The 69,518-nt window shown below is 49.4% G+C and overlaps 2 protein-coding genes across 14 annotated transcripts in view; one reads left to right on the top strand and one right to left on the bottom strand.

Annotated features, from left to right (window-relative positions):
* Positions 1-16,322, bottom strand: part of UTS2R (urotensin 2 receptor) — a 27,235-nt gene extending 10,913 nt beyond the window's left edge. Inside the window, exons 1-3 of one of the 3 annotated variants that reach the window (XM_058852449.1) lie at positions 16,111-16,322; positions 12,862-13,779; positions 12,058-12,750 (exon numbers count right to left, since the gene is read on the bottom strand). In XM_058852449.1, coding sequence (XP_058708432.1) covers positions 12,490-12,750; positions 12,862-13,638 — 1,038 coding nt within the window. In that variant the 5' untranslated portion in view covers positions 13,639-13,779; positions 16,111-16,322 and the 3' untranslated portion in view covers positions 12,058-12,489. Of the gene's footprint in view, positions 1-12,057; positions 13,780-15,999 lie in introns of those variants that run through there. The other 2 variants (XM_058852448.1, XM_058852447.1) reach the window with 2 other exon arrangements.
* Positions 16,323-39,673: 23,351 nt separating this feature from the next.
* On the top strand, positions 39,674-63,928 carry LOC131585947 (uncharacterized). Of its 11 annotated transcripts, none has more exons than XM_058852619.1 (25): positions 39,674-39,869; positions 49,217-49,341; positions 49,805-49,884; positions 50,067-50,189; positions 50,313-50,392; positions 50,490-50,610; positions 50,883-50,972; positions 51,327-51,431; positions 51,635-51,800; positions 52,268-52,362; positions 53,022-53,171; positions 53,366-53,520; positions 53,858-53,993; positions 54,071-54,205; positions 54,417-54,593; positions 54,778-54,936; positions 55,382-55,483; positions 55,777-55,879; positions 56,127-56,186; positions 56,264-56,396; positions 58,416-58,603; positions 59,210-59,330; positions 60,255-60,342; positions 62,898-63,283; positions 63,489-63,928. In XM_058852619.1, the coding sequence occupies exons 2-21, from the start codon at positions 49,218-49,220 to the stop codon at positions 58,519-58,521; spliced, it is 2,400 nt and encodes a 799-aa protein (XP_058708602.1). In that variant the 5' UTR covers positions 39,674-39,869; position 49,217; the 3' UTR covers positions 58,522-58,603; positions 59,210-59,330; positions 60,255-60,342; positions 62,898-63,283; positions 63,489-63,928. The 11 variants fall into 11 exon arrangements, with proteins under 11 accessions (XP_058708602.1, XP_058708601.1, XP_058708604.1 ...); XM_058852618.1 differs by having other exon boundaries at positions 58,416-58,621; XM_058852621.1 differs by having other exon boundaries at positions 58,433-59,330.
* Positions 63,929-69,518: the final 5,590 nt, after the last annotated feature.

The raw sequence follows: 69,518 nt of genomic DNA, 5'->3' as shown, positions 1-69,518 counted from the left end.
CCATATCCTGAGCATGAAGTAATTCTTTTTGCTATCCTTTGCCCCAAGGTAATTTACCCCAAGGTTTGGTGAGAAGAGCAAAGGGCTGGGAATTAGGCAGGTGAGTGGATGTGTGTGGGGCTGCAAATAAAGAAGCACATTTATGGTGATGTACCCAGAATTTTTGCCCAAACTGAGGAAGAGGAAGAGGGTGGATAATGGGGTAAATACCTCTGCATCAAAATCCTCAGAGAAATGTGTTTTGCACCCAGCATGGCTAAAACCAAATATTTCTGTTGTGCCTGTGTGAGCAGAAAAGACTCTGAGTCCTGCCACTATTTATGTGCCATTATCTAAGTAGCTTCAGATACAGCATTGCTATCTAATAATTGATTTTAAAGTCCTTGTTAGAAAGCTTTCCCACCCATGTGCACACCTGCTGTCTCTCCCTATAGCAGCTTCTTTAATTTCTCATGTACTGAATGCCACGAGGATGGTAACAGAAAACACCAGTAGTCAGGAGAGGGAGAAGAAAAAGGAAAAAGAAATATTTGCTTCCTCCTGTGTGCTGTCTCCTGCTTTCCCTGCCTGTGTCTGTGCCAGGCAGCATCATTTCACCCCGTTGAGGTGGGGCTCTGAGAGATGCATCCCTGTGCTGCAGGAGGTGGGCAAGGGCTGCAGGCAGCAGTGCTCAGCCCCAGGGGAGGTCAGCAGGGTTCTCCTGCCCCCCTGCAGCAGCTTTGAGCTGTGTTTGTAGATCTTCAAATGGCAGTGATTTGCTCTGGGGCCTCAGAGCACTCAGCAGCAGAGCTGTGTGAAGCTCTTTGATCAGGGTTTGGTCCAGCAAGGTACAATTTTCTGCAGGGTAACCACGTGCCTTACAATGCCAATTACACTGATTTTCTGCTGCTGTCATACATCCAGGCCCCACCAGCTCCAGAGGGTGTGGGAGCTCCTGCAGTGCTGGTCTGCAGAGCCTGCCTCATCTTCTGGGACTCCTGTGCCAGCCACAAAATGATGGATCAAGTGGAAGGCTCAGGTGTGCTGATGTTCAGGTGTGATGCAGATCTAGCCCAGAGCTCTCTGTGGGGATTCCCATTAGGGCCAGCTCTGCTGAGAGGGAAATCCTCCAGGATGGAGAGGCATGGGGAGGCTGTGGGAGGGGATGGACACTGAGGTCACCTGCTTGAAGCTGGGATGGGGTCTCTGCTGTTAAGAGACTGAGCTTCTGGGCCACACTGGATCTGTCTTTACATCCATTTGTGCATTTTAAAAGTGTAATAAAGTGCTTGCAAGTGCTGCTGTCCCCCCTTGATGTGTGCAGAACCCAGCCCTTGTCCCCTTCTTGCTCAAGCTGGGTTTGCTGGCTGCAATGTTCTCCTGACAAACTGCTGCTGTTGAGGTTTTTCCAATCAAATGGGAGCCAAGAAAATAGAAATTCACTGTAGCCCAATACATCTTTCTGTTTCAGGAGTGATGAAGGGCAAATTGTTCCTCCCTGTTTCAGGGCTGTTATTACCAGGCTCTTGTGTTCCCCTGGCTTGGCTGAGCTGGTTTGGCACAGGAGGTGCTTAGAGGTGTGGAGGTGATGCTAAGCTGATGGGAAAGTCTTGGAAAATTCTATGAGTGAAAAGTCAGGGCTGGTGGGTTTTGAATGTCTCCAGTAACCCTTTACCCAAAGAATACACTTTGCAGGAGTGAAGGCAGCTCTGTTATCTGAGTGGCTGATCCATCAGGAGTGCTGACACAGTGGGGACATGGTGCTTCTGCTCACATGCACAGCCATGAGCACCCCACTCAGCTGCCTCTGTCAAGCACAAAAGGACCATCCAATTGCTCTTCCAAACACTTCCATGCTGACATGACCACATTCATATGCCCACAGCTCTGCATCTGCTCTCCCATGTGGTTACTCTGCTGTCCACAGACAGTTTTGGATTCCCCCTCAATGGGCACTGTGAGCCCTTTCACCCTATGCCATGCCAAGCCCTGAATGAGAGCTGCACATTCACAAGAAGTACATAAATAATGGAATGGAGACAGGGAAACCTCCACAAGAGTGGAGTTGCCTTGGATGGTGCCAGAACAATCCTGTTCCACATCCCCTGCCAAACTTCACTCTAAAGAAATGTCTGCCATTTAATTCAGCTGGGCTATATTTTTCTTCCATTTAAAAGAGCACCCTTATAAACATCACTCCAGCTCGGGGGAGACGTGCCAAGGATAAGTCAGCACTGTCAGGAGCAGCAGAGGGCTGAGCAGTGTTCCCATTTCTGCATCATTCCCATTTCTGCAGTGTTCCCATTTCAGCAGTGTTCCCATTTCAGCAGTGTTCCCATTTCAGCAGTGTTCCCATTTCTGCATCATTCCCATTTCTGCATCATTCCCATTTCAGCAGCATTTCCATTTCAGCAGTGTTCCTATTTCAGCAGTGTTCCCATTTCAGCACCATTCCCATTTCAGCATCATTCCCATTTCTGCAGCATTCCCATTTCTGCATCATTCCCATTTCAGCAGCATTCCCATTTCTGCATCATTCCCATCTCAGCACCATTCCCATTTCAGCAGCATTCCCATTTCTGCATCATTCCCATTTCTGCATCATTCCCATTTCTGCATCATTCCCATTTCAGCATCATTCCCATTTCTGCAGCATTCCCATTTCTGCAGCATTCCCATTTCAGCAGCATTCCCATTTCTGCAGCATTCCCATTTCAGCAGCATTCCCATTTCTGCATCATTCCCATTTCTGCATCATTCCCATTTCAGCTCTCCTTCCAGGACAAGCTTTTCCCCAGCCTCACCCAGGCCCCACAGCCAGGAGAAGCCAAATCTCTGGGGGATGAAGCTGTCATGTGCTTTGCCAGGCAGATGATTTTGGCTCACATGGCTTTGGGCAGAGCTCTGAGGTCTCCCTGCTTGCACCCAAAAATTTCTTGCTCCCTTTCCCAATCAACCTGGCAGATCCTCTCTCTTCCTGGAAATTATTTTGCTCAGAAATAACACACAGAGCTGTGTGTTAGTTTGTGCCAAAAAGAAGCTCTTAGAGGTATAGGGCATACTGTTGTTTCATGCATTGATCTCAAAGGACTTCAGGATGGAAACCAAACTTTTTTTGAGCTTTTCTTTGTCACCAGGAATGCAACAGTCCTGGTTCAAGGCCAGGATGGGAATGGAGCTCACCTTTCCTCAGGAGGGGCAGAGGGGACACAGCTCCTGTTTGGATTTGAGAGAGGAGCTGTTCTGGAGGAGCTTGCCAAGCCCCAGAGGACACATCCTCATCCTTCTCCATCCTGGTCTGGCAGACTGTCACCCCAAGGTGCAAAACCCCTTTCCCCTGTGCACACCCACTTGTGGCTCTGTTTCTCAGGTGTGTGGGGAGATTTGGTTGCTCTGAGGCTCCCAGGTATTTTGCCAATTTCAGAGCTTCAGCACAGCACACCCAGGACGATTTCCACATTTTTTTAATCCAGCAAAGCCAGTTTTCAGGATGGGTGGGTGTCAGTGCAGCTCTGGGAAGTGCTGTGCATAACCCAAGCTCCCAAAGCTGCAAATTCAGCAGCTTCTCTGAGGAGAAACAACTGCACTTAACTAATCCTGGGTTATCTGAGAAGCTTGCTTTCCTGACTTATGCCTTTCCTGCAAGCTGATAGCTGATCCCTTTGGGCAGCATTTTCACATGTCACTGATGGATTTACCTGTCCAGTCAGAGAAGCTCTAAATATGCCAGTGCAGCTCTTCCATAAGCACATATCCAGAGATATCCATTATTTTCACAGCAGGGCAGAAATTCTGCTTTATTACTCAACGGGAAAAAAAAATAAAAAAAGTAAAAAAAGGGAAGAAAGAATCAGGATATTTGCTGCAATGACTCTGGAGGCAGCTGCATAACCTGGCTCAGGAAGGGCAGAGCCATCTCACAGAGGTGGTAACAAACCCAGGGTGAGGTCTGTTCTTGCTCAGGCCACCAGCTTTGTACAGGATTAAAGCCTCTCTCCAGTAAATACCTTTGCTTTTACCATTAGCAGCTGAAATCTGTTTGTGTCACCCTGCTTTTGGAGTCACTGGTGACATTTGTGGCCCCTCTGAGCTGAGCACCTGCACAGGCTTTGCAAGTACTCAGTGTCCTGGGGAATTTGTGTCCTAAACAGGGGAGAGGGACAAAACTGGATAGTGATGAGAATCTCAGACACAGAAAAGTAGATTGACTGGCCTGGGTTCACATAAAAGGCTGTGCTGGAGCCAATTTCACCAAAATTTCTTCAGTTTCAGCCAAGTGTCCTCAGCACATCTCCATTTCTCCCCTCCATGCCATGGGGATGTGGATTTCTTCATGTGGGAAGGGTACAATAACCACCTCCTGCTCCTGAGAAGGATGTTTTGCTGTTCAGGTGTTGGGATATAAGTTAGGCTTTTGCTTTTCATCACCTTTGTGAAGGTTCTTTTTCTCCAACGAAATGTTTAAAGAATTTGTGGTTCTTAAGCTATGCAAGATCATGCTCAATCACTGAAAAACTGGGTTTGGGAGCCTGTGGGTTTCTCATTTTGGTCAATATTTTAATTTAATTGGTCAAAATTTTAATATTTTAACCAGATTTTAATGTTCTGGTGTTCTTGCAGAGTGGGAGAAAGAGCCTTCAGGTCTCTGCTGGCTGAGCACAGCTGCTCCATGCACTGTGTCATTTTTTCCTTTAAAAAGTCAGTTTTTCCTTTAACCTGGACAGGGAGTCTGGGGGTGGGAGCTCCAAGGGTGGGATGGAGCCCAGCTGGGCACAGATGTGTCCAACCTCCCTGGGCAAGACAACCATCAAGAACAACTTCACTGGGCTCTGTGTGAGCGTCCAAAATCCTGCTGCTTCTTTTCTCTTGGGGGTAATAAAGTTGCAGCTCCATCCATTGATCAGGGATGGCAGAAATTAAAGCTCCTCCCTTGCAGGAGTGTGGCAGCATTTGGTGTTTGCCTCGGGGTTTGTTCTGCTGCAGGTTGGCCCAACAGCAGATTTTTCCAGACAAAAGTTTCAAAGCAAGGAAGAAGTTTTAGGCAGCAGAAAGCAAATTAAGCCCCAGAAACTTACAAAGAAGTTTTCTTCCTTAATTAGCTAAACTAAATCTTAATCAACCCACCAGTTAGCTTGATGAATGCCAAAAGGGAAAGTGCTTTTACTATTTTTGGTCCATCACAAAGAAGCCAGGGATGGTGTTCTAATGAAGCCAGATGGCCAAAGCTGCTGTACTGAAACCCAGCCATGGAGGAGGAGGAGGCTGGAACAGCACAGGCTGCCATTAAAGAGAGGAAATTTACCTTTCTCTGATACTCCAAGGACTGGGAAACTCTGGAAATTTCCCCTCACTTCACATGGTTTTGCACAGATTCTGGTGTCATGGGGTAGGTCTCACTTTTGAATGTTTCAAGTCCTGGTAAATGGAAATGGTAAATGGAAATGGACTTGACTTGTCATTCATGGGATCACTTGATATCTCCACTGTTACCCAGCTGAAATGCAGGTTTCCTAGACTCAGAGGGTCAAAAATGCTTGGCCTGGTTTTGGTTTTGAGTTTGGGGTTTGTTTTTAGTATGAACTGGTACAACTGCATTGACTCCAGTGAAAACAAACTTTTTTAGGTTTTTTTGTTTTTGTTTTTATTTATTTTTTTTAAGAGACTTGTAGCTTTCCCCGGGAAAGTTTATTTGCATGAAATAAGAAATTAATAGCCTCAGCTGAAAACTTAGGATAGGCAGGCTCTGTGCAAAATTAAACATGCATTTCTTAAAGAAATCTCAGCCTGAATGTGTCAGTCCTGGGGTCCCTGGGTGGTTTGGCCCCATATTCCTCACATTCAGATTTCCTTTTCCTTGGGCTACCTGCACATTTTAGCCAGTGCCAGCTGGGCCCCACCTGCTGCTCTGCTCCTGCCTTGCTCCTCTCCAGCTTTTGCAAAGTGTTGCCAAACTACCTGAGAATGTTTTCCTCCCTAGACTTGAGTGGAGATGCTCCCTGAGGAGGGATCCAGCCTCTCCCAGGTGGAATGGAGAATCTCTGACCCCTGGGAGGGGTTCTGGGTCTTGTGCTTGTGCCTTGTGCTCAGAACTGAGCTCTCTACAGTCCCTGCTCTGCATCCTGAAGGAAATTCTCCTCTGAGGATACCAGAGAGGACCAGTGACTCACAGATTCACATAAACATTTAGCAGTTCACATAAACATGGAGCAATTCCGCTTGTGGAACGTTTGCAGTTAATGAATTAATTATGTTACACTCTCCTTTGAGCAGCAGGCCATAAACTCAACTAAACAATCAGCAGGAGGCTTTGCTGCTTGTGTTTCCTGTTGTGTTTCAAATAAACACAAGCACAGAAAAAGCCAAAGTGCACTTCTGCTGCCCAGTGTGCTCAGATTTGGGCACTGAATTCAGAATGGAAAGCAAAGCCTTGCAAGGAGTGTCACTACTCTAATTCCCAAAGCATGTGGGTACCTGTTGCCACTGGGGGGTGGATGAAATCTCCCTCCTTTGAAGATATTTTGCCCCTTTGAGAAATAGTGATTAAGAATTAGAAACCTTTGTCATAATATTTGATTCTCACGTTCATAGGGCTCAAAGAATTTCCTTACTCATGTTCACACCTCACTCCTGGCATTGCCTTTCTTTCCCACAAAGATTAATTTCTTTTGAGGATCTGTCCCTTGGTGGGTGCACCCCTTGTGCTGCCTTTGGCACATCTGAAATAAAAAATAAATGAATAAAATAAGATTTTTTGTGGCTGGAACTGCAGTTGATGCCAATGAATTAACTCTGTGATGGCACTTCCAGGGTGTCTGTGAAAGGGAGATGCCAGAATTGGCCAGGGATGGTTGTGACAGTCAGAGCTGGTGTGGCAAATCCTGTCCTGTCTGCTCCTGTGCCAGGGGATGTTCCACTCTATCACTGAGGCAGGTTGTTTCACTGATTTTTGTCATATATTTGCTCTTATTGTGCTATTTGATCATTTTTCTAGACAGCTTTAATAACAGCAGCTACTTGACATGTAATTAAAGCTAATAACAGTTGAAATTACTCATGCTTGAGTGGTTTGGTCTTTGAAACACAAATTGTGGTATTTATACTTTCTCTTTTGGCAAAAACATGTGCTTTCCTCACAGACAGATGGTTCCACAGGTGAGAGATGTTTGGGAAGAGTGGATTTAGCAGCAAGCATTCAGTGGGCAGAGAACACTGACTTTTTGAGAGGTGGATTCCCTGATCTTTGAGTACATTGGTGGGATGTTTGTTCCTGGGAAATCAGACTAAAAGTGAGCTGCTTTGTTACTACCAAAAATGGATTTATCTGCTGCTCAGCTTTCACTCAGAGATGCGGGATAGTGTTTTTTCTGCAATGTTTGTAGTGAATTTTCATTTTTACTGCATTGGAAAACTGGGAGTCAGCAACAAATCACCTGATTTTGCTCTGCCTTGCCATTTCCAGCCCACTTTCAAATGCCCCTCTATGTTCTGGCAGCATAATTCATCCTCTGCTCTTGCTCTGCCTCCTTGATTACCTCCATTCCACCACACTTCTGATGTGCCTGGATCAGCATCCTCAACTGAAAATCAGGTCTAAGCAGGACTTTCAGATAAGATATTGATTTTGGAGGTGCAAAAGTGGTCAGAATAATTCAGAACTGGGCCTGGATTTTCCAGGATATGGCAGCTTGTACAAGAAATAGTTGCCCTGGGTCCAGGGGTGCACAGGACAATATTCAGTGTGCCCAGATGTCACTTTAAAGCAAAGCTGCCAAGCACAAGACAGGGTCTGATATTTCTCTTTCAATGAATTCTTCCCTGTTGCAGTGGGGAGAGACAGCTGGAGTTTGATCTGGAGGAGGAGCAGTGGCTGTGTGGAGGTGGCAGGGTTTAACTGTGCATTTTGGGGAAGAAAAACCCCAGAGCAGGCAGTCTGGGTGTGCTGGGGCAGGTGATTTCAGTGGAGACATGCTGGTGTGGCAGCCACAGCAGGTGCCAGTGGGGCAGCACTGGCAAGAGGAATGTTTTTCCAAGGCAGCTCTGCCAAGGGGTGGATTTGTTCTCCAAGCTCTGCTCAGCCTTTGGCCTCTCCTTCAATGGCTTGAAGCAAACACTGAATTGAGAAGTTTCTGAGCACACACCCCAGAGGAATGAAAGGAATCACCTGACAAGCTGGAAATTGTCACACATGCCAGCCCTCACCCCTGGCCCTGTGGGGAAATCACTGAGCTGCTGGCCAAGAGTTAAAGTGCTCCTTAAATCCCAAATCCCACCTTCTCACCCAGCCAGCCTGGCCCATCTCGAGCTGTAAGTGAATCAAAATGTGCATAATATTGCCCAGATCCTCTCTGGGAGCTCGTGCTGAGGTTTTCCTGGGTGTTTGGAGCTGTGTCCCAGCAGGTGAGTGGGACATTCCCAGGAGGAGAGGGTGACCTTGCAGTCACTGGGCTGCAGGAACAGGGAGGGGGCTCAAACTGGGGCTGGGTTTGAGCTGAAGCCAGGCTCCATCAGCAGTGAGGAGGGAGCTTTGTGCCTGTGATTGCTGTGGCAGTTTGGTGGGTACCACCCTGTCCAGGCAGGGTTTGGACAGAGGGATGCACAACTGCTCTCTGCTTTCCTACTTGGACCACAGGACTTTTACCTGTGGTTCAAACAAAATGGAAAATGGCTTTTTAAAATTAAGTGTAAGCAAACTGATGGGTAAAGCTTCATCTTGGAGTGAGAAATTGTGCTGTTTTGCCTCCTAAAGGCTGAAAAGAGACAATTCAGAACTTGGAAAAATAAGAAATAAAAGAATTTCCAGAAGGATTCTTAAATTTCTGGGTGGATTTGCAAATCATTTGGGTAAACATAGACGTCATCCTTTTCTGGCAAAGACCATATCCAGCCTGGCCCCAGCTGTACTTTGCTGCCTGTTTCAGCCACCAGAGTGGGTACCTGGCCTTTCCTAGCTGTAGGAGCTCTGATCCTTGCTCTGGCCCTTTTGGAAAACTCTGGAGTATTTACAACTGTACTTTCTATGTGTTTTGAGACATTGTTAATGCTTCCTGGCTTAAATGGACAAAAAATTTGGTGTTTTGGCTTCTACTATCTGGAGTTCAGCTGGTGATTCCAGTCTGTGGGGCATCAAACAGCTCAGGGGGGACTATTTAGGATCATGAAAGAGCTCCTGGCCTTACCCCACAGGGGAAAACTAACAAATAGAGTCAGGTCTGAGCTATGCAAACCCACAGCCACGTGTATACACACTTCTCTTTCACACCAATTTCAGAATTTATTTATGCAAAGGACTGCCCTTGGCTCTTTGACTGATGATAGGGTTGTGCAAGAAGGAATAAATAGGGCACGAAAGTTTTGTAGTTATCATTAAACACACAATTAATCTGTGTCTTGGAGGAGGCAGCTCCTTCTTTAGCTCTCACTGCTGCTCCTGCTCCCCTGTTAATATTCAGCAGGCTCTCAGGGCTGAGCTGCTCTTTGGTTTCAGGCACAGAACAGCTCCCTGATGCTATCTGAGCGTGGCTGCTGCCCTGTAAGGTTAGTTTAGGATGCAGGGCTGGGACTCAGCTGCTTGGGAAGTGCTCAGAGCCTTGCTTGTACCTGCAGGCTTGGAAAAATATTCCTTTATTGTTGCCTGAGCTGAGTGCTGAAGGATGTGAGTGTTTGAAGGAGCAAAAACCAACTCCAGCCTGGGGTGGGAAGGGAAAGGCTTGAATGAAGCATCTCATCATTCAGAGGTGACCCAGTAGCGACAGAATCACCACCCACAGCCAGCCCCTGACCTGGGGTGCCTTTGCTTGGCTTTGTTGTGCTGATTTCACAAACACATCCCAAGCCCCTGCTGAGACAGCACAAGCTCCAAAGGAGAGGGTGACTGAGGCTGTGTGTCCTTCCAGGGAAAACAGGGAATCCCAGCTCCTTTCCCTGGACATTTGGCATGGCCTTGTGCCTTCAGCACGCTGCTCACGCTGCTTTCAGGGTGCTCCCTGCACTCACAGAGCCATGGAAGGCATTGTGCAATGCTTTTCTGTGAGATGGATTGCCTGGGCAGGGTTTGGAGAAGACAATCAGAGCAGAGCTGCTGAGGGTGAGGGGGTCAGACTGAATAATTGAAGGCAGATCTGCTCCAATATCTTTCAGTTGATTCTGCACTGTCTGCAGGGGTGTGTGACACCTGGATGAGCTGAGATTTGCAAACCCCCTGTCACTTTGACTGTCTGATTTTAGGCAAGATGGATGGTGCTTCCTAAAGGCTCAGGCTGCAGAAGCTTTCCTTCACAACCATGGGAACTGCTCATCCTGAGCTTGTCTGGCTCTTCCTGAGAAAGGAGAAGCTGAAACTGCCATTTGAAAGAAAAAAAGGAAGGAAGATAAACTTTACATTCTGTCTCATGATAAACACCTGACTATATAAGTGGAAAACGGGTTCAGGAAATTAAATTGGATATTAGGAAAAATTCTTCAATGAAGGAGTGGTCAGGCATTGGAAACAGGCTGCCCAAGGAGGTGTGGAATCACCATCCTTGGCTCCTTGGAAGTGTTCAAAATGTGTGTGTATGTGGCACTGGGGGACAGGTGGTGAACGAGGAGGTGCTGGGGTAATGGCTGGACTCGGTCTTGAAGGTCTCTTCCAATCTTTGTGATTCCATAAAAAACTTCTTCACCCCCACCCATGGCTCCCACTCGTCACAGAGGGTGGAAGGTGCTTTACTGTCTCTAATAGGCTTTGACTAAAGTCTCTCTGAGCTGAGAGGGTCTGACAAGTGCTGTCAGCACAGGAAATGGCCAAATCCATGGTATTCCTGCCCCTCTGGAATCAGGGAGGGGCTGACCCCGAGGTGGGACTTGCTGGGACACTGAGCTGCAAGCAGGGTGCAGGTAAAGCCCCCTGGCCCCAGGACCACTGCAGATGGGGTGTGTGGAGGGGGCTGGGAACACAGCAAGGACCCTCCAGCTCCTGCAGCACTCCAGGATGCACCAGAGCCCTCTCCCATGGCCTGAACTCATAATAATTATAATTATAAATTCCCCCATTCATAACAAACTTCAAGCCCATGCATTGACTTGTCCAAGTGCATTCCCCAGGGAGGCTGCATGCAGATCTTGCCCTGTCCCCATCAGCAGTGACCATTTAAATGCCTTGAAGGGGAATAGATGGTTAAATCCTGAATCCAGGCTCCATCTAAGCAAACAGAGCTCACTGAAATGCCAGAGGGATTTCACACCGCAGTTCTGAGTTTGCTGCTCAGCATTAATTTGGTTCTAATTCTGGGCCTTGGTTGTGTTGGCACTGCATCCTCGTATCCTTGCTAAGGAGGTGGCAGGGCTCTGCAAGCAGAGGACTCCTGTAGGGATGTTGGCAGCAGCCCAGAGAAGGTACTTTTAGACTCACTGGGAAGTGCCAGACATCACAGATTATATATTTGTACTAATGATGCCTTATCATTGGTGTAAGCCAGGACAGTCAATCTATTCTTGGTGTAGGCAGGACCATGTTTTTGTAGCAGAAAGGCAAAGCCCCTTCCAGTGAGGGGAACAAGTTATCTCCCCAAGCAAGAACCAGCCCTTTTATAATTGGGAGTATCAAGCACTTCAGAGAACAGTGCTTTGCCTGGGGAAAATCACATCTCCTCGACCCCCTCCTCTCCCTCTGTCCTTTCCTCCTGGACTTGGTGGTGGAGGTCTGGTGCTTCAGGCTGCATGTTGCAGTTTGCCAGGGGATGCCCTGAGGACAGCAACCTCAGAGGTTCCCAGCTCCTCCTTGGAGAGGGGCAGAGGGTGGATGTGTTTGCCCAGGACAGAGGATGCTGCTCCCCACGGGTGTTTGGGGTCAGTGCAGGAGGGGATGCTGAGTGTTCCCTGCCTGTGGCACTGCCATGGGAAGCCTGTGCTGCTGACAAGGAGCACGGTGTAACTCCACTGCACACACCTGTGTGACTGGAGAATCCAGCCCAGTGCATACACAGGAGAGCAGAATAAATGTGAGTATGACCCAAACCAGGACAAGCAACCCTGGAAACGCCTCATCCACATTGTCCAGTCCTACCCCAAATGCAAACTGCATGGCGTGTCACAAACATCAGCTGCTTTTCTTTATTTCATTGTCTTCAGTCCTCATACAACTACAAATTTAGCACTTCTGCTAAAGAAAAAAAAAAAAAGAGCAAACCACAGCCATTCTTGGGGTAACATAATTTTAAATGTTGTGAGACAGCTGATACTATTAAAAATCATGGCCCTGTTATAGGCTTTCATTATTGATGGCTACTTGAGGAGACAGACACTACGAAATATAAAGATAAAAAGTGAAAGGCTATTTAGATAGATGTTCAGCTGAGTGCTGCTAGCATCAAATCAGTGGCACTGGAGAAATGAGAACAGACACACGGCACAGCCTCTGGACTAAATGTGTGCACATTCCGGGTCTGCCAAGGCTTCGCCTGTACAACGTACACTTTAAATCAAACCAGCATTGAAGTCAACATTGATTGTTCTTGGAGATATATTTTACCTTCAGGCACTGCTGTTTCCCAAAGGAGCGTGAGCAAGGACGTAAGTCTCTGTGCAGTGCTGGCTGCTCGTGGACAGGGATCTCCCTGAAATCCTCTGGAAACGATTCCTCCTCTGGAAGTACCCGCTGCTGCTGCTGAGGGACCGCTGCCTGTTCTTCAGGTACTCCCGGTAGTTTTTGGTGAGCAGGGTGTAGAGGAAGGGGTTGATGCAGCTGTTGCTGTAGGTCAGGCAGGTTGTCAAGTAATTAATGTTCTTCATCACCTTGGGAGATAAAGGGAAGGATTCATAATACTGGAAGAGGAGCTGCCAAATCCAGAAAGGCAAGAAGCAAGCCCAGAAGACCAGCACTATGGTGAAGATTAAATAGAGCACCTTCTGGTTGGGCAGCCTCTTGGTCTGCTTGAAGGAGGCAGTCTGTGACACCCAGTAGATCTTAGCCAGGCGGATGTACAGGTAGCCAATGACCACCCCCGGGCCCACGATGCTGGTGCCAAAGAGGATGGTGAGATAGACTTTGTAGGACAGCTTGCTCCAGGTGGGCAGGCAGATGTTCTTGTTGTCCCTTTGCACCAGCTGGATCATGATGAGCATGGGGAGGGTGAGCAGCAGTGACACCAGCCAGATCAGCACAGCAATGGCCTTGCGGTAGCTCTTGGACCTCTTCACCGTGTCCAGGGGCTTCAGCACGGCCAGGTAGCGCTCCGTGCTCATGACTGTGAGGGTGAAGATGCTGGCGTGCATGGTGAGGAAGTCCAGGCTGAACAGGATGCGACAGCCAACGTCCCCAAAGTACCACTTCTGAATGAAGTAGGTGCCGACGATGAAGGGGATGGTGAGGAGGTAGAGCAGGTCGGCCAGCGCCAGGTTGATGATGTAAATGTACATGGAGGCAGAGGATCGCAGGTAGTGGCACATCACCAGCAGGGTGTAGACGTTGCCTGTCACCCCGATCACGCACATGAGCGACAGGATGGCCCCGATGGCGCAGATGGCGATCATGTCCTCCATGGAGCCGGCGGCCCACGCCCCATCCCCGGTGCCGTTGGCCGAGACGTTGGGTCTGATTCTGAACACGCTGTCCTCACTCGTGTCTGTCACCGTGTAGGGGGTGGCAGAGAAGTGACTCTCCAGCTCGTCAGCCAGGGACATCCTCCTGGGTTCAAATGCCAGCAGCTTTGCTCATGTCACAGGGCTCTGAGGGGGCTCTTCCTGCTCTGAGAAACGCGGCTGCTGGGAGATGCAGAACCATTTCCTAGCGGTGTCTCATCCAAGGACCAGCTGCATTCTCCACTAGAGGAAAGACATCAAAAACAATGTATTAGAAATCTGCCAGAGCAACACATCATTTAGAAGTTACCTGTCCCTGAGCACGTATCTGCACTGCCTGAATGTACCAAAGCACCAAGGCCACTCTTGTAGGGCTCGTGCTCTCAATTACAAGAGCCCAGCTGTGAAGTGTGTCCGTGGAAAAGAGACAAAAATGGTTGTGTGGATCACTGGAACCACTTACTACAGACTTTAGTTTGGAGTTGGAGGAAAAGAACATCCTTCCTAAATTCAGAATAATGATTTACAGAGCTATCAGCATGATTGCTCAAACCTCTTTGCAGAAGACCCCTAGAAAGGGAAAACACTCTTCAGATTTATTATTTGCAGCCAAATTGTCTGTTCTGTGTCAATGATGCATTCAAAGTCCTGTCCAGCATTCCTGCAGTGTTTTCACAGAGCAGCTGCCCTTGAATGAGAAGCTCCTCCTCTGTCCTGCAGTTTCAAACAGTATTTGAGTGATGGAGAAAAAGGCACTTCACGAAGCAAAGTGTAGTTTCCCTGTGGGATTTCTGTGTCTGTAAACACAGGGGTTTTCACTCTCTCTGTCCAGTGTGATACCAGGGATGTCCATGTGTCTGTAAAGCAGATTTATTTCAGCCAGAGCTGGGTGTGAACCCGCTTGGACAGCCTTTAGCAGCGAGCTGTGAGGCAACATGTGAGGCAACTCTATACGTGGGAGCTCAGACTCAGTGCTGCACAAATCAGTGTTGCTTTAAATTCATTCTGGGTGTAGGCAAAAGGAGAGCAAACCTACCTCACAGAGGTGCTGAAGGAATAGCTAAAATCCCCCGATTTTAAGGCATACCAAAAGCCTGTGCCTTCCTAAAGGTCACTGCATCCAGAAGTGCATTTGCACTGTGTGTTTTACAGCACTTAGGCTGTCTCTTTTTACTTGGAAAATGCTGAGGGGGAGGGGTGCAGGACTGCCTTGTCCTGGTAGGGCTCAGCAGGCAAAGACTCCCCTCTGCCTTGTTCCACTGGGCAGGTTGGATGTGGTTAACACTGGGAATTTGCAGCTTTTCCCAGTGAGTTATGTGTCCCTTTCCATCCTCACCAGCTCTGACTCCTTTGCCTCTTTCCTCCCACTGTCTCCTTGGCAGGAGGATTACAGTCCCAGGCCCTCCCCTGCTGCTCTTGTGCCGCCCTGTCAGTGACCCCTGTGGCACTCAAGGATGGACCATTTTCATCCTCTTTGTCAGGATGTCCTCCTTGTCCCCCTTTCCACCTGCTGAGGATGACGGTGCTACAGAGATGTCACAGAAAACTGTACCAGAGACAGCAATCCAGTGCATTTTCCCTCACTTAGCAATTGGGATAGAAGTGCAAAAAACCCCAGAGGAACACACAGAGCTCATCTCCCACCCCAATCCCTCGAGTTCAGACGAGAGATGAGCGTGGCTCAGCGCTCCTTCAGGACAGTGCTGCTCTGGGCTGGTCCCCAGCAGCTTCACCAGGATCAAATCCATTCTTGGACCTTGCAACCCCAAATCTGCCTCGTCCTGTTCCTGCAGTGCAGTGCAGTGCCCTCGGCTGTAGGGCAGGTGTAGCCAGTCTGTCCTGCTCCCTTGTTGTCCCTTCTATCGATGTTGGTGTCTGAGCAGTGAGAGTGACTCCCCTGCAGGAGACACAGCTGCTCCAGGAGCTGGGGCTGCTCCTCTCCTCACCATCAGCAGCAGCCTTGGGCAGAAATGAGCAGCTCTGCATGGGATGCTCCAGCTGAGCCCAGAGCTGGTCCCACTCTCAGCTCTCGGCTCGCTGTGCTGGTGATAGCTCATTTTCAGGAGCATCTTTCCATGGCTCAGGTGCTGCCTCCTTGCAGCTGCCCCACTTGGTGTCCCAAGGACTTAGAGCAGCTTTGTGCCATGCTGGAGCCTGTCTGTGCAGCTCCTCAGAGTGACAGCTCCTGCCAGAGAGAGCCAAGCCCACTGCATCTCCCTGCTCTGCTCCTCTTCTGCTCAGCCTGCCTTTTGCTCCATTCATAAAATTCCTACACCACTAATCCCATTCAGACACTTTGCCCATCTCCAGACAGAGCTAGAACAGGAAAATGAAGCCAAATGGGGAGCCCTTGCATGATTTTAAAGTTCCCATCGCTGCTGCTCTGGTACACAAACACACACTCGCACACATGCACACACAATAGAGAGCTTGTTATTCCAAGCAGCCATTCAAGCATCTTACGGTCCAGGCGATTTTCCCAGCCAATCTTGCCTTTCCCTCCAGGGCATCATCCCACAGGAGTACCATGCATATTTACAGCTGGAAACAGAAATTAATTTTTCCTGCTCAAACCTTGCTTTTATATCCGGCAGATGAAGTTTCCCACAAGAAAGGAAAAAAAAAATTAAAAAAAATAAAAATCTATCTAGTAGTATCAAAGCTGAAACTTAAAGAAAGAAAAACAAAAAAAGAGGGAAAAAAAAAACGAGAAAGCAGAGAATCCTTCTTCCTGGGCAGAGAGGGAGAGATCCCGGTGCTCTGTCGCATCTGGAGCGGCAGGGGCAGGAAGGGAGCGCTCTGCCGAGCCAAGTATGTTTGAAATCTGGGCGCTCTTAATACTCACATTCCCCTCCCTCCACTCGTGCCGGCTATTTTCGCTCCCCGGTGACGTTCGGCATAGCGTGGCTTTGCCTGCAGCCGGAGAAGAGCCCGTTTAAAGAAGCAGGGTGTGATAAGCACGGCTTGTTCCGTGCATCCCCCTGCCCTGGGCATGAGAGAGCCTCGGGTTGTTTCATCCCAGCACCCTGAAAGGCAAAGCACCCTCGGGACCGCAGGGAAAAAGGAGAATTCCTGAATTCCTGTCGCTGCCTGAGCAAAGCCGGCAGGGCTGGGGAAGGAGAGTGGGCCAGGGAGGGTTAAAATCCTGCGGGAGGGTCAAATTCCTGCGGGAGGGTGCGGGCTGCCCGGGGAAACAGCACAGCTCCTTCATCTGCACACCAAGCCCAAAGCCAAGCTGAAGTTTATTTGGGATGGATGGCGTATGAGCAGATGAATCTGTGCAGTGGGATCACACACCACAGCATCTGAGACATTGCAGGCTGGCAGGAACAAAATATTACCTGAGTTGTTTGGGGGTTGGGTGTGTCCCTTTGCCCAGAGATACTCAAAGACAGAGTGAGATCCACTCAGCACCTTGGAACAGAGCAGTGTTTGATGGGGCTGGTGCTGGGAAATGCTGGAGTTCAGCTCTGGGTTGTTTTGTGAGCAGCTGAACGTTGTGCTTGCACACCATGGGAATGCTTCTGCTCCCAGTGTCCTGCTTTGTCCCTGTGGTCCGCAGGGAATCGCTCCTGATGTGTGCCAGGGGAGGTGAGGAGCCCTCACCTCTCCCAGGTGACTCCTGCAGGGCACAGGGGTGTGGGAGATGCCTCCAGGCCCATTGCCTGCTTCACTGCACCCACAGCGGGCAGGTGATGCTGCCCAGCTCTGGGAGAAACCAGCACCTGGCACATCCATCCTGACTGCTGTTCCTGACTGCTGTTCCCTCCTCTGCCTCTTTCCCTGGATGCTCACATCACTGCTCCTGTGTTCTCAGCCCCTGCACTCTGCAGGCTGGGTGCCTGGAGGGGCATCTGGTGCCTAAGGGGCTTGTCCTCCTGCAGGAGAGCCCAGTTTGGCTCCAGCTGCCCAGGGAGGCTGTGGTAGCACCAGGGAGGCTGTGGTAGCACCAGGGTGGATGTGGTAGCACCAGGGAGGCTGTGGTAGCACCAGGGAGGCTGTGGTAACACCAGGGTGGCTGTGGTAACACCAGGGTGGATGTGGTAGCACCAGGATGGATGTGGTAGCACCAGGGTGGATGTGGTAGCACCAGGGAGGCTGTGGTAGCACAGAGTGGATGTGGTAGCACCAGGGTGGATGTGGTAGCACCAGGGAGGCTGTGGTAGCACAGGGTGGCTGTGGTAGCACAGGGTGGCTGTGGTAGCACAGAGTGGATGTGGTAGCACCAGGGTGGATGTGGTAGCACCAGGGTGGATGTGGTAGCACCAGGGTGGATGTGGTAGCACCAGGGTGGATGTGGTAGCACCAGGGTGGATGTGGTAGCACCAGGGTGGCTGTGGTAGCACCAGGGAGGCTGTGGTAGCACCAGGGTGGATGTGGTAGCACCAGGGTGGATGTGGTAGCACAGGGTGGATGTGGTAGCACAGGGTGGATGTGGTAACACCAGAGTGGATGTGGTAGCACCAGAGTGGATGTGGTAGCACAGGGTGGATGTGGTAGCACAGGGTGGATGTGGTAGCACAGGGTGGATGTGGTAACACCAGGGTGGATGTGGTAGCACCAGGGTGGCTGTGGTAGCACCAGGGTGGCTGTGGTAGCACCAGGGTGGATGTGGTAGCACCAGGGTGGATGTGGTAGCACCAGAGTGGATGTGGAGAGCTCTGGCTGTGCCTGTGCCCAGCTGGTGGGCAAAGCAGGGCCCTGCTCAGGGACAGGTTTCTCACTGGGGTGAGGGCTTGGCTTAAGAGCAAATCCATGTGGAAGCTGGATTTTACAGTAAAAATAGATCTTATGTTAGCAGCTCTAACGAGGGCTGGCTGAGAAACCCAGCCTGAACACCCTCAAATGTACATGTTTTTCTCTGACTTTCCATTTTGTGTTTGGCCCCCAGAGATCTTTGGAGAAGCGTGGGATGGGAGCTGCTTCTCAGGCTGTCTTCTGAGGAAAATCCAACTTTCCATTGCCTGTGTGACTCCAGGGAGCAGGAACAGTCCCTGGGTGAGCACTGGAGTGAAGGCAAAGTGCTTTATTTGCTCCCCCTGGGAGTGAGAAGATCATTGATGGGGCAGTGTCCTCCTCCCAGGCAGAGCAGGAACAAGCTGTTGCTGTCCTTGAATCCCTTTCCTGCTGCCTGCACGTGGCCTGAAGGGCTGGGGAGTGCAGGGATGCTGCTGGGGACGTGGCTGCCTCTGCTCAGCACCTGCAGCACGTGGCAGGTGTGTGCAGGTGTGTGTCCAGGCACTGCCACACTCCTGTCACTCCTCTGTCCCCACAGGGTCACCCAGGTTGGTGTTGACCCATCCCAGGGAAAGGAAGGAGCAGTGGGATGGAGACAGGGTAATCCATCTGGGTAACCCATCACTTTTCTGGGCCTGTGGATCCCAACTTGATATTTCCTTTTGTGGCACTTAAACCTTTCAAATAACATTAAACCTGTGATTTCATTTATCAGGAAATCTCTGTGCCCACGGGGCTGCTGTTAGGGGGAGCTGGGCTCCCATTTGTCTGCTGCAGTCATTAGAGAAGTGGTTGGGAGCAGTGTGGGCAGTGTCAGCTTCACCCTGGGGAGAAAGGGCTCCTGGTGGTCGTAGCTTTGCTGCTTCTCTTCCCTTATTTCCTCATCTCCAAAGCAGGGATGGCTGTCCTCATCTCCCAGTGCTCTGAGTTTCAGGGGTTTTAACGTTTGTCTGATGCTGTCAGAGCTCCAGGCAGGGGTGGCAGCCCCCCTGATCTTGTGTAACAGGAGCAGGAGCTGCACAGTCAATCCTGGGTGAAGGAGTCACCTAAAATATGAAACAGGTCTGTTTAATCATTCAGACAACATCCACTGCTACAGGGCTGAAGTTCTGCACAGGAGCCTTCTGAAGTTACTGCACAGGCAACAACCATAATGATTCCATTAAACACAGGGCAAAAGAGACTCTCCCCTTTGATGTGAGGATTTATGCCAGTGCTATGTGGATTTGTGTTTGGTTACTCATTCAAACCTCATGGAAACAGTACAATTTCTAGTGTGTCTTGAACTGAGCTGTGCCCCCATCTGCTACCTTCTCAGGTCTCTGCAGGGCCCTTTGGAATATTCCACTTTTGCTGGGGCAGTTTGGAGTCCAAATTTGGTCCAAGCAGCCAAGGGCTTCCTTCTGCTCCAAGCTGGACATCCAAGTTTGTCTTGGTATCACATTTTAAAAATCTGCCCAGGGCTGCTCCTTCCTTCTGTGAAAAAATCTGTACAAATGCAGCCAAAATTGATAAAAGAGCCTGCTGGTGGAAGAGCCATCAAAACTCAGCCAAGGCATTTGGAGACCTCACTGAGGGTTTTGGAATTTTGGTCTCCTTTCTTCCTTTTTTTTTTTTTTGGATGGATTTTGTTTGGGTTTTTTTATTTGTTTTGGGTGGGGTTTTGTTTGTTTGTTTTTGTTTTGTTTTGGTTTTTTTTCAGTGTGAGACTCCAGCTGTCCTTCTGGAGTCTGGATGGCTTTGCACTTGGCTGCTTTGTGTGGAAGTGAAAACTGGGGGCTGAAATCTCCACTTTGCTTTCCCTCATCCAGGATCCTTTACACAGATCTGGGATTTAGAGCTGCTCTGCTTTCCCTCTGCACAGTGGGAATTCCACAGACAATTCAAGAGGTGCTGCTGAAATAGGATGGAGAGGGCCAGTCCCAGGGTGGTTTTCCTGGCCCGAGTTCTGTCAGTGTCCAGGGCAGGGGAAGCAGCCCAGATATTCCCACCTTGTTATTACAGGGATGCTCTGAAGAACCCCACAGATCACCTCTGCTCTTACAAAAATGACAATTTCTGGACTCTTGTGAGATCCAAATCTTGCTGTAGGGTGCTGGGAGGTGTTTTGGGGTCCATGTGGGACTGTGGTGGGGCACAGGGGGCCAAACTGCAGCCCCAGCCTGGTGTGCTGAGGGGCTCCCCTTGGGCTGAGCAGCCTGCATTCCCAGGGAGGTGAGTGCTGGGGGCTCATTCCATGCCCAGCAGGGATGGGGTGAGGAGCTGGGCACTTTTTGAGGTGATGGTGGGACAGGGAGCAGCGAGGCTGAGCTGCCTCAGTGCCCCCCAAGGCCCTGCAGAGCTGGGAGAGGGGAGGGACCTCGGCTCATTGCTGGGGAGGGCAGGCACAGGGGCAGCTCAGGGAGCTGCTGCCCTGTTTGTCCCCTGTGCCCTGATTGTCCCATCCCACCCAGAGGGCTCCAGGCTGGTTAGGCTGGACACTCCTGACAGACAAACCAAATTAGGAGTGGATGTTATTCCATCTCCCCAGCTGATCTGCCTCCAGCCCCGAGCTCTGCACAGCAGAGATGATGGCATTTGTTTTCCTGTGTGACAGGCATGAGTGGGCTCCCTTGGCCCCTGTTTGGGCAGCCTCAGCATTTGCAGATGTGTCTGAGGCTCTGCAGATCTGCTGGTGCTGGCCTTGGGGCCAGGAGCACCCCAGGGCTCTCAGGGACTCCAGGAGTTTGTGTTTTCAGAAACTTTCCCCCAAACTGATGACATTTCTGTGCAAACTTTAGAACTCCTTTATTCTGCTCTTTTTATTTTTTTTTTCCCTCCTGACCAGGTCTTCCACCACCACTAAAAATTCTCACACGACTGCTCAAGTCCTGGATCTGAGATGTCAGGAAAAGACCAAGAATCCAGGAGCTGCCAAAGAGGAGTTTCCCTCTCTTCTCCACTGCTGTAGGATTGTTCTTTGGGGTACAGAAAACTGCAGAGGCCAGAGACAAGGATGCTGAAATCTTTGCTAATGAGCCTTATAATGAGTTTTATACAGGTATAGAGAGCCATGATTAGCAGTGAGTGGTTCTGTATCTCCCAGCAGTGATTAATACAACTGCTCATGGATTTGTCACAGACAAACATGTCCCCAGCCAGCTGCTGCTGTCTGTGGTGGCACAGTGGGTCCAGCCTGTGGTGACTGTGCTGTCACAAGCCTGTCTTAGCCTCAGGTGGTTTTAGGAGAGATTTGAGCAGGGCTAAAGCTCTTTGGGCAGTGCTTATAGCTGGGTGCTGCTAATTCACACACACTGCTGGTTTCCTGGCAGCCTTTTGCAGTGTGGCCAACGTGGCACAGCTTCCCCAATTAAACTTTACATCAAGCCATCCTCTGGGAATCCACATTTTGTGGAGACAGTTGCCCTTTCAGACTGCACAGCCCCATTTACACTTTTATTTGCAGGGTCTGAGATGTGCTGTTTGATCTTCTTCATCACTTGCCCTCCTCACCTTCTCTTCAGCTCCTGGAAGAGCTGCAGTGAGTGTAATCATCAGGGGGAAGGCAGGCAGGCTGTGGAAGGCAGAAGAGGTCATTGCTTCCCTCCATATGCTGAGAAAAGCTTCCCTCTCACAAATGTCTGTTGAGGAACCTCTTCAGGGACAGGATTTGGCCTGGGTAATAGGTCACATTTTCCTCTCTGCCAGTTAAAATCTGATCCTCTTTGTCAACAGTTTTTTGAGTGCTGGGGTAAGGATCACAGACAAATGTTAGTGAATTCTCTTTGCAAAGAATTTGAGATCAACAATGACAACAACAACAAAAATTGCAGCAGAATTCTCCTGGAAATCCATCAAAACATCATCAGAAAGGTGTGGGGAGTAAAGACAAACTGAGGCACACCTTTATGGGCCAGAAGCTGTTGCTAAACTAGAGACAAAAGCCTCTCTGCCATTATTTTCTATCCCAAATATCCTGTGCAGCACCTGTGTGCTCTGCTCTGCCTGGTGCTGACCATTCCTTTGAGGCTTGGTTCCACGTCCTCAGCCTCTCCTGTTCAGCTGAACAGCTGCCCTGTTCCCTCCTGGGACTGTTCTGTATTTCTCAGCCTGGTTCCTCATAGCTGGGAATTAGAAGATTTAGGAAATTGCTCTGGGGCCAGAAGACTGCGAGGAAAAAGTCAGGCCCATCATCTCCAGCTGAAGCTCCTGCTGCTGAGCCCAGGTGTTTCCTGAGCACGGAGGGCAGCACACATCCTCAGCCTGGCAGCAAAGATTGCTGCTGCAGCTCTCCAAACCTCTCACAGGAGGCAAGAGATGAAGTGTGGAAAGCTGTGCAGTGCATAGAGAGCAGCAAATGTCACCACACCGAGCTGGTGCCACTGTGGGCTCAGTGGTGGCATTTGCCATCCTGCACACAGTGGGGATGGGGAGCAGCTGGGGATGGTGGCAGCTGCTGTGGGTCACCTCTCTGGAGCAGCAGATGCTGATTCAAATGCTCCTTTAAAAAGCTGCTTTTCTGCAATAGATCACCCTCCCACAGAATACGTGTCCTTGCTTACTCTGCTGGGTGACTTCCGTTCCCAGTGGTGGTGGCTCAGTGCTGACTTCCAGTGCCTGTCTTCCCTTCCCTGAGGAGACAGTAAAAGAGACAATAAAGTCATTTATCCCCCTTGTGGCAGCATCACCGAATGGAGCCAAAGTCCTCCAGATGCTGTTCCAGCCCCTCTCTGCTCTGCACCGTGTTCCCTTCCCTCTCTCAGGGCTCAGCACCAGCCCCTGCCAGCACGTGGTGGAGTTTGGGGTCATCAGGGCTGGGGCTGTGTCCCCCTCCCAGAGCCATCCCAGCGTGGCTGGGCTGTTCAGAGGGGATGCCCCAGGCCATGAGCAGCCCCAGCTGATGCAGCTGCTTGTCCCCTGGCCAGGGCTTTGTCCCCGTGGGGTCAGGCTGGAAGGGAGCACCCCAGCTCATCTGGTGCCACCTCCCTGCTCCAGCAGGGCCATCCCAGAGCTCAGGGCACAGGATTGTGTCCAGGTTCTGGAATTTCTCCAGTGAGGGAGACTCCACAGCTTCTCTGGGTGATGCAGTGCTCGGTCACTGCACAGGGAAGTTCTTCCTCATGTCCAAGTGAGGCTTTTCTGCCCGTTCCTCTTGTGCCATTGCTGGGCCTCACAGAGCAGAGCCTGGTTCCTGCTCTGTGCCCTCCCTGCAGACCCTGACAGGCAGGAATGAGGCCCCAGGTTCCCTCAGTCATTCCTCTCAAGGATGGAGGTGTTGCTGCCATCCAGTGCTGGTGGGGGCACTGGGTACCAGTCTGTGCTCAGAGAGGGCTGCAGCACAGGCTGGGTCACCCACTGCCTGGGTGATCTGAGTGATATAAACTCTTTCCTCTCCTCAAAATCCAGCAGCTGAGTCTCTCTCCTCAAAATCCAGCAGCTGAGTCTCTCTCCTCAGGGATTTGTGCATGAACCTCCCGTGCCCCATGCACTGCTGTGAGCTCCCTGCCGAGGCAGGGGGGAACAGCTCTGTGCAGGGGCTTTGAAAAGAAAGACTTGGGGCTAAAAACACTGCCAAAAACAACAGGTGCTAGTTAAAAGACTCAAAAGCATGTGCCAGATTTAAATAAAGAATTTTGCCCTCCATGGGTTGCTTTCTGGGATGAAGAACAGGGAGCAGATGTCTCCTCTGTGCCGGTCCCTCTCTGCAGGGACAACTGTGTCACCATCACAGGGTCAGGCAGCAGCAGAGGACCCCTCTGCAGGGCACAGGGGAGGTGGCTGTGCAGTGTTTGTTCCTCTCTTGGCACTTTTGGTGTAGGAAGAGGCTGGAGGATGTTGGCTGAAGTGAGCAGTGGATGTGGCACTCCACCTGTGCCACACTCTCTTGTGGTTTCTTCTTTCATTTCCCTTCTCTCAGGGTGCAGCCCTCCCCTGCCCACTGTCCCTTCCCACCATTGTTTGCTCCTGCATTTTGAAAACCCTCCTTCAGAGGGAATTGGCCGCTGGCATTTTGTGTCAGAGGGAAATTCCTCTGGAAATGGCTCTAATGTAGAATAAGTGGCTTAATTCCCTGGTGAAAAGCAGTGGGAAGACTGAGCAGGTGGCTGGTTCCACAGCTGGAGAGCGTGTTTGATTGTCACAAAATGCTTCTCTTTGCCTTGGTGGGGTCCAAAGTAACACTTTGCTGGGTGGAGGCTTTTTTGTTTCCAGCTGCTGCCCCCTCAATGGGAAGGGGCTGAGGGTGGGTTTGGGGTTTCTGAGGGCTCACCCCAGCATTGGTGTGAGAAGGGGGTGCAGACAAGCCCATGGAACTGCCCATTTGGAGCCCAGGCAATGCCCTTCTGCCCCTGTTAGACTGCTCTGGTGCAACTCAGTTTATTTTGAGTTTGCATCGCTGTGGGGGCAGAGGGAAAGGGAAATGCCCGACCTGCTGCTCCCACCCTGCCTCCCTGAGCTGCTCTGACAGTGCCCTCCTGGCACCCTGAGATCATTTCCCTCTTGTCCCTCAAGCACTTGGTATCGTTCAAAGCTCCTCTCACCTCACTCCACCTTGCCTGGGTTGGACTCACTGCAAATATTTTATTCTCTCTGCTGATTTCCCAGCCATACCAAAAAACCTGTGGCAGCAGCCACAAAAAAAACCCCACAAAGACATTGCATAAAAGTACCATGAACCTGCAGCACAAAATACCCTGGTGGTACATTTTTATTGTGCCAGTGCTGCACAATTGGAGATCTTTAAATTCAAAGCAGATTTTTCCCAGTGGGCTGGGAGCTGCTTTTCCAGTGTGCCATGGCCTTTGGGTGCTTCATATGGCTGAAGATCAGGAGGGGTTTTGAGTTTTGAGTTTTGGGTTTTGGGTTTTGAGTTTTGGGGTTTGGGAGGGGTGTCAAAGCTGTTTTATTGGAGTGACAAAGGAAAGAGCATCCCTCATTTTCCAGACTGGTCAAAATGTACAAACACCTGTATTAATGAAAAAACACCCCAAAGGATAAAAGAAACCCCACTGAGTGCAGGAATCAGCAGTAGTTTGAAATTCTCTTCTGTGTCCCCAGACCCTGAGCACGTCACCTCTCCGTTCCCTTCAGTGGGATGCAGTTTTTGCCCCCATGACTGAGCTGGTGTCTCTGGAAGTGGCTGCTCCAGCTGTCCTGGCTTTCTGCTGCTCAATCCTCCTGTTTTGCATCCTGTCTCATGCTGCAGCACCCCAGGGCTGTGCAGCTGAAGAGATTCAGGTGACACAAAGTGAATCATTTCCCACGCTCACACAGCAGGGCTGTGCTCAAAGCCACCCTGACTCCACACTGAGGCTGCTCCATGTGTGAACAGGGAGGGAATATTGTTCCTGAAGGGTGTGCTCAGTGCTGCAGGGAGGATTCCCATTGTCAGGAAAATGAATCCCCAAACACCAGAGCTTCATGTCCAAAAAGGAGACAGAGGAGTCCTGGAACTTTATTCAAATAAACAGAGAGGCCATGGGCCATTCCCCTGGGGTCTCTCCAGTTTTTGGAGTTCACAGCCTCCTTTTTATCCCAATTTCCCAGCCATGTCCCTCTCTCTTTCCCCACTGGCTGAGGCACTTGAGAGGCACAGACTTCCCAGAGTGCCTGATACCTGAGATTCCCCTCTAATGTATCACCCTCCCTCTTCATTTTTAATTCTTATGGAATTTATGGTGTTTTCCCATTGTTTCTTTCATCTTTCAATATCCAATTTCATTTATCAGCAAACCTACAGCTTGTAAAGGCAAATATCTTTTTTCCATTCATCAATCAGTGGAGTCCATCCCATTGTTTCTTTAATCTCTCAGTGTTAATTTTATTTACCAGCAGACCCACAGCTTGTTTGGAAAGACAAATCCCTCATTCCCCTCACTGTGCATCTTCTGGGCTCAGAGCACTTCAGGCTGGTCTGGTCCCCTCCTGAGCCCCTGGCAGAGGGGAGCCTGTCCCATCCCTGCCACCCAAATCTCCACAGTTCCTTGCTAGCCCACACCCTGCCTATTCCCATGCTGCCAGCGCTGTTTTTAACAGGGTTTTTGGAATAAGATGATTCTCCAGGCTGGGGCACTGCAGGTCAGAAACACAGCCAGGCTCAGGGGCTGGGGCTGGCAGGGCACCTCTGAGCACTTCCCACTCTGCAAGTTTGCTGTGTTCAACACAAATGAGAGAGGCTGGGCACCTGCTGCAGGGGAGGATGGATGCTGAGAGCCTTTAAACACCTCCAGTGTTAAGTGCAAGCAAAACATTCAAGGGTTTTTGTGGCTTGCAGCTCTTTTTGGCAGCCTGCATTAGCAGTGTGTGACTCAATTGGGTGATGACTGCCATCAGATATCCCCCAGCTTCTTGCAGAGAGGCTCTGGGTGACCTGTGCTGACCTTGGCTGAGTTCCTGTCCCCTTGGGACATTATCCAAGTGATGGTCTGGGACTCTGTGCCAGTGCAACATCCTCGCAGCACAGCCAACAGAAATCCCTCAGCTGTGCATGGAAAGTGTGTTTGATTGTCTCAAAATGCTTTTCTTGCTCTTTTTCTGCTTTTCTGACAGCAGAACTTCACTGTGAGAGGAATGAGGGATTTGTCTTTCCAAACAAGCTGTGGGTCTGCTGGTAAATAAAATTAACACTGAGAGATAAAAGAAACAATGGGGTGGATTCCACTGATTGATGAATGGAAAAAAGATATTTGCCTTTACAAACAAACAAACTGTAGGTTTGCTGATAAATGAGACTGGATATTGAAAGATGAAAGAAACAATGGGAAAACAGCATAAATTCCATAAGAATTAAAAATGAAGAGGGAGGGTGATACATTAGAGGGGAATCTCAGGTATCAGGCACTCTGGGAAGTCTGTGCCTCTCAAGTGCCTCAGCCAGTGGGGAAAGAGAGAGGGACATGGCTGGGAAATTGGGATAAAAAGGAGGCTGCGAACTCCAAAAATTGGAGAGACCCCAGGGGAATGGCCCATGGCCTCTCTGTTTATTTGAATAAAGTTCCAGGACTCCTCTGTCTCCTTTTTGGACATGAAGCTCTGGTGTTTGGGGATTCATTTTCCTGACAACTGGGGCAGTACTGTACCTGTGCCACCTCTGCCCAGCAGTTTGAAGCATTTTCCCTTCACACTGCAGGGACCCACCTGGCTGTTTCATGGCAATGGATCACATTGCCAGGGTTTGTCACATTGCCAGGGTTTGTCACATTGCCAGGGTTTGTCATGGCCTTTGTAAGCATCAATTTGCTGCTGGAGCCCTGCAGACATTATCAGGATCAAGAAGCAAACAAGTTGAATGTTTCAGCTGAACTTTACTCTCCAGCATCTCTCTGCATCATCAGCAAACTTTGTCATTTCCCTCTTCACTTTGTCATTTCCCCCTTCACTCCTTTTTCCCCTGCTCACTTAGGAAGGTGCTGGATCACCACAGGTGATTGTCTCCTCAGAAAATTGGCCATTTATCCCCACACTCTGGCTCTTAACTTTTGACTGGTTATGTATTTGTCTGATGACCTCTGCTCTTGGCTCGTGGAAGATTTGCTGTTGGAGGACCTTGCTGGCTGCTTTCTGATAATCCAAAAAACCTGCTGGAATTGTGTTTCTATACCCTCACTCTCTCCTTGAGAGAGCTCCAATCCATTCCTGAGGCAGAGTTTCTCTATCTAGAGCCAGAGCTGCCTTTCCCCCACTCTGCTTATTCAGGTGCCTGTTCACTCTCTTTACTCCAGTTTTCCTTTTCCACCATCCTTACTCCTCCTCAGTCCCTCTACTCATCACTGAAACCTTCTGCACATTTCTCATCACATTCAGCACCTTCTGGTTATTCACTACACAGAACTTGAAGCAAGAAGCAACACTCCAGACTTAAAGCTGAAGCTGTTTCATCCCTGGGCTTCCTCATGGCTTTTGGGTGAACACAGTTCTGGCATCCTTGAAATGAGCTCATACAGCAGGGGAGATCATGGTCAGGTGTATTTATTTTATTTCATTGATTTTCTGGCTTTTAACTCACTGTAGAAAAAGAAATCTATGTTTTAAGGCATGTGGTGCTTACACTGAGTTAAGAATACTTGGACTGAAAATACAGCTTTATAAAAACCATTTGAAGCTATCAAGTCTGAACTGCTGACCCCAGGTCCTTTCAGAAGTGATAAAGAAGCTGTTAAATGCACCAGAGAGCATTCTTTGACATCTGCAGCCCTTAATGCAAAACCCCTGGTGTTTTCTGGAGGGATTTAGGAAGAAAAGGAACAATGATCAGGAAGAAAAATAATAATAAAAATCATCTTTCTGCAGTACAGAACAAATCCTTCCATGCAAGGGCTGGTTGTGCCCAGGCTCTCACTGTTCCAGGCTGCCTTCACAGCTCCCTCTGATCACAGATCTTGGCACGAATCTGAGTGTTTCAGTGTTTTTACACATCCCTAGAGGCATTTTCTGCCAATTTTGCACACATGAGTCTGGACAATAAGTCCCCACAGGGTGTATTTATGCAGATTGGTGTGTTTAAACTGAGGGAGCTTGGGGAGCTGTTTGCTCAGACCTAAGGACATCCAGTGTCCCACCAGGGTGGCCAAGCTGCCCCTTCTTAGCAGTATCCAGCATCCAGCAGGGTCTGCAGCTCCAGCCTGGTCCTTCCCTGTGCTGGGAAATCCTTTCTTCTCTGTGTCCCTGCAGGGAAGTTCAGTTTAGCACCAAGAAGAAATCCTCCTTTTCCTTGCAGTCTCTACCTGTTTCCAGGTGATTATGTGCAGCCTCCTGAATGCTGAAGTGCTTCAGTCTCTCCCTTCTGAGTCATCTTTGTGCTTTAGATTTTCTGCATTTGTCACTTCTGCTCATCAGTATTTTCTCATTCCCTTCTTTCCAGTGTAAGATAAAGCTGACCCCATGTTTTTGTTGTTTTTTTTTCTTTTGATCTATCTCATGTAAAAGCTCAGCCCTTCATCTCCTGCTGCCTTGGCTCGGACTGTGACAAAGCAGATCAAAATGCAGGGGGTGCTGGCTGTGTCAGGGGTGCCTGGATTTGGGATTTAGAGCTGGCAGGCTGTCCATACCCTTGGTCTGACAGCAAACCTGCTGTGCCTCAGCTTCCTCCACCTCTGGGAGATGGGGAAGGCTCCTGTGACTCCTCCTGAGTGCAGTGGGTGAAAGAGCTTGGTGAAAACCCATCCCTCCCAAACTGGAGCTGATGCTCTCCCCTTCCTCCAGCCAGATGGGGCTGGAACAAGAGACGTGCACAGACTATTTCCCTTCCCCACAAGAGCATCCTATGTGAAGAGTCTGCCAAAGGAACAAGGAAACTTCACTCTTGGAGCCTTTCCCAAGGCTTGCACTGGAGCTGTAATCACTGCTGAACAACACAGACCTTTTCCATCAGGATGACTTTTTAAGACTTTAAAATATATAGTGGGAGAAGTGTAAGGAAACAGTTTTTTTTCTCCCATTCTGACAAGAGCTCCTCCCTTCTCTCTCCAAACTGGGAGCATCTTGTGCAAAAACATCCCAGGTCTCTCTGGTCAGCACTCCTTGACAAAGCTCCTTGTCAGGACACTGGAGGAGCTTTGATGTGGTTTGCTGGTGTGTGCCTGGCAAACAGCATCTCTCAAACTCTCACACCTTTATCAGCCTTTCCTCTCCCCTGGGCCTCACCTCACCTGTTTCTCTCTGCTCCTGCACAGCTCTTGTCTTGTGCCAAACCTCTCCATCTCTGTCACTGCTCCTTTGCTCGTGGTGAGAAAACCCCAAATCCATCATGTGCTGGGGGTTCAGCAACTGCAGCACACACTGAGCCTGCCAGGCCACCCCTCGTGTGCAGCTTTGGGAAGCTTCCTGTGGTTTTGTGGATTGCTTGTGATGCTCTGGAGTGGCCACCTAGAAGAACCATGAAGTTACACCGTGAGGAATGACAGGGGAAGGAGAAAATCTGGTGGGTTCTTCTTTGGATTGCTCCAGTTCAGAGAGCTGCTTGAACATCTACTGGCTTTCCTAAGGGTTACTCAAGTTGCTCAAATGTTTATTGGCATCTTTAAAGGTCACTAAAAGCCACTTAGACCTTGGTGAAACCTTGAAATGTTCTGCTCACACAGCTGAGGGGGAGTTGGACAGGCATGGGGACCCTGGAGCCTGGTGCTGGGGTTACAGACCCACCTTGTCCTCCCAGATTTGGGGAGGAGAAGAGACCCTTGCGTGAACCAGCTGGGCCAGTGAGTGTCTGTCCTGGGCTGTTCCTGCAGGGGGGTGGAAGGGAGGGACATTCTGTGCTGTTTCTTCCAGAAGTGTCTGTGGGATGCACTCTGGCTCTGGCTCCAGGACACGAGGAGCAGCAGCAGGGAGCTCTGAGCTGTGCCTGACCCTGCTGGGCTCCAGTGCCCAGGCAGGGCAGGCACAGCAGCTCTGTGTGGTGCCAATTAGCCCTGCAGCTCCCACAGCAGCTTCATTTGAGTGCAGCCTGTGCTGATGGGAATGTTCTGCTTCTGGTCCCCAGGCTGGCTCTTGTGCTCAGCGTGGCATCGCAGCCGCTCCTGCAGAGCCCTGAGCAGGGAGGGGTCTGGGGGCTTTGAAACGAGAGGGGAACTGCAACAGGGGGGGAGATGGAAAGGAAAGGACCCCCTGGAGCAGACAGCATCCCTTGGGGTGAGGAGTGGTTGGGTTTGATGCTCTGTGTGTGGAGAGATGAAACAGCATTGAACTGACACATGCCAGAGCTGGCCTGGAGCTGCTCAGAGCACGCTGCTGTGTGCTGGGATGGGCAGGCTCCCCATGGAGGGAAAACCAGACAGGCTGGACAGTGTGACACGTTGGCAATAACAGGAGCTGGCCTGTCCCTTCATCCCACAGCTCAGAGCTGCTCCAATCTGTGTTATCAGTCCTGCTCCCAGCTGTGGGAAGCACGATTCACACAGATCCTCCTGCCACTTCTGCTTCGGCCACGCTGTGCCAGTGACAGCTGTGACAACCCCATTCTCCCAGGTTAATGAATCCAGGTCTCAGCCCTGTGTGAATAACAGAATAATCACAGAATAATTCTCTGTAGACAGTTCTCTTGCATTGTTTATAGGTGAGGAGTAACACTGCCCATGAGGGGAACATTTGGACACTTGGCTGTCAGCATGTCATACAACTTCTCTCTGGCAGCAGCCTGTACCCAGGTATCTCTTTTTTCCATCTCCTCTTTCCAGTAAAGTTAGCCAAAAAAACACCCACAAAACAACCTACAAAAAATGATGAGTTAAAAATGTAGCTACTAAGACTTGGACTTGAGAAAGACGAGCCCTTGTCCCACTGGTATTGACAACTCACAGCTGTCCCTCCTGTGCTTACACTGAAATCCCTTCAGCAGAGCAGTCCACACATCTCAACTTGTCCTCTTGCTGTAATTCCTGCCTGCAGATGATGTAAAGATGACACAAATGCCCTGTTGAAATGCTGCTTTCCAGCCCTGAGACTTCCCAGCTCGGAGCTTTCCTGCGGAGTTAATCAGTAATTCATACACCTCCTCCAAAATCCCAGCCTTCTCCAAAGCCTCTTAAAACCACAGATGAGTAATGTTAGAGAAAAGAGACTTCTGTAATTAAAAAATGTGCTTCCACTGGTATTTTCCACGGTAAATATTCATTGAGACACGAACTTTTACAAGATTTTTTTTCCTATTGCTTCATCTCAAGCCTAAGGATGTTAATATTTAGCAAAATACTGTGATTCTGTTGAAAAGAAATATTTCATTTCAAACTTTCTCATTCAGGGCTCCCTAATGTCTCATTTTCCAGCTCACAAGAGACCTCAGCATTCCAGCTTCCTATTCTTGTTTGGAATTGAAAGTAATTTCAAATGGCTAAACTCCTGGTTTAAATTCCTTTTTGGGGCTAAGTGATGATTTTCCTCATAAAAGTTTCCTATTCTCTTTTCTGCTTGGTTTTTACTGATGAATGTGTGCAAGCATTTCCCTAATCTAAAGAAAATCAGCATCTACAAGAAAATTAATGCTCTTCCTTTTACCCTGTGCAGCTTTAATTTCACCCAGCACCAGCTTCTGCCTCGTGTTTCCCAGTGGGAATTGTGTTGGTGAGGCTCGTGGTTTTCTCAGCATTAGCTCTAACCAGGGAAACAATCCCATATAAACAAATTGGTTCCTTTAATAGCCTTAATCATATTTTTATGTGGAGAGAGACAAATGCTGTCAAACACAGCTTTCCTCTTCCCCCTGCTCCTGGAGCCTGGCTGATCGATGGTACCTGAAATGCTGGGGAATAGCTGTGGTCTGCAGTCAGAGCCTGCCTGTGGCAGCACTGACAGCAATCCAGTCCCCTGAACTGAATTCAGATCCCTTTTCCCTCCAGGAATTCTCTCTTCCAGCTCTCAGTGTGTACAGCTTTTAATTCCTGGAGGCATCACCTGCCTGTAAAGCAAACCAGGACTGTGGGACCTCACTTCTGGGAGCAGCTCCCCGAATCCAGGTGCTCTGAGCCTCTGCTTTGCTCTGGGTATCTGTTGGGTGACTTTTTCTGGCAGCTGGATGGGCTCTCTCCCCTCTCTGCTGTGTTGGGTGGGCTCTGTCCAGCTTCTTTTCTCCTTGAAGCAGAGATCAGACCGTGACTAAGTGAGGTGGTTTTTTTGGCTCCTGTAAGGAAAACATCTCTGCACTGATCCATATCCACGGGAACGTGGAGAGATGACAAAAGTTTGTGCTCTCCAGGCTCCTACTAGCAGAGAAAGAAGGAAAAAAATAGGACTTGAAAATCCTCCCACTATAATTTCTGCTTTAGGGAATTAATAGCTGTTGGACCTTTCTCTTGCTCAGAGAAATTCACAAGTTGTTGTCTGACAAAGGTTTTAAGCTTCTGGGTTGTTCATCTTCCCCAGATCCTGTCTCTGTGTCCATACTTTGGAAACTGCAACTGCTTTGAACAGCCAAGACTTTTATCTGTGCTCACACTCTGTGGGTGAAGCATTTTGTCTTTCCTTTCTGGAGGTGTTTCCCTGCTTGCCCAGGAGCTGGGAGGGCAGGAGATGTGCAGGGCTGTGCTCCTGCAGCTGCTGCCAGTGCCCTGGAGAGCAGCCCTGGGAGCTTCCCAAAGGCTTTTCCCTGGAGTCAGTGTGGGTGGAAATATCAGAGGGCAGTCAGGGAATGGCACTGAGGGATGGCTGTCCTCTCTGCCTCACAGCAAGCAGTCCAGAAATCAAATTTTATCATCTCTCTCAACAGTCTTTCAAACAGAGTCGTTGCCAACTTGCACCAGTCCAACAGCAGCACATGGGCAAATTTCAAATTTCAAACTCTCAGGAGGCAAATTTGTCCTCTCCAAAAAGGCCACACTGCAATCAAGGGCACTGCTCTTTCCTCACAGGCCCCTTGCAGACCTGTCAGCTTTGGTACCAGCTGCTGGGATTTGAGTTTATTGTTCTAAAGGGAATAACCATGGAAGAGGGAGATGAGCTTTGCCTTAGTTTATTTTTTTCTGATTTTATTCTGATTTTCCTCTCAGTTTCTCATGACACTTGGGCTGGCAGAGCGAGGAGCAGCTGGGGAGAGGCTGAGCATCATGTGTGGCAGCTGTTCCTGCTGCTGAGGTGGCTGCAAGGCTGGCTCAGGAGCCAGGCACAGGTGAGGATGCTCAGACTCCCTCCTTTCCAATTTCACAGTTCATTTGGATGCACAGACAGGAGAGGAGATTACTGCAAAGCCAGCCCTTGTCTCTCCTGACTGCGGAATCAGAATGGAAATGGAAATCTCTGAACCCTGAACTGGCTCACTGAAACCTTCTCAGGGTGAAGGACCTGGAAGTGTTCCCTGTTCTGCCTCTTCTGGGAAAGCTCTTGAATAGGAGATGTCTCTTTTACTTGGGAAAGAGAAGGATTTTTGAATACTATGCTGGGGTTTAGCTGCAGCTGTGTCTTAAATGATTTTGGGAATATGAGCTGACTATTCAGAGTGAGAATCTGCAATCTGAGCAGGTGGAGGGAGGGTGAAGCGTGGCCATCTCCCTTGAGTGGATTAGAGAAGCTTCCCTTCCCTGTGTTTATCCTGCCTGTGGAGCAGAGACTGGAGGAGGGCTGGGAGCTGCTGATACAGATTGCAGGGAGGTGAAGGCAAAGTGTGGAGAAATATGAACAGACGGAGTGTGCTAGTTGATAAATGCATGTTTAAACCCAGTTTAAGGGTCCCTGGGCCATTGCTGCCCCCCAGAGCCCTGCCCAGAGGAGGCTGCAGGGACCGAGCTGTGCCCATGGCTGGGGTTGATGCATTCACAGCAGCAGCTGAGTGCTTGGTGTTCCCACTGCAGCAGTGTCCCAGCACATCTGCTGGGCAGGGGTGCCACCAAGGGGCTTTACTTGGCCAGAGGTGTCTGCCAGGTCCTTGCAGGTGTGTTAAGAGCCGTGTCCTGGCTCACCAGCAGCTGAGCAGGGGCTGTGACATCCTTATCTCTGCAGGCAGCAGCTGGGTTAGGGTGCTGCACTGTCAGTAACTTCTGGAGAAGTTCTGCAGTTTCCTGCCGCAGATCCCAGCAGTGTTTTGGGTCAGGGAGTGCTGGGAGGAACCAGAGGGCTGCAAATGAGAGCAGCCTGGGGCTGGTACCTCTGCCCTGTATCACACCACAGGTCACTGCCCTGCCCTGCAATTGCCATCCCAAGAGGATCAGCAGTGCCCAGAGCCAGACCCAGCACTGGGTGTAACATCTGTGATTGCTCCTTCCTCATAGTCCAAAGGAGCTTGGAGATATCTCCTCATCTGGAACTCATCTCTGGCTCTGAATCTTGGCACATTTCACTGAGTAATTCCCTTCCTAAACTGGGAAACCTTAATCCAACAGGGCAGAGGAGTGTGGTAGGGAGAGGAATGTGGGGGTGGGGGGTTTTGGGGTTTGTTTGGTGGGCTGAGTTTTTTTGTTTGGCTTTTCCCCCCAAGGTTTTCTGTGTTATCAGCACATGCCCAGCAGTAGCACTTGCTTGAGCAGCTATAATTTCCTCATTCCTTCCAGTGTAAACCTGCCCAGCATCTCAATGCTGTCATTAGATGTTTACTCTGAAGTATGAGAGGCAGCAGCAATGAAAAAAATCATCCCTTGTATTGGTGGACCTGGTAGTCAGGATTATGGTATAATCAATTCATTATTTATCTCTGCCACCCATTCCAAGGCCAGGATTTACTCTAATTTATTTTTTTCCTTCATTTCCCCTCTTTGGTAGATCTGTCTCTGCCTTAAAAAGCCTTGCCAGCACATTATAGCCAGTTTCACTCTGGAAGGTGCTGAATTTGAAGCAGCAGACTGAAGGCACCAAGATATGAATTCTCCTATTTCCATGCAGTTATGCACTGGTTGTCAGCAACCTCAAGAAATGCAAATCAGGCTGCTTTTAAAAAATGCTGGTGAGCATCAAGAGGCAAAGGTGCTGTGCTGCCAGCCTAGAACCATCCCCCAGCTGCTGGAATACTGGGCACAGAGAATTTCATGTTTTCTGTGCTGACAGGCACGGACCCACAAGAGAATGCTGTGTTTGATGTGAGGCCAGGGAAAAGGCTTCCAAAATTAATAGATAGAACTGAAACTGTGAGTGGGTAGTTTAAACAGAAGTTTGTTATACCATTTGGTGGAAAATTTAAGGTTTTAAAATATGGTAATAAGTATGCAACAAGATGGAGGTTTTAGGGCTTTGTTCTTTCACCTTCTTCTTCATGGATTTTAGTAATATTGTGTGATTGGATAGAAAAATCTGCACCTGGAACACGGTGTTTGGTTACTGGGTTATAAGTAAAAATAAGTTAGTTGGTGTTTTATAATTGGGTAGCTGACACTTAAAAAGCCTTTTTAAGTGAAAAAGGAAAGAGATACCTGAGGCTCCATTAACTCAGTGTACAGATAAACTCACTGTGGGAATGTAATACAGATAAGAAAAAATAAACAACTGAGTCTGAACACAAAACCATCTCTCTCTTGCACATTAAACCCAACATTAAGGAAAAAGAACCCAGAGACTTTTCACACCTGGGCAGCATCCCAGGGAATGTGGTACTTCATCTCACCTGGGCAAATGTTTCTGGGATAAAGGCAAAGCCCCCATGGAGCTGTTTGTGCTCCAGCCACCCTTGGCATGCTGCACTGTTGGCCAAGGCTCTGGGACTTTGACCAGCCAAGGACTGTAAGGAGGGATCAAAATGGATCCCCAGTTTTTGAAGGATTTCCTTTATTTTGATGGTTTTTTTAGTGCTTTGCAGTGGCTGCTGCTCACAGAGCTTTGTAGGGCCCTGCAGGGGCAGCTGGTTCGAAGGTGGGGGATTTGAGGGTTGGAGGAGAAGGGCAGGGCTGTCCCATCTGCTGGGGCATGGGCTGGGCTGTGCTTCAGGCAGCAGCTTTGGGTGCTGTGGTTTTTGTTGGATCACAGCTCCCAGCTCAAAGCAGCTGGAATCTGAAGCTGGTGCCCTGAAATGTTTCTGTGTGATTACAGATTCAGTCACAGGCAGGCAGCTCTTGGGTGATTGGGATTTACCTCAACAGCAACTCTGCGTGCTGTGACAACAATCATCATCTATCCATGGGATACTGGGAAAAAACTCTTCCCTGTGAGGGTGGGGAGCCCCTGGCACAGTTTCCCACAGAAACTTTGTCTGCCCCATCCCTGAAAGTGTCCAAGGCCAGGCTGGAAGGGGTTTGGAGCAACCTGGGACAGTGTGAGGTGTCCCTGCCCATGGCAGGGGGTGGCACTGGATGAGATTTAAGGTCCCTTCTGATCCAGACTCTTCTGTGATTCCATGATTTCCTAAATAGACAGAGATGACAATAATGGATTTGATGAATGGCTCTGCCAATTTTGCTTTACTCCATCCAGCAGCCCTACCCAGCTCCAGCTCAGTTTCCTTGCTCCTGCTCTCAGTGGTGCTCTGTTACTCTAACTCTGCCTCTCTGCAGTCTCTTCTATCAATTAACCCAGCATCCTGGAGGGAGGGGAAATTGTAAAACTGAATTATATTCTTTTATTATCTTTTGTTAATATAGAAAACACTTGTTCAGAAGGGACTGTTTTTTCTCTTGCAGAGGGCAAGTTGTGTGGCTCTGTGCAGTGGTGAAATAAAACCTCAAATTCAATGTTTCCCATGCAATATTGCTAATTGCTTCCATCTGCTAAAATGGGTTTAATCTGATTGACAAAAATTTCTTAACTGTTGTTAGACAGTGAGTTGACAATGGCAAAGTAATCCATAACTAAATCCTTGTGGATTAGTTCTGCATTCAGGATTCACTCTTGGTATTACTATTTTTACTATTTTTTTATGAAGATTCTTGCTGCAGAGAACTCGAGAGGCTGACGTTGTGAATGAGGCACTGGGGAAGTCTGTGTTGAGCTTCCAGCTCCGTTAATCCTCCTGTAAGCCTTATTGAAAAGGATTCAGCTCCTTTAAATTGCCTTTGCAAAAGCACCAGGTGGAGCTGGAGCTTTCAGGCTTTATCCATGAGCTGATGGGCAGAGGGAGGAGAGTTTAACACCTAATTGGGGAAAGTTGGGAGCTCTGTTTTGAAAGCCTCAGGCTGCAAACAAGCAGGCAAGTGTGAAAAACGAGGTTCACTCGCTACATAAATTATAAAAGGTTTCATATAAACAAAAAGACAATTAGGAGACAAAGATAATAAAGCAAAGGGTTAAAACGGCCGGGTGCCTGGCTCTCTGCCAAGAGCACACCTGAGATCTTTGGAACACTCTTTTTATCTCAGTTTTCTGTAGGGTTTTAATGCATATTCAAACTTTTCCAAGAACTAGTTTGCGTAGCCACTCCCCAGGTCTGCCTTTTTAGAGCATGTGCATTTGTTTTTAATTTCTTGTTTATCTTCTTTTTATTTGGGTGGGGTTCCTTCTTCTCCAGGTGGTCAGTGTTGGTAGCAGCCTGGCCCCATCATCTGTTTCCTGGAGGTTATCTGGCTTTGTACAGACAGGACATTCCCCTAATGTCCAGAATTCTTCTTGACCTATGCCTAAAACTTTTTAGCTGCTAGCAGGAGAAAAAAGAAAAAGACATAGCAAAAGCATATAACATATAACATTCATCTTAATACTTGCAAAAAGGACATCACAATATGGATTTATAACACAAGCATTCCATGAGGAATGGTGGCACTGGCATCTCCCTAGGAAATGGGTGACTCTGGGCTGGTGATTCACATCTCAGTCCTGTACCTGCAGCCCCCCAAAAGCTCTGGCTCACCCACATGGTGATGATTTCTCTTTTGGGGGTGTAGCTTGAAGGGGTGGCTGCTTTGTCCGGCAGCTGAGCTGGGGCAGAGTCACCGGGAGCTGGGTGGGAACTTAAACAGGAGATTGTGAGATTCAGTAGGAAAGTTGCAGCAATAAATAGAATCTCATGAGAAATGGAGTGTTGACCTTCTCAGCAAGGAGAAATCCAATCTTCTCAGTGAATAAACTTTACAGCTTTGCATTTCCTTTTCCCACAAAGGTGAGGGTTACTTAGATGCCTCCTCCCTGGTAAATCCTTGGCTGTTCACTGGGGCTGTGCAGGATTTTGGGCACTTGGAGTTTCCCCCAGCCCCAGGAATCCCCAGAGCAGCACTGCTCATCCTGAGGAGGAAGGAGGAGCAGCTCCAATGCCCTCTCTGCAGCTCTCACTGTGAATCAGGGATGTGAAAAATGAGGTTCATGTATTTTTATAGAATTTAAAAGTTTAATAGAAAGACAATTAGCAGATAAAAATAAAGTATACAGATACAGCCGGGTGTCTCTGCATTCAGCCAAGAGAGCACACCTCACTGACAAAGGATTGTCCCTTAAAAACAGAACCTTACTGCATACCCATAAATTCTCATACATATTCAGACATTCTTCTTAAATTTTTTGATCATCTTTTGTTTAGTTTTTACCTTGCCCCCTTCTCAATAGATCATTCTTCTTGGCATCACTGGGTTTTATATCCTTTGATAAGGATGCAGTAAATCCTTCCCTTGGAGGTCTTGGAGGACAAGATAATCTAAGAATGCAATGGGGGGTCTCTGACTATCTTTTCAGTCTCTGGGTTATATAAACAAAAAGTAGTTTGTGCTTTAATATCATGTTATAGCTAACATATATATGTATTATACCACCATTTCTAAATTTCATCAATAACAGAAATAAAAGAAACTATATAGTACAACAAAATTTTTAACCTTATACATATAACATTCATTATAAGATTTGTGAAAAGCCAATAATAAAATATGCATTTATAACAAGGGACAAGAGCTCTGAGAGCAAGGCTGAGGCTGCAGTGAGCCAAATGGGCTGTCAGTCTTCCCAAGAGCTGCCAGAGGGAAAGGGAAGGAAGGTCCAGATTGTGTGAGGATGCTGTCTGAGGCTCTTCCTGCATCTGCTGCTTCCTGGAGGAAGGAACTGGGTCTCTGCCAGGGTTTGAGTCATCTCCTTATCTCAGCTGTGGTGGTGCTGCTCTGGGCTGCACTCTGCCTGTGGGTGATCTCCAGTGAGATGGAGACCCCTGGAATCCTGTCCCAGCAGGAATCATTGGATTCTGATCAGCCATGGCTGCCCTGGGGAGGAAGGCAGAGAGCAGCAAGGAGGAGAAGGCACTGCCTGCAGTGTGGAGGCACTGATGGGATAACTGGCAAGGGGGAGTCTGTCCTTAGACACTGGTAAGGCTACAAATAAATCTGTCCTTTCCTTCCCTGCTTTCCAACCAGACCTTCCCCTCCTAGGTCCTGTCTTCCTTTGGTTTCTGTGGCACTGCAGGAGCACAGGGAGGGCTGGAGGGATGTCCCTAAAGGGCCCTGCTCCTTGTGTGACAGCTCTGAGTTTTCTCTTTGCTGCTGGATCATGATGAGCTGGGCTGTGGGGACAGGTCTGGCATCACTGGTGACTCAGCATCCCACTGAGTCACAGCATTAATACTCCAGAGTGAATTAGCACATGGGTAGGAGTGTGTGCACAGGCCAGGAGAAAGTTATTAATTAATACTCCAGAGTGAATTAGCACATGGGTAGGAGTGTGTGCACAGGCCAGGAGAACGTTATTAATTAATACTCCAGAGTGAATTAGCACATGGGTAGGAGTGTGTGCACGGGCCAGGAGAAAGTTATTAATTAATACTCCAGAGTGAATTAGCACATGGGTAGGAGTGTGTGCACAGGCCAGGAGAAAGTTATTCATTAATACTCCAGAGTGAATTAGCACATGGGTAGGAGTGTGTGCACAGGCCAGGAGAACGTTATTCAGCAGTGATATTGTAAAGGAAGTGCTGTCATTAGCAGTCATTAGCATTAAACATCATTTTCACATTTGGGGAACTACTGAAGTATTTCTGTAGGCCTGAAGGAAAAGTCTGCTGGAGAATAAAAATACAAAATTAATTGCAAGGCATTTGAGTCTTCTACCACGAAGTACAGCAATCCTGATCTGTGATTGTAATGATTATGAGTGCAAGTTATTAAAATAGTTTTAATGTAAAAATAAATTGCATTTATCATGGAGAGAACACTACACTTTGCTGGAGAAGATAAAAATGTCCGTGTTCAATATACATCAACTGCAATTCTTGAAACATTTTTGAGGACCACTCAAGATTTAGGGTGCTTGAAATGCTGCTCCTCTATTACAAATATTTCTACAAAGGCTTGTGCAGCTGTGAGTTGGTGTGTGTGAAATCCTTTGGTGGTTTTGTGCCCCTGTGACTCACGTTTGAGTCATCAACCTGAGCACCTGCTTGAGTTTTGAGGAGAGATCAGATGCATTCTTGCCTTTTACAGAAAGCCTGGTGGCCTGATGAAGTGAGGTCATCAGTGAGAAAGTGCACGATTCTGAGAGGATGTGTTATCCTTGTTATCCTTTTGGGTTCATTTTTCTATCCTTAGAGCATGTCACCCTATTTTTCCAGCTGAATGTCCTTCTTATTAAATTTATCTCCTTTAAAGTGTTTGCTTTGTGTTCCTGCCCCTCACAGGGGTGTTGCATTGTGCCATTTGTGCTTTTGCTAATTTCCTGACCCATCCTTAATCTCTCTTTTTCCTCAGCCTCTGAATTTAGGGTTAAACAAGTCTTTCAGATACTACATGGTTAAGAAAATGAGTTGGTCTCCCGAGATTCAGCTGTTCTTGTAAAGCCACAGCTTTGCTCCAGAGGACACATTCTGCTGATAAATAACTGCCTGTGGCACCCCAGGGATGGGCTGAGCAGGTCTCAGCTGCTGTCACCTCCTCACTGGCTGTGATTTTGATCTGTGGGGCTCTGGGACAACTGACACCTGTTTTTAGGTCCCTCACTTTATTTGTGTCCATGCTGGTGTTGACTGAGCTGGGCCATGGCTCGTTCTGTGGGTACAGCCATGGAGAGCTTGGGGACAGCTTTGGGCTCTGGCAGGATGTGTGACCATGGAGAGCTTGGGGACAGGTTTGGGCTCTGGCAGGATGTGTGACCATGGAGAGCTTGGGGACAGCTTTGGGCTCTGGCAGGATGTGTGACCATGGAGAGCTTGGGGACAGGTTTGGGCTCTGGCAGGATGTGTGACCATGGAGAGCTTGGGGACAGGTTTGGGCTGTGGCAGGATGTGTGACCATGGAGAGCTTGGGGACAGGTTTGGGCTCTGGCAGGATGTGTGACCATGGAGAGCTTGGGGACAGGTTTGGGCTCTGGCAGGATGTGTGACCATGGAGAGCTTGGGGACAGGTTTGGGCTCTGGCAGGATGTGTGACCATGGAGAGCTTGGGGACAGGTTTGGGCTCTGGCAGGATGTGTGACCATGGAGAGCTTGGGGACAGGTTTGGGCTCTGGCAGGATGTGTGACCATGGAGAGCTTGGGGACAGGTTTGGGCTCTGGCAGGATGTGTGACCATGGAGAGCTGATCTCGTTGGGAAGCACCAAACAGGGGGAATTCTCCTGGAAGAGCCTCTGCCCTGTCATTGGACATGGTTGAACAAAAACCTACCAGAAAATGGGAGCAGGTTCTGGGAAGTGAAGTTATTGTTCTGCCTACATTGTTTGTGTTTGCTATTGTCACGACCTTTATCCTGTTTGTTTACTGGGGACTGAAGTCATGATTCTTCTGTTTTCATGCTTTTGAAAGTGATCTGATAGACAGTATTTTTTCCTTTGGCGTAATAATCACCTCATTTCTTGCAGATTTGCAGATTAATACTTACAAAGTCATAATGTGAGGAAGTGATTTTGTTCACTACTGACTAATGTGCTGAATAATTTTTATATTTTTCCTTTTACATGAGTCAGTACAGACATGATGATGCTCTGCTATAAAGAATTGCAAATGCAGGTGGTTCCCCTGTATTTCAGGGTAATTGTATGATTAATATTAGAAAGATTTGGGTTGGAAATGAGAGCAATGAGGGATTTGTCATTACAAACAAGCTGTGGGTCTGCTGGTAAATAAAATTAACACTGAGAGATAAAAGAAACAATGGGATGGATTCCGCTGATTGATGAATGGAAAAAAGATATTTGCCTTTACAAACAAACTGTAGGTTTGCTGATAAATGAAACTGGATATTGAAAGATGAAAGAGACAATGGGGAAACACCATAAATTCCATCAGAATTAAAAATGAAGGGGGAGGGTGATACATTAGAGGGGAATCTCAGGTATCAGGCACTCTGGGAAGTCTGTGCCTCTCAAGTGCCTCAGCCAGTGGGGAAAGAGAGAGGGACATGGCCGGGAAATTGGGATAAAAAGGAGGCTGCATCCTCCAAAAACTGGAGAGACCCCAAGGGAATGGCCCATGGCCTCTCCCTTTATTAGAATAAAATTATAGGACTCCTCTGTCTCCTTTTTGGACACGAACCTCTGGTGTTTGTGGATTCATTTTCCTGACAGAAGGGACATTACAGCCCATCCTGTTCCACCCCCCTGCCATAAGCAGGAACACCTTCCACTACCCCAGGTTGCTGCAAGCCCTGTCCAGCCTGGCCTTGGGCTCTGCCAGGGATCCAGGGGCAGCCACAGCTTCTGGGCTCACTTCCTCAGAGAAGCATTGTCCTGGTCATCCCCATGGTCCTTGGCAGGTCCCTCCTGGTGGCATTTACCTTGTCCTGCCTTGGCACAGGAAAGAACAAACTCTTCACTGCCCTTCTCGTGTGCTGTGCCCAGCAGAGCAGCTGTTTGCAGGCATGAGAGCTGCCCCCTTGGCCAGTTCTTTGGGAATTCTCTGTGACTTGGAAGTGCTGTGTTTGGGAATCAGCAGAGTGGATTTTTCCTCTCTTTCCTGGCTCAGAGCAGTTAAAAGATGAGAACTCTAAATCTGATTCTGCCATGACATTCTTTAGTGACCTAGGGCAAAAATGTTATTTCCACTCATCTGATGGCAGCCAGCAGGAGCTGGGGCTTGAGCTGCCCATGGGGAGGACACCTCTGGAGGGAGGAGTTTCTTGAGGTTGGGGGGTCTTTGTGCTGAGCTGACAAATGCTGATGGGATGTCTTTAGTGCACTGAGGCTGTGCTGCTCCTCCAGGAGCCGAGCAGTGTGCTTGGTCTGTGTGTGAGGTCTCCAGGGACCTCACTGAAGGGTTTAACACACACTCCTCTCATAACGAGCTCAGGAGCTGCATCTGGCAACAGACACATTGTCCTGGACTGTGCTGATGAAAGGGACCTGCAATAAATGCTGGGGGAGGCTGCTAAGGCCAAGAAACCTCTCTGAATCCCCCAGCCAGGATCCTTCCAGTTGATCTCAGCTCCTGCAGACTGGAGATGCTCCCCAGGAGCTCTGCTGTCCCAGCTGCCAGCAGCACTGCCACAGAAATGAGCGGCATCTTCCCTGGCTGAGGCTGACAGCTCGATGGAAACAAGAATTCCTTTTATGTTACATCCCTGCTCGGGTGTGGGTGTTCTACCTGTGACTGCCAAAGTGTTGAGGGGAGCAGGGGAAGTGAGGGAAATGGAAATGACTGAAGCTTTCAAAGCCCACAGCAGTACATATTAAATCCCATTCAGCTCTGCTGGGAAGTGTTTATGTGGAAAGCCTTTAGAAAGCACAAGAAAGCAACAAAACATTTGCACAAACACAAACTGTTTTCTTCCCAGCAATAATCTAATCGTCAAAAAGGGAACTTTCAGCTCTGTGACTCCTCAGGCTTGGGAAGAGCAGATAAAGCCAAGGCTGGTTAGAACAGCAGGACTCATGTTTCCTCCAACAGCCACTTCTAATTTCACCTCCTGTTTTCCCTGGAAAGCAAGGAGAGTCTTGTCTCTTTTGGACATAATAGGTTTGAGGGATGCCAAACCATTTTCATTTTTCAGTTTTCTATCATGTTTAAATGTGGAAGCAGCGCTGTTGCATGGTGGGAGATGCTTCACCATCACACCTGGTGACTGAAACACGTGGGACTGGATGTCCTTTGGCAAAATTTTTGGCTGAGTTGTTGGACCAGGAGAGAGCTGTGGAGCTGGAGGGGTATTTGGTTTTGGTCTGTAGAGCACAAACTGTCATGGGCTGTGCTTTCAAAGGTGTTGATGTGCTCGTGGATGTGTTCCTCCTGAACCAAAAGCCAGCAGTTTAAAGACAATCCCTCAAAGCTCTCTCAGAGGAAGGCTCCCTGTGCTATGGGGCCATGGAAGTGGTTCTGGGGTTTTCTCTCTGGTTGAAGTTGCAGCCTCTCTCACACACCTGGCCTGTCCTGCTGGCATCTCTGCAGGTCACTGGCAATAACAGGCACAAGACAAACTCTGAAGGAGCTGGAGGGCTCTGGCCTGTCCTTTGCAGGGTGTCTGAGGTGGAGGTGAGCCCCATGAGCCAGATACCCCCATTGCCCTTCTCGAGAGCAGAGCCCGTGGTGTTGGAGTCTGAGACACAGAGTGAGTGCCCTTGTCTCTGATACCTGGCTCTGACATCCAAGAAAACACTGAATTCCATATAACACAATAAAAACCACTGTTAAAGTTAAATAGAAAACCTAAAAGTGTGAGTGTGTAGATTAGAGAGTTTTTTTAAGTCACTGGGTGAAAAAGTTAAAGTTTAGAGTTTAAACTAGTTTAGAGAGCAGAAGACAAGATGGATGATTTAGGGTCTTGTCTCTTTTCCTTCTTTCTTCTTCATCCTCTTCTTCTAGAGGTTTTTGGGTAGAAGGAAGTGATTGGATAGAGAATGCCACAGTGCAGCACACAGGTGATGGGTCATCAGGTCACTAAGAAAAATAATTTATGTGTCTATTGTTAATTGGGTAAGAATAAGTATAAAGATAAAAGAGCTGTGTATTTCAGGACCATTTTGTGCCTTTTGAGCCAATTCAAGCCAAGCCATGGTGGGTTGAACTTGAGCAGAAAGGCAGTGAGGACTGCCAAGTCTTTTGCTTATATATTAATAAACAGGAGAAACAAGAAGCTAACCAGCCTTTGGAGTATCCTTCCTGAAACAGAACTGAGATAAGGGAGACTCCCTGTGAGGGAGAGAATCCCAAGGGAAAACAGCCATGAAGAAACCAAAATCCCCAGCAACACATGGAGGTACAAAGGTGATGGTTCTGGTGATCAGCAGAGGTGGCAATTCCTCCCTGGAGCCCATTGATTTGGGACCATGCTCCTATTTTCAAATTGCTGTTTCCTGTGGAAATATTCCCCGTGCCTCCCACGCTGCCAAAGGAGCGATTGTATCACGTGAACCTCTGCTGTGGAGTGAGGAAATGTTCCAGTTCCCCCTGATCTTCTCACACTCACTGCACAAAGTGGGAGAGCAGCTTTAGCTGGGTGAGTGCTCGGTGTTAGCCCCTCACAGCAATGTTAGACACCTGCTGCAGAAGATGTTTAAACTAACATAAATGACTCTGCAAGAAACCTGACACAGCCAACCCACTGAGGTTTAGCTGTATCAACACCAGGATAAAAAGGAAAGTTAAACAACAACAAAGGATGTATCTGAAATTCCTTCATAGATGGGTTGTGGCCCAGTTAGCTGGAGCTTTGTGGAAAATGAGTTGTGCAGCAGAAAGCCATGGGATGAAGTCTTGTGGTTTTAGGATCAAGTTGCAGGAAGTCTTTAAGCAGATGAAGCTGCTTTGGTGGTGCTTTTCCAGGGAGGAGGTGTTCTCCAGCCTCCATCAGAGTCTCTCTCCCTTCTTCATGCTGAGTTACTGGCCTTTTGGTTTTTTAGTCGCCTTTTCTCCTCTCACTATCCTGTACACACAGGGGTGAAAGCATGGCTGGGCTTTATTCAGCTGCTCTCAGCTCGTCCTGAGAAACATGAAAAAGATTCATTGCACCATGAGGAGCCTGGAGACCACAAACTATTTGATGAGTAGTTAAAAAACTCAAACTGTGAAACAAAACTTCAATTTTCCCTTTTTTTTCCCTTCTTTTTAGTGAGACAGCCTATGCCTGTAAGAAGGAGAACTTCTGGCCCTTCCAAAATTCATGGCTTTTCAAAATCTGTATTTTCATGAGTGGTGGATATTTTTATACAGGATGTGTGTGAATATTTCACCTTGACTCCTCAGCAGCTGCTGGTGGCCACTTGCCCTGCATTCCTCTGCTTCACCCAGCTGCAGTCTCCTCTCTGAGTGTTTCACACTCCAGGCAAGGGGAGCAGCCATCCCTAGTACAGGAACTCTCAGGAGTTTAACATCTCTAATGTGCTATATCACTCAACATGCTGCCCAGGTTTTTAATTACATCATGGTGATTAGCAGTCCAGAAAATCACTTGAAATCAATTAAATAATGTGCACCTAACTGAAGACTGCTGCAAGCTCTGGGGGACTGCTTCAGAGCAGTCACTGTTGATTGGGTTTTAAACAGGCTCTCTGCTCCTACCCGTAAATTATTTACCTACTCCATTATTTTCCAACCCCAAACAGTAATTGTTTTTTATGGGATTAGTAAAGCTGCTATCATTAGTGGTAGCAGTAAAATTTTCTCCTGTATGTACCCCCTGCCCATGTCTAGGTTGAGACCCTAAAGTGAGCTGTGGCTTTTCTGACCCCTGAATCACTGCCTGTGATTTTAATGCTCTCATGCAGAGGTACCAGAGGTTCTGCTGCCCAACCTCTCCCAGAGTAAATCAGCTCTACAGCCCAGTCTGGCTTTGGAATGGAGAAGCAGTTGATGATGCACTTGAGGTCATCACTATAAAATATCCAAACCTCTCCAGGAGCAGGCAATGGGATTGAGAAGGGCTGAGAGCAAAAGGTACTTTTCTCCTCCAATTTTTTTTTCAATATGTAAATAGCTCTGCATGAAAGAAAGTCCCTGCAGGGGCAGCTGTCCCTGACCAAGGGGGCTGAGAGCAGCTGTGATGCCCAAGGGGAATCTTTCCTCCCACCCTGCAGCTCCCCATGAACTGGGTTAGCTGCTCCTGCAGCCTTGGGAACCCCCAACTCAGAGCAGCCAGAAAACCCTCCTGGTCACCTCCCTGTGCAGAACCATCTGGAGCCGTGGCTTGTCCCAGGGCCTGGATTTATTCTGCCACACATTGGTGTCCTGACCCGTTTGCTGTCCAGCTATTCCACTCTTGAGGTAAGAACAAGGTCCCTCCAGCCAGGCCACGTCCCCATCCCTGCACACCAGCACTGGCTGCAGCTCTGAGGTGCCTTCATGGCCAGCCTGGGCTCCACCAGAGCTTTGGAGGCTCCACCAGAGCTTTGGAGGCTCCACCAGAGCTTTAGAGGCTCCCCCACAGCTTTGGAGGCTCCCCCACAGCTTTGGAGGCTCCACCAGCCCCTGCACTGAGGGGTTAGAGGGCAGCTTCAGGGGTCCTAGGGGGGCTTGGAGACAGACAGAGTGCCTCCATCACCAAGAATGCCTCAGGAGCAGACAGGAGGGATCCTGAGAAGGCTCTGGGACATAACCAGAAACTCTGGGGGGTTGCTGAGGGGAATAAAGTGTTTTTGTAGAGTCCAGTGTTGCATGACACCCAGCCAGGGACATTTCTGCAGGGGGGCCAGGGGTGCACTGAAAGCCTCAGGAGGTGCCCATGTGTGATCAACAGGAAGAGTTTCTTTATGGAAACCCGTGTCAGGCTTTGGACAGGAGTCCCTGGAGGCACTCAGGAAACAACTGGCTGCGGCACTCAGTGCTCTGGTTTAATCAACAAGGTGGTGATTGGCCAAAGGTTGGACTTGATAATCTTTGGGATCTTTTCCAAACTTAATGATTCTGTGATTTGGTGATCTAGAGTGATCTGAAGACACCTACTGGGCAGATGGAGGAGTCCTGTGGTTGGACTGTGCCTGAGGGACCTCTCCTGACCCAGGAAAGGGCTTCTTTGTACCATGAGGGTAAGGAAAGGCTCTAAGGGTTCAAGAAGGCTGACAGAGGGGTCTGGGGCCAGTTTCCCCTCCAGTACCCCACACCTTTTGATGTGCTCTAGAGACCCCAGTTTGTCCCAGTCCCCACAGCACCTGCACCAGCTGTGGCTGCTCAGCTGGGCTGGAGCAGAGGACAACAGCTCCCAGCATGATGGGGACCATGGCCCTTAGAGTTTTATCCTGGTGGCTGCCACCTTCCCTTGTCCCTCCTACAGAGACTGGGCTCTGCAGGGTCCTGAAGGAAGGGGATGTCCTGAAGGCATGAGAGACTGTCTGAACACGGGCTCTGGGATGCACTGCAGGGCACCAGGGATGTCCCATGGGGACATGAGGGTAAAATGGGGTCTGGAGGCACCCTGAGAGCACCCAGGTGCCCAGGGCTATGCCAGGCCTGTGCCCTGGGAGACACCCTTCCCTTCCCTGCCTGGGTGGTGGGTCACTGGGACCCGTTGCTGGGGACAGGTCCCATGTCAACAAGCACTGGGATCCATTGCTAGAGGCAGCTGCTGTGTCACAGAGGGGCCCTTTGTGACACCCCAGTGCAGCACATGGGGTCAGCATGGCTGCTGCCCACAGTGGATGGTGACAGGCAGGAGCCTGGAACTGACAAGCAGCCCCCGAGTGCAGCCCATGTCTTGCCCCACCATCCCTGGCAGCCCTGTGGGGCTGAAGTGTTTTGCTAAAGCTTCCCACGACACCACCCCAACACCCACCCCAGGATCCCCCATATTGGCTATCCCACAGAATGGAGAAGAGACCCCCTGCCACCCCCAGGGAGGCCTGGGAGGAGGACAGCTCTTCCCAGGGGAGCAACTCTTCACAGCTCTTCTCTGTCTACGACACAACCACGATGCAGCCACTGCAGCTTGGTGAGCGAGGGGCCCCGTGGGGCTGGGCAGGGCTGGGCCCCACCAGCACACCCTGCACCGTGCCAGGATCATGTTTTCCTGGAGGGTGACAACAGCGGTCCTGGGGGACAGGCAGGATGTCACCTGGAATGCCAGGGCAGCTGGAATCACAGAATCATTCCAGCCCCAGCACAGCCTCTCCCAAGAAAAAGCCAGAGCAGAGGGGCTCAGGGCATGGGCAGTGAGAAGCAGTGGGACTCTGGACCTTTCCTGCCCACATCCCAGCACGTTCCTCAGCCCAGGGCACTGGGGCCTTCCTGGCTCCAGCAGAGCAGCTCCTCTGCCCGTCACCTCCAGGCATGAGCTGCTCAGGACAAAGGCTGTGCCAGGGCTGTGGGCACGGGGCTGGCTGGAGGACAGGTCTCCTGGGCTCTCTCCCGTGCCCAGAGCCTCTGCAGCCCTCCCCACTCTTCCCCTCCGGCAGATGCCAGCTGGTTGCCGATATACGAAGAATCAGAGGAAGCTGTGGATTTCATCGTGGCTTTTGTCAGCAACCTTGACAAGGTAGCTGTGGCCAGCGGGGCATTGGCTGTGCTGGCTTTTGCTGGCAGGGGCTTTGCCAGGCTGTGGAGGGGTGCTGGCTGGGCAGAGCTGCCTTTCTCACAGGGCACTGCACCCTCTGTGCTGCAGACCCTGTGTCCATCCTCCCACACTCCCTGTTTGTGTGTCTGTCCCCTGGCTGCCAGGACATTCACAAGTTCACATTTCTGAAGAGCACCTACGTCCTGTGCAAAACTGCCTTGAAACGTGGCTTGACTCAGGGCCTGGATTTATTCTGCCAAGCATGTGAAGTGGTGGAGAATATCAAGGTGAGGGGAAGGGCACATCCCATCTGGTGATGTGGGGATGGGCACAAGCACCCTTGGCACTGGCACCTGTCTGGACAGTGATTGGGTGGGTCAGGAACTGAAGGCACTGGTTTTGTTCTGCAGGACCTCCTGGAAAAGGAGCCAAGGGACCGTCTGTCCTCACAGATCCGGTATCTTGCCATGATCACCATCGATGAGTTATGGTGGGCCCCCTGCCCCAGAGCTCTGACACCACCTGCACAAGGCCTTGGGGGCTGCTCCCAGCACCTGTGTCCAACTGCCCCTCCTCTGTCCTTGCAGCTTGGTGGAGAATGTGCTGGAGGGCAAAACCAAAAGCCTCCTCTCTGCGTGTTTCTCGAGTGTCTTATTGCTCCCCTCGGAAAGGGAAATGCCACACCAGAGCGCTTCCCTCTTCACCAAGGTCAGTGCTGCCTGAGCTCCAGGAGCCTCCAGCCCCTCTGGGCTGCTCCCTGGTCTCCCTGTGCTGCCCCATGAGCAGAGATCTGAGGCAGGCTGAGGTCCTGGTGTTGCTCTCCCAGCCTCATGGCTCTGTCCCCTTCCCATGGGCCTGGCTGCTGTGTCTGCCCTGGGCAGTTCAGGTGTCCTCCTCAGGCACTGAGAGTTCAGATCAGTCTCCTGGGTGTGGGGGAAGGACAGCAGAATGGCAGGCACTGCTGTCTGTTGTGTTTGCAGACCCTGAAAGCCATGGACACAATGCTGAGGACGGTGGTGCTCAGCTTTCCTGCCTCCAGTGTCTGCAAGGAGCTGCAGGACATCTTCGAGGTGCGGCACAAGCAGAGTGGGGGTCCCAGGGCTGTTCCTCACCCTGGAGGGGAGGAGATGCCCAGTCTGGTGCTGAGCAGGCAGAGCATGGTGTGGGGAGGGTGTTCAGCTCCCGAGAGGAAGCAGGGGCTGGCACCAGGCTCCTCTGAAGCACAGTGACTGCAGAGGGTGGCACCTGCCTGGTCACAAGGATTTCCTGGGACCTTTGTTCAGCCCTGTGAGGACCCCAGGGACAGGCACCCCACTGCAGGCTCTGTGTGAGGTCAGAGGAAGCCGTGAGGGATGGTAGAAGTCTGGCCCAGGAGCAGAGCTGTGTTTGCTCCTGGTGCTCACCAGTGGCTTCTCTTGTCCCAGATGCTGCTGGACTTCACCAGATCCGAGAGAGAAGTTGTGCGGGAGAGGGCTGTGGGGAGGATTGGTGTCCTGACCAGTTTGCTGTCTGGCTATTCCACTCTGAAGGTAAGGATCAGGCACCCCCCAGCCAGGCCAGGCCCCCCTCCCAGCCCCTCTCCATTCCAGGGCTTCTGCTGAGCTGGTTCCTCCAAGAGATTGGGCCACAGAGCCCTGCAAAGCCCAGATCCACTGGGAATCCTGCCCTGGGTACAGGTGTTTGGCACCAGATTCCTTCCCTTAGCCCTTCTTCTCGTGCCTCCCTCAACCAGGCCTCTGTCAGCTTTGGAAGAGACAGTTTTGGACCTGTCTGCCCTGAAGACATCTCAGTCCCACTCATGGGAAGGCTGGTGGGACGTCTCATTCTTTTCCGATATTCCGAGGAACAAATAAGTTATACAGCTTTCCACGCTCTTTTTTCCCTTGCTGAATTCCTCTGTAAGTAAAAAAGCAAGAGCAGCTGTGGCTTTCATCCCTGTGTACACAGAGCTCTCTTGACAGATCTGCTTCCTGACTTCCTTTGCCTCTCCTGGCGGCTTCCCCTAGCATCCCAGCTGTCACTTCACTGCAGAAGCTGAGTGCTCACCTCAAGCCCAGGATTTGTTACTGTTCTCCTTCCCCCACTTCCTTTCAGGACCTTGAACCCTGCTGGTTTGTGTCCCCCACAGCCAAAGGTCCAATTGACTCCCAGGTCCCAAAGCTGAGTCTTCCCTGTTTGAGAAGAGCAGATCCACCATCCTGGCTGGTGCCTCTTGCCTATAGCAAGAAGCTGTTCCTGACACCCTCCAGAAATCTTGACTGACTCTGTCCTGCTGTCTTGCAAGCAGATCTCAGGGTGGTTTGATGACCCTGCTGGCAAAGCAGCTCTGTCTTACTGACTCTTCTGTGTTTGCTCTGCTGTTTAGACAAGTCAAGGCCAAGGGATGGGCCAGACCAATTTGCTTGGGAAGCTGTGACCACCTCCTCACTGTGTTACCTGAGCATCAGAGACTGTACCCAGGTAATGATCCCCCTCCTTGCTGGGACTCTTGTCTGTGGCATCAGTAGGGCACTTGTGTGAGCAAAGGGACCAGAATCAGTGGGGCTGGTGGGGCCTCACTGCCCTGGCAAGAAAGTTCCTGCCATCCCTGAGCAGGGACATGGGCTACAGTCTGGTGTCCTGGCAGCATCACCAGCACCAGCAGGAGCTCCAGTCCTCCTGGCACCCAGCAAACCCCTAGCTCTCTGTAGGGCCAGCCATGAGCCCTTCTCCCCAGTGTGGAGGGCCCTCTCTCCTCACCCTCTCCCAGCAGGGACTGCAGGCACTGCTGCCAGCTTTCCTGTGGGGTCTGCTGCCAGCACTGCCAGGAACCTCTGTCCAGCCAAGCAGCACCATCAGGGCACTCAGTGGCACATGTCTTCCTTCCCTCCTTCCCTCCTTCCCTCCATCCCGCCTTCCCTCCTTCCCTCCTTCCCTCCTTCCCTCCTTCCCTCCTTCCCTCCTTCCCTCCTTCCCTCCATCCCGCCTTCCCTCCTTCCCTCCTTCCCTCCTTCCCTCCTTCCCTCCTTCCCTCCATCCCGCCTTCCCTCCTTCCCTCCATCCCGCCTTCCCTCCTTCCCGCCTTCCCTCCTTCCCTCCTTCCCTCCTTCCCTCCTTCCCTCCTTTCCTCCCTCCTGTAGGCCTTTGGGAAATACCTCCACTCTAGAGAGAGGACAGATGTCGTCCTGGAGGCCATTCAGGCCATGAGAGATGCCAGCATCCCTGAGAAGCAGGTGCCCAGCAGCATGCTGGATGTGGCCATGGAAGACCCAAAATTCTGGCTGACAGATGTAAGTGCCCTGAGGCTGGATTGCCCAGATCTTCAGTCCTGTCAGGCCTTGTTCCTCCCTCCACCCTTTCCTCACAAATCCAGGTGACTTGAGCACCTGAAGCCATCCGAAGGTGGCAGAGAGGAATGGGAAGGGCAGCTGAGGACATGGCTGCACTCCAGTGGCAGTGCCATTCTCAGCTGTAAACTCTCCAGGTGCCCAAGATAGTGAGCTGCATTCTTGAAAACCTGCTGTGCATCACCACAGAGTCAGGCTGTAGGAAAGTGGAGTCACTGTTTCTCCTGATGACCAACGAGAACCGCTCGGCAGTGGTCATCAGCCTGTGTGAGATGGCTCTGCAAGGAGACAGGTACTGGCCCTGACAATCTGAAGGGCTTGCTCCATATGGGGAGAGGGACCCTGAGACTCTGTGGCTGCCAGATCCAGGGAATGCTGCAGGACATCCCATGGAGCCAGGCTCTCCATCCCACAAACCCTTCCAGCTCTGGTGCATTGGCTGGGCCTGCAGCTGCCAAAGCCAGCCAAGGCAGTCCAGAGCCAGCTCGGTGCTCGCAGCCCTGCAGAGAACTCCTGCTCAGCTCTGTCCTACCTCCTGCAGGGCCCCTGGGGACCCCCAGCACGGGCTCTGCTCTGTGGGGCTGCTCTTGGACACGGCGCTGTGGCTGAGGCAGCCCCCTGGCTTCCAGCGCTGTGCAGGAGCTGTGTGACACTCTATCCTCCATGCCTGAGATTTTGGACAAGGTCCTCACCGAGTTTGCTACCTTGCTCCGGAACCACTGGTGCAGCTCCTCCAGAGAAAGCACCTGGAACTCTCACAGGGCTGTGAGTTACCAGAAAAGGCCCCGATCCCTTTCCGTGAGCCCTCTGCCAGCACCTCATGGCTGTGTTTGTTCCTCCAGCCATCCTCGGGGCACAGTCACTTGGAGAAGCTGGGTAACAAGCCCAGCATCTGGAGCGATGAGGGCCATCCCGATGTGAAGACGGCCTTCCTGATGCTGGAGATCCTCACTGGGCTGTCAGAGAGAGCTGAGATGGTGAGCAGGGTGGCATTGGGGCAGCCACGCTGGCAGCCAGGGCCTGGGCCAGAGTGCAAGGTGATGGCTTGGCCTGGGCTGGCAGTCAGGATGTCAGGATGGGGTGACTGCTCCAAAAACCCTCCCTGCAGCGGTGGGGCCTGGGGTGGCTGCCCTGCGAGGTCTCCAGACATAGTCTTTACAGAAAATGGAAACCCTCTTCTTCATAAAGGCAAAAAAAATCGAAGCCTTTCTGCCAAGCATGATGAAGATACTGGAAGCTGGCAGTAAAGATGAGAAGCTGAAGATCATTGTGGTCTTCCACAATCTCCTGCGTCAGCTGAAAAAGTCAAAGGCCAGCTCCATCACTGTGGCACTGGTGGGGAAGATCATACCCCTCTTTGACTCGGTGAGCCCCAAGCCCTGCCCTGCAAGCCGTGCTCGGAGCAGGCTCAGCACTCCTGGAATGGATTCTGGGCTTTGCAGCCCAAAGCTGTTTGTGCCCGCTCTGGGATTGACCCCGGAGCATCGCCCTCACCGCGGCCACGGGCAGGGAGCCGCTGTTTCCAAAGCTCATCTTTCTTCCTTCCTAGCATGAGTGTGGCCGGCTGCGAGAGCTCTCCCTCTGGCTCCTCAGAGACCTGCTGAGGTCTGTGGTGAGAAGGGATGAGAAGAAGATGGGGAGGGAGATGCAGAATGCACTGATCCCGCTCCTCTTCCGCTTGAACGACCATCTCCCCAGCGTGGCCAAGGTGTGGATTTGAAGGCTGAGCACTGCTGTGGGGGGCACTGACACCTCCCAGGCACTGGGGCAAGGGCTGCTCGCCTCGGGCAGGGCTCCCCCAGCGCAGCCCCGGGGAAGGGTCCCTGTGGAACCAGCACGAGCAGGGATGGACAAGGTGGCTTGGCCATTTTCAACACTCGTCCTGCCCGCTCCAGCAGGGCTTGACAGCAGCCCAGGACACTGAGGCAGCACCTGAGGCCTGAACATGTGTACTCCAGAAGCCCAGAGGCTTCTCAGCTTCCCCACAAGTGTTGGGGGCCATGGCTTCAAGCCTCAGTCAGTCCCAGAGACTCCAAGACATTTGGGCTAGGACAAGTCACAGCTTCCTAAGGGTGGGATCACTGCAGGAATAAAGCCAAGAGGTCTCTTTCCCCAGGCCCTGGTGCCACCTCTGAGCTAATGCTGTTCTGCAGGCTGCCAGGGAAGCCCTTTTTGCTGCTGCAGAGCTTCTCAAATGGAAGCAGCTCAAGCACCTGCTGCAGAGAGAGCGGATGTGGGAGCTTGGAGAATGCTTGGTAAGGACAAGCCACAGGGCCCAGGCTGGGTGAGGGCTGTCCCTGCCCTGTGGCTGTCCCCATGAGAGCCAGGGGATCAGAGGCTGCCCCAAGTGCTGCTTGCAGGGCAGGGCAGGGCTTGGAGGACCTTGTTCGTGTCTTCAAGAACAGAGTCCTGGGGGCTCCTCTCCAGGCCCCTCTCCCCTTGCTGGATCAGGGCTCAGCAATGAGGGCTGCTGGCAGGGGGGACTGCTCCAGCCAGCTGGGGGGGCTCCGTGGCAAGCCTGGAGACATTCCTCCTGTGCTCCCTGCAGTTGATGAGGAGGGGGAGCAGGGTTGAAGAGTACATGAAGCAGAGCCTGCCCTACCTGCAGGACCCTCAGTCCTCCGTGCGCCTGGCGGCCGTCAGGTTCATCAGTGAGTCACAGCCCCAGGTCCCTTTTGGGCCAGCCTGGCCACGTCCTGCCCTGCTCTGGCATCAACCCTGTGCCTACCCCAACCACCCCGTGCAGAGCCTCAGCCTCCCTCTGCCCCCTGCCACAAGCTGGGCTTGCTGGCCACCTCGCTCAGTCCCAGTGCCCGAGGCTGCTGGTGGCCCCTGGGTCAGCCCTGAGGGCCGGGGTGACCGTGCTGGGAGCAGGGAGTGATGGAGCTCTGTGCCCAGGGATCGCCACGAGGCACGTGAGGAACCAGGACCTGGAGACTCAGTCTCATATCCTCACTGGTGAGTGCTCGGTGGGGAGCCCGGAGGGGCTCTGCAGACACGCGGCTTCATCTTGGCTCTGTTTCTTTCTCTCTCAGCCCTTCAGCCCCTGGAGAAAGACAGGGATATCTCAGTCAGTTCCCTGGCAGTCCACACGGGCCTGATCCTGAGAGCTCCGAGGGTGCAGCGAAGATCATCGGTGATTCTACAAACGCTGTGCTGCTGGTGCCGGTGAGCTCAGCAGGGCTGCAGCTTTCTCTGGATTAATAAAGGTGGAAAAAACACTTCCAAGCCCATGGTATCCTTCAGATGTGTGGTGCCCTGAGTGTGCTGAGCAGACTGTGTCCTCCTTAGCCTGTCCCACAGGCAGTGGGATGCTTCCTCCTCACATCCCTGCCATCCCAAAATGCCCCACTTGGCCCCAAATTACAGGCACAGGGCCCCAGATATTGTGCAGAGGGCTTCAAATTGCATCCCTGGTACCCCCAAATGTTCCCATGGACCTTGAATTTTATCTGCAGAGCCCCACAGTGTTCTTGATGGACTCCAAATTCCATTCCATGTATTCCAAAATGCCCCCCTGAGTTCTGGAGTGCAGCTGTGGGACCCCAGATTGTCTCTGGCAGCCCCACCAGGTACGGGATCGTGAGGGGATGCTCAGCCCAGAGCTCACCTCAGTGGGTCCCAGAGCTCCCAGGGGAGTGCCAGGGACTTGAAGCTGGAAATGAGTGAAGCACTCTGTTTGAAATGTGCCATCTCTTTGTTTTCCACCAAAACAAACCTCCACACACTGTGGGGAAAGCCTCCAGCTCTCATCCCAAACAATGAGGAGGTGATGCCATCCCCAGGCGCTGGCAACAGCAGCAGAGGGTTTGAGGAGCGAGGAGTGGGCACCTGGGGAGGAACCAGCGGGCCCCTGCCCTGGTTTTGGTTAGAGGGGCAGAACATGGGCAGGCTGCAGGGTTTGGGGTCTCTTCACCAGTGCTGCTCTTACCAAGAACCTCTGAAATCCTCGGGATAAAGACTCCCTCTAACACTGAGTGTTAGAGAGTAAGGTGTTGCTTTACTTTTGGCCAGCAGGGGTGGCTGACAAATTCTGGCCACCACAGATGCCAGTACAGAACTTTTCCACTTATTTATACATTTTTTTAGCAAATAAATTAATGTTTGTTGGTTCCAAGCCACATCATTCACCTAATTAATTAGTATTCTATCCTTTACTGATTATTGATTTCTCACTCTTTGTGCTACTTTGCAACCCATTTTTTCATCCTTTTCTCCTCTTTTTCTTGGATGGGGAGTCTCCAGCTCTCCAGGCTTCATCTCCTCTGTACCTTCTTGTTGATTGTTTTCCCTTGCTGTGCCTCAGCTGTCCTGGAAGTAGCAGAGTTGTCATGCTTTGCTGCTCAATATTCAATCTGACTTTAGCTCATACCCTTCCAGTGATATTTTAAGTGATCTCAACTCTCTCATTCGTAGCACTCAGGTGAGGGGCAGCTGCTCAGGGGACCCCTGTGCTCCCGGCTGCTCAGCTCAGGGGTCCCTGGCAGGTCCCCAGCCCCAGGGCTGTGCTGTGTCCCCAGTGTCCCTCTCCTGCAGAGCAGGATGGCCATCAAGTGGCTGCTGCTGGGACTGGCACAGGAGCTTTTTATCCCAGGCTGCTCCAGGAGAGCGGGCAAAATCCCAGTTCTGTTCTGCAGGGAGAGGCAGGAGTGCCAGGGCAGCAAAGGGCTGCTCCTATCCCAATCACCGGGCCAAACTCCAGCCAGTAGCTGAGCATTCATCTGGTTTTTCCTCTCCTGTGCTGCTTCAGGAGTAAAGCAAAGGGAGAACAATCCCTGCCCTGAGCATTTGCCTGCTCTGGAGATCAGCTGTGCTGGAGTTGAGCTGCTAGGGACTCAGCTCAAATAATTGACTCATACATGCATATAGAAAAAAAACAAAAAACAAATATTTGCTGGATATTATTAGTTTCTTTCAGTGCTCTGTCCCATGTTGTTCTGTTGGGATCTGTGCCTTGGCATTGTTTGGGCAGTGGCCTAATCAGTGAACCTTGTCTGTTTGCCTGCATTTCTCCTCCGTTTGCCTGCAATTTTTAATTTTAATGACACTTTAAAGTTAAGCCTTGTTCACCATGCTCTGCAACAAGAACAGAATGTCTTGTGTAATGCTCTTATCCTGGACGGGTTTATTCTCCTGAATATTTTCACCAGAACAATTTAATTATATTTTTTTCTATTTTTTTTTAAGCATTGCTGTTTTTTCAGGCCAACCACAAGCAGAACAGGAAGAAATCTTCAAGAAGAGCCTTCCTAAGGCAATCATGGCTCCAAGAGCAGCCCACAAACACATCTGAGAGTGGCTTTGGAGCAGATGCTGGGCTGCCACATGGAGCAGGCTGATGGCTGATGCCTTCCCAGGGAAGGAATGTGCTTTGAGTACGCTGTTTACACATGGTAGTAACATTACCTACAAACCTCGCTTCCATCTTCAAGCCAAGGATCTCCTCCAGGAGAAGAGAATTCTTATGCCACAGGTCGAAAAGGTGTGAGAGGAATGAGGGATTTGTCTTTACAAACAAGCTGTGGGTCTGCTGATAAATAAAATTAGCACCGAGAGATAAAAGAAACAATGGGGAGGATTCCGCTGATTGATGAATGGAAGAAAGATATTTGCCTTTACAAACAAACTGTAGGTTTGCTGATAAATGAAACTGGATATTGAAAGATGAAAGAAACAATGGGGAAGCACCATAAATTCCATAAGAATTAAAAATGAAGAGGGAGGGTGATACATTAGAGGGGAATCTCAGGTATCAGGCACTCTGGGAAGTCTGTGCCTCTCAAGTGCCTCAGACAGTGGGGAAAGAGAGAGGGACATGGCCGGGAAATTGGGATAAAAAGGAGGCTGCATCCTCCAAAAACTGGAGAGACCCCAGGGGAATGGCCCATGGCCTCTCTGTTTATTTAAATAAAGTTACAGCACTCCTCTGTCTCCTTTTTGGACATGAACCTCTGGTGTTTGTGGATTCATTTTCCTGACAGGTGCAAGGTACAAAGCCACTGGACAAGATGCTGGCTGGAATTTGGATTGTATGGACACAGGGAAGCTGCAGCTCAGGCTCCTCAGAGCCTGGTGTAACGCTCTGGACTGTGAAACATCTCAGTGAGTGCAGCAGGGGAATGCAAGGCTGTTGGGGAGAGGGGAAAGGCTGCAAACCAGCAGCTGGAGGAAGGAAATCCACTTGTGGCACAATTTGGGGAACACAGCTTCTCTCTGTTCCCTCCTGGCCAAGGAGGGAGAGCCCAGGCTGGGGCTGTGTCTGTCTGTGCATTGGAGGCTGAAGTGGCACAGAAGCATTGCAGGGACAAGGATGAGGCTGGGAGGTGGGAGATGAGCTCAGGGAGAAGCCTTCAGGTGGGTCTGTAGCAGATAGCTGCCACTGAGGAGACACTGGGTATTAATCCAATTAATACCTCAAATTAGTGTGTGCATTTACTGGAAATGCAGCACAGCAGGAGTGCAGGGGCAGTGCATGATTCGAGGCAGAAGAAACCTTAATGGACAACTTCTGTGGTTTCTTTTGTATTGACACTTCTTATCTGCTGAGAATTTATCCTCTCTCCCTGAGGAAATGTGTGGCTCCCTCAGGGACCAGCATCTCTGGCTCTGGTGGGATTGGTTCCTCATTTGAGGTTCAGAGGATATTGTCTCTTTCTACTGCTTTTGGTTTGTTTTAAGTTAGTTGTAATGATTTCAGGGTTCCTAAATACAGAAAAAAAAGCCTGACCAAAGTTTACATTAAAACAAAACCCTCTGTTATGTCAAAAACATTGTGAAGGGCACTTACACCTTGGGAAGGAAGACAAAAGCTTTGCCTGTTCTTTCTCTAAAACAATCAACTTACAGACTCTCTCTGGGAATGTCAGGCATTGTACAGACACCCTAGGCTCTTGAGGAAAGTTGTTTTTTATGAATTATGTTATTTTACTCTGCAGTAAACAGACATTTGTCTATTTAGTTTTGTTCCAGAAAAGAAGAAATTAATGAGAAAATAGAAACAATGTGGGTCCTGTTTTTCTCTGCTAGATGGACGTACCTGCTTTGCTTATCCTTTTCCTGTTGTCACCTCATGAAATCACGCAGCAAGGCAAATCTGACAGGGGTCTCACACTTGGTGAGTAAATTATCCCTGTGGTTGGCTGGGGGTGAGGGTACCCAAAAGCTGCAGACAGCCACAGGCGCTCTGCTGGTCCTGAGGAAGTTCTGCTCCACACTGGTGCTAATGAAACCTTTTGGTGCTAATCTGGCCTCAGCATTGTTTCCTGCCAGGATGGGGAACACAGAGCCACAGGTTCTGAAGGCATTGTAAGGCTGCAGATGGTTCTAATTCCCACAGATTTTTCAATAGGTGGGTTTATTCTCTTGCCAGCCCCTGGGAATATTCATGTCCTGACTCTCTGCCCAAGGCTGAGTGAACAATAAATGATCTCTGAGAGGTGGCAGAGCACCAGGAACACAGGGAAGTGTGATTGCTGGTCACAGCCCCAAGCTCAGCCTCTCCCTGTGTGACAGTGACACATGGGCTCACACCCTGCCAGGACCCCTCTGGGGCTCTGGCACACTCAGGGAGGCTTTGAGCTGCTGAAGTTTTCTTGCTCTGCTGGAATTACTGCTGGAATTCAGGGGCAGAGATGCCCAGATTGGGGATTGCTTTTAGAAGACAACCTCTCAGACTTAAAAAGCTTCAGTGCATGAGCTGTTAGGGTTCTTAATGAGTTTTTCTCTTAGAGCAGGAGCTTGTGCTTGGTTATAAACATAATTTTAAAATAATAAACAAAATACAGGAAGTAGAAGTTTTTGAAGGGTATATAAGTTCTGCAGCAGGATGTTAATTGTAGATTATTTTGGACTCTCTGAGAATAAACATCCACTGTAGAGCTTTTGTCTGCCCAGAGGTCAGCAATAGAAGGAAATGGAAGTTTAAGAAGTGTGAGCTAAATGGCTGGAGGCTGAGGAGGCAAATTGAATACCCTAAACATATATGAGAGAAATCTGAAACTCAACTCTGGATGGACAGCAGCGACTTCTCCCTCAGCTGTCCTGGGAGCTTCATCCTGCACAATCAACCTCTTCCCTTCATTCCTCTTCTTGTCCATGGGCTCAGACTCTGGAAGGTCACTGGGAGCAGATCCTGCCCTGGAGCTTTGACTCCAGTTTCTCCTCCTGGGGCTTCAGTCGTTGAGGGGTCAAAGCTCCAGGCTTTTTACAGGAAATCAGATTAATTCCCTAACATAACAGAACAAAAGAGAGGCGTCTCCTGGAAATTCAGGGAGCTGTGTTCTCATGTGCAGTTTTAGAGATCTTACCACATCACGTCTTCCCACTATTTTATGATGATATTTTCTCTCTGCTTTTACTATTTGAACATTATTGGCATCAACAAACTGTGTTGATGCTGAATTTATGTCATCTATATCTATCTATCTATCTATCTATCTATCTATCTATCTATCTATCTATCTATCTATCTCTATCTATTTATCTGTCTATCTAATCTATCTATCTCATCTGTTCCATGGATTTGTTATTTCATTGCTTGAACAACAATCAGCTTCCTCAGCAGGGACCAGAGCTCTCCCAGGTGAAGCTATGTCCCTGAAAACAGGCATTGAACATTTTGGAGCTGATGGGGCTTTTTGGCTGCTTGATTTTCATTTTTTTTTCCTCCTCCAGCCCTACAATAAATATGGAAATATTTCAGCCAGAGAAAACAATGATATTTCTCTGTTGCAATGGCCAGTTTGAGCTGTTGCAGAACAGTTCTGTGGCCATCTACAGTCACATGTAATATGCAAGTAGGTGGTGGCTGAGACTGAGTGCTTTTCCTCCTGGGAGCTTTAATTCTTTGCAACTGTGCTCCAGTTTGTGGTGCTCACCTCTGGACTGGTTCTCAGCAATTGTGAAGGGATGATTTCCTGATCACCTGAAGGCACTGCTTGGTGCCACTGTCCATCCCTCCAGGTCTGCATGAGCTTGGTTACCTCTGCAAAGGGCAGTAGGTCACAGACTGGTGAGAAAATGTGGTATTATTCCTATTATTCCTGTGTGGAGTAGGGGAGTGTTTAGCATAGAAAAGGATGAGAATGTCTTGTTATTAAGTGATTTCCTAGATCTTTCCTTCCTTGGAGCACCTGTGTAAAAGCAGATGTTTGGGAATGTCTGCAGCAAGTCAGAGCTGTGCAAATGGAAGGGATGGTGTAAAGAAAACCTGAGGAGAACTGAGTGTGATATAAAACTGATATAAAAAGTCATAACCTTTCTGGGAATTAATCTAAAGGAATTGTGGGGTGTGAGGTCCTGATGTGGCTCCCGACTGAATGTCTCTTGCCAGTGTTTTTATGCAGTTTTGTGTTACAAGTTTCAATGATTTGAATTTGTACCAGCATTGTGTTGAAATAAATGCACATCATGAATTCATATGATTTGGATGTTTCACAAGTGTTTTTAATTATTCAGTTATGTTTATGTGTGCTTATGGATGGAGAATTAAACACAGTGCCTCTTGGTTAACCCTGTTCTGTTCCATCCATAATCCTTTAAGAACTCAGAGCTGTTTGGGTTCAGTGCCTGCTGCCTCACCTGTTTCACCCATTTTCCCTCATGCTCTTTTGAGCAGAAAAAGGAACCAAGTTAAAACTCCAGGCCCATTTATACTTGTGTTTATTTCAGAGGCAAAGAACATCTTGACTTGACACTTGTGGAGGGCAAAGCAGCTGTGCTGGGCTGGATCCCAACATCCCCTCTTGAAGGATGAGCAGTGACTTGTTAGTAGCTGGTATTCCCTTGGGATGGACCTGCTGAGCAGGAAAGTGCTGGAGATGCCTGAGCTGGAGTTCACATCAGAACCAAAGTGTTGAAGAGCCCTGGTTGCTGCACCTTTCTCCCATGGATCTGTCTAATCCCAAATGTACTGAGAATTTCTGGGCTGGCACCTGGTCCCACAGCAAAGGGCCCTTCTCTCAATTGTTTTAAGCACAGAGCACAGTGATGGCTTTTGTGAACCCCACTTTCCTGTCCTGCAAGGACAGGGGAGGTGACATTCCTTGTTTCTCAGGGTCATTTGCGTCTTCATGGCCATCTCTTGAACATTTGTTGTCTCCTGTGCCCTTGCCCCTGCAGCCCATATTGCCTCATTGCCCATTTCCTGCATTCGTGTGTTTTTCACTCATAGATGTAGATGTAGATGTAGATATGCTGTGGCTTTAGTTCTAATCTGTGTTTCCTTCCTAATACTTTCTTTCTGTTTCACTTTGACCAAAGAGGAAATTGCCTCAAGCTGTACCAGGGGATGTTTACTTTGGACATCTGGAAGAAATTAATCACTGAAAGAATTGTCAGGCTTTGGGAGGTGGTGAAGTCCCATCTCTGGAGGTGTCCAAGGAATTCAGTGCTCTGGACAAGGTGGGCATTGAGCACAGGTTGGACTCGATGATCCAGCTGAAATGATTCCGGGATTCCATGATAATTTCAGGTAGTACTGAGCTACTTTTGGCACATGTGCCATCATCCTGATGATGGTGACTTAAGAGTTGACTGTGAGTTCACTGCTGTGGTGGTCAGACACTGAGCTGATTGACCACTCTTCCTCAATTCAGTTCCCTTAAGGCAGAACTCCCTTCCTGCTTATGGCTTCACATCTGGAAAATGAATTTACTGTCATGCTAATGGAAGGAAATGGAAGGAAAAACCCCAATAAAGACTTCCCCAAATGTCAGTCAATGCAAAAGCAGCACAAGACTGCTGCATTTCTATGTCTGTTTCTAAAGGGTAATGAAAATGTAAAAGGCTTCATTTGTCCCCCAGTTTAGTTTGCACAGTCCCTGCTGGATAAGGAGTCTTGAGGAATAATGAAGCTGTGAGTTGCCAGGGTTGTACTGCCTGAAGTCATGTTTCTCTCTGAAACAGATCTTTTCTGTGTTGCACAACTGACAGGGCTTCAACTGCAACATGTTAGCAGTAATGAGGAATATCTGTGGAACATCAGTAAATGAGTATTCTGCAGGACTGGTCAGTAGGCTGCCAGCATCTGGCTGTGCCTCATGGAATCAAAACACCTCTAGAGAATACTGAAATCAGTGTTGGAGTCAGTGTTGTCTGGTGTGAGTCCTCAGAGAGCACCAGTTACATCAAGTGGAGCTGGAAAATTTAATGCAACTGTGCCCTAGGCCTTGACTCTTAGTCAGACTTTGGTATGAAAAAGTCAGTTGAGAACAACTTGAATTTGTCTGGATAAATAGCTTCAAGTCATCTTTGTGCTGGGTGGGAAGGAGAAGTTATGCTCAGATAATGAACCCCTTGGTTGCAAACCAAGAAAACCCACTGATGTTTCAGAAATGGTGTTGCCATCTGCAAGATCCTTTGTAGCTTTGGCTTCTGAGCTGATGCTGGGAGGTCTGTACTGCTGGGACTGGGACTGAATGTCAGGGACAACAGGATTAAAACTCTCTATGGGGTCTTCAGCTGGTTTTCCTGGTTTGCTGTTTGAGCAGCACTCCCTCCCCTCAGCGAGCAATCTGCTCCCTAGATTTTACCAGATGTGTCTGGGAAAGATGTCTCCCACCATGTTTGTTGCCTTTTGGATTTTATTCTCTGGGCAACACCTGGATTTAAATTCCTCAGAAGGTGTATGAGCTGCCCTGAGACACCAAGGAACGTGTCAGGCAGGTCAGTGTCTTTTGTGTTTTCATTTGTGCTCTTTGCTTTAGGGCAATAACACAACTGTTTGTGTCTGCATAAGCAGACATACCCTGCAATTCCTTTGGTTCCATTTTGAGACAGGAATGCTCAGATCCATAGGATCTGCATCCTATAGATGGAGACAGGAATGTGAACAAGTTGGCTTCTAGAAAGAAGGTGACTGAGGAGGCAGGGAAGTGCCTGTCAGGCACGCTGACCTAGGAGCAAGTTGGAGCACTTAGTGCTCCTGGTGGCAGTTTTCCCTCTGAATCCAAAGGTGCTGTTGCTTTAGCAGAGGATAAACTGGAACAGAGGATGGGCAGGATGCTCCAGATCACACTGAATGACCTCCTGGGCACTGGGATGTGCCATTGGCTGATCTTGGTTTTTAGGCTTGCAGGCCTTTTGGGTGCTGCAGACTCTAAAAATGAACATACAACCATAAGCAAATATACAAATTTTCCAGGCTGCCAAGCCTTCACTGTCTAAAAAATGGTCCCAAGGGAAGTTGTAGCTGATTATTTCCGGTGTCTGGACTGGTGGAAGGAAATAAGATTGAAATATGTGGCCTGGGCTGGTGTTCCCAAGTCTGGAGCACAGCAGAGCTGTTGCTGCCGTTCCTCTTTTGAGTTGTTCTTTGTCTGAAGAAAGACAGACGGGGAAAGCTTGAAAGCTTAAAGCTGATTTTGCCCTTCTTGAGCATTTCCTCTTGCAAATGGAAGATCCCATCCTGCTGCTGCAGGCGGCACAGTGTTTGCTTGGCCTCTGGGATGTGCAGAAAAGCAGTGATTTTCACCTGGCAGAAGGGGAATGAATCCCTTTGTGCTGGGGTTGAAAGGATTGCAGCACCATTTTCTCATACCTGTGAAACTGGTGAGATCCAGACTCCCACAGAAACCAGGTGATGGGGTTCTAAAAACTAAATCTGGAGTTGGGGTATCAGTCATTCGGAGCTGCCCCATCCTGTCTCATATTGTAGAGGCTCTGCTTTGGGAACTGAAATGATTTGCTCATTGCTCTTTCTCCCACAAACAGCTGCTTGTGACTCACTTCAAGCTGGAAGTGCTTTCAATTATGGTCCGAAATGTGCAGCCCCAGCTTTCCCAGAGATTGAAAAATTACCTCTAGGCTATTTTCATGTGAGACATCACCACATTAGCAGTTTTTATGAGCTGGGGCAGGTTGTGGCAGCAATATACATGTATTTGGATAATTTCTGCGTTATTGGCTGGAGTTCAGCTTTGTTGTTGCAGAATGTATCACATCCAGTCATGGGACAGTGGTAAAGCAAAGAGACTTTGCTTTAAAAGCAAAACTTTGATTTAAAACTTTATTTTTAAATAAACACGTGCTCTGCACTAAACCTTGTCTAAGTAGTTCAGAATACAACAAATAGATGAAAGAGGATGAGGCTGGTTGCAAATATTCCTCAGTAGTGACTTTTCCAAGGAGCACTCAGATTAGGCTGTCATAGGCTCTAAGAAAAAGTAGAGAGATTAAATTTTCCTCTCCTCAGAGCGAGCAGGTTGGTGGAAGTAGGAACAAGGCTGGGTTTGGAAATAAAATCACAGAATTGTGTGGGCAGTGTGTGTTGGAAAGGGGTTATTCAGGATGGCCAAGACACAGCTCCTGGTGCTGGGCACGAGGAGAGAGCTGCGTCATCACAATCGATGTGGTGGCAATGACTCGGGCTGTAAATCAACCTTGCAAAAATTAACTCCAAGATAAACTTGTGCTTATGTTGAAACAGAAAGCAAACACTGAGAGAAAAAACAACCGGACTTGTTGAAGAGGAAGGGAAAGTTCATTGTTTTTTCTGGAGCTCCTTGGCCCTGAGGGAGTCAGAGGAGCCGTGGGATTGTGCTGGAGCCCTGTGGTGTTTGGTGCCCCGTTAGCAGAGCTCGGTGCCATTTCTGGCGTGGTGTCAGTTCTGGCTCTGGCCTTGGACTGTGAGCTGGGATTTCCATCTCTAGGGCAAGGTGCAGTGTGTGAGCTCAGGCCATGAGCCCGTGGGTAGGCTGCCTCTCTGTCTGTGTGTCTGTCTGTGAGTCTGTCTGACTGCACTGCAGGATGGCTGCTCTGGGCCCCAGTGCACAAACCCTTCTTTATAAACAGATTTATTAGGCCCTCTCTACACACCCCTGTGTCTTAGGACAGCAGGGCCAGGGAAATATCAAATTTCTTTACATGATTTTGAACAAAGCTGTGTGTGTCCTTTTACAGGCTGCTCAGAGGACACACTTTTTAAAGTCTTAAGATGATTAGTTAATGCAAGACAAGGCATGTCATTGTGCTGTTATAAAGAAGTCAGAGTGCTGGCAGTTGAAAAATTTAATACAACACCAGTTTTTCAGCTGAGGAGGTGTTTTACAGCCCACTGTATATCTCAATATGCCACTGGGGCTATAAGATGTTAAACCATGGCTTTTTAGAGGTGAGGGGAAAGGGCAGGAAAGTGATCCATTAAAACTTATAAATTTATGCCACCACTGAAGAACATTTTTAGGGCCAGACATTTGTCTATCAGTCAGAAACCCTGGGTACCAAGTCTGCCACAAAGTGGGGGTCCCTGGCAGGAGAGGGCTGGGGAAGGATGCAGTGTGCTCTGCCCATCCATGAGATGCTGCTGGCTACCCTAAAAGTTTATAATTATCCAGCAGCCATTTGTAGAAGGCAGTTTCCTCCACCTGCCTTTGGGTCCTGCTCAGCTGATTTTTGATCTGGAGGGAGAGGGGATGGGGTAGGAAGTCGAAAAGCCTGAGCCAAAACCTCAAGGATTGTTGGAAAGAAGGCAGCACCTGGAGTAAAGCTCAGGACAGGTGGGGGTGAGTAGATGTAAGGATGCAATGGGGAGTGATGTTAATTCAACTCTGAGTGTGATTATTACCTGGGGTCTGAACCACTCTGTTTTTGATGCCCTGAGCCTGGCACATGAGTGTAATGGCAGCCAAATATCCTGGTGTTGGCTGGAGCATCTATCCAAGAGAGAAGCTGCAGCCCTGAACTCTGCAGCCAAATTGCTGATCTGGTGACATGGAAACCTCAGGGAACTGCATCTGGGAAAACCACACCTGACAACAGCTACTTTGTGTAGAGCAGCTGTCTGCTGGCACACAGATATTAGACTGGTGAATTATCAGATCAGTTGAACTATAAAAATTACTTTTGTGATACTGCCAATCATTTCCATAAAAATGTATTGCCCTCATTATATTTCAGCCATAAATTACCCCACACGCTCTTTTAATCACACACCAGATTAGCAAACATGAAAGTGGAGGTTCTGCAGATGGGTGAGATTTGGAAACACTTAACAGAAAACTTGTATGCTTTGTCTCATGGGCTAAGACACCTGGGATTTCAGGAAAATAAAATTTCCTTATATCCTCTTTGGCTGTTGAGAAACAAAGATTTGTTAAGGTCACTGCAGTTTTTTCCCAGAGATTAATCAAACAAAATGTGGGCCCCATCCTGGATTTAATTTGCAGCTTTCTTTTTGTGATCCTTCTTTTCTTTTATTAAAGGAACAGTTGTAACAGCCAGTTTCCGTATTATGCAGGAAGTAAACAACTTACTCTGATAAGTTGTTTCAGTTTCCTTTCATGGAAGGCTTTGAATCTTGTTTTAGATTGTGATAGAACTGCTTTGTCCAAAATATTGTTGAATCACAGAATGATCTGATTTGGAAGGGACCCAGAAGGATCATCAAGTCCAGCTCGAAAGTGAATGGCCCATTTGGGACCAAACCCAAAACCTTGGCATTATTAGCACCTGCTCTGACAACTCAGCTGATCTCAGGTCGTGTCTCTGCAAAACCAGAGGGGTTTTGGGTCTCTGCTTCTGTGTACTCTGATCTCTGGGATGCTGTTGGGTCCTAACTGTGCCATAGCAGCCAAACCCAGCTCCCTTGGGCATGCAAGTGGCTGCACAAATGCTTGGAAAAGGGTTCTGCTTCTCCTGAAAAGACATCAAAGCATTTTGGTGCCAGAGGATCACAACAGCAGATTCGATTCTGGTTTGGCACTCTGGGCAGAGAGTGTTCTAGGAAATGGTCTGCCTTTTAGAGGAAGCTCTTGCTTTTGCAGAGGCTTTGGAGCATTGCCACAGACACTGGAGCTGTCAATGTGTATTCCTTGCAAGACAATGCTTGGTTGCATTCCATACAGTAATTTTCCAAACTCTGGTATTGGCATCAATACAAAACCAAGACTCAGCTATGACAGAGAGGTGTTTTACTCACACTTCCTATTCAGGATGATTTAGCCAATATCTGCACCTCCAAACAGGTCGACAGTGAAATGGAGCACAAGCACAAATAGTGCATGATCTTGTCTTGTAGGGAGAGCAGTTCTTGGCAGGTTTCAAAATAACTCTTGCACCACTTAAATAAATAAAAAACACTGTAAGAGAAGCTGCCTGATACTTGGGAAGGTGACTGGATCATCCTGCAGTGAATGAATGAGGGAGTTTTGGGTGGCTACACATCTGCTGGGCCTGGCACAAGCTCCTGGGGGACCTCCGTGTGCCACAGCACAGGCCTGGTGGGCAGCTCCTGGGTTGGGCCTTGTTGCCTTGTGATGTTCAAGATCACCTTAATTTGATCCATCCATCCAT

Source organism: Poecile atricapillus, chromosome 17, assembly GCF_030490865.1.
Source record: "Poecile atricapillus isolate bPoeAtr1 chromosome 17, bPoeAtr1.hap1, whole genome shotgun sequence".
Lineage (NCBI taxonomy): Eukaryota > Metazoa > Chordata > Aves > Passeriformes > Paridae > Poecile > Poecile atricapillus.
The sequence above is the reverse complement of the archived record's forward strand: the minus strand, read 5'-3'. Positions and strand labels throughout refer to the sequence as shown.

Excerpts from the sequence above, each read along its gene's own strand:
- LOC131585947 (XM_058852619.1), top strand. The coding sequence starts at position 49,218 with ATGGAGAAGAGACCCCCTGCCACCCCCAGGGAGGCCTGGGAGGAGGAC. Across the intron at positions 53,172-53,365 it reads CAAAATTCTGGCTGACAGAT|GTGCCCAAGATAGTGAGCTG; the intron begins GTAAGTGCCCTG and ends TAAACTCTCCAG. Across the intron at positions 56,187-56,263 it reads TCAGTCTCATATCCTCACTG|CCCTTCAGCCCCTGGAGAAA; the intron begins GTGAGTGCTCGG and ends TTTCTCTCTCAG.